Consider the following 72,089-nt stretch of genomic DNA (forward strand, 5'->3'; position numbering starts at 1 on the left):
AATAGGCAGCCTCAGTTACTATCAGTTACTGGAAGAGTGTAATTAATTCAGTACTTTGGGCCTACACTTGATGTAAGGCACGATGCATACTCAAATTACACACTTTACATGTAAATTACTGTCTGATGGTTGTGAAGCTTTACGGTTGTATTCCAACATCTAACGTAAGTAAAGGGTGTTGATGTTTCAATTGAATGTTGTATTGTTCATGGTTCATAGAATGAACTATCTTCACCTGTCGCTTGTACAAGTTTTTCAGTGGCTTTTTATATTTGCAAATAGAATTTTAGCGGAGAGGAAGGTGCCGTGTCGCCAGTAGAAATACACGATCGACATTGTATGCAGGCTAATATTGCTTTGTACTTGCATTTGAACTAGGGGCCAACAAGATGTTATGTGCAGGGGCAGTAAACTCAAAACGAGACAAATGGAAAAAAGTAAGTAAACTGTTTATTATTTCAAAAGTAATCCACGTAAATTTTAATACATTTATCCCGCTGTGAGACAAGACAGTCGACCCGTTCATGGAAAAATGTTTGCGGTTGTCTATAAAACCATGATTGTACCCAGACATGCACCCTTCAAGTGAAGCAAATCGACGGCCACGAATGTCTTTATTCAGGACTTCAAATATACCGGGTGATCAAAAAGTCAGTATAAATTTGAAAACTGAATAAATCACGGAATAATGTAGATAGAGAGGTACAAATTGACACACATGCTTGGAATGACATGGGGTTTTATTACAACCAAAAAAAATACAAAAGTTCAAAAAATGTCCGACAGATGGCCCTTCATCTGATCAGAACAGCAGTAATTAATATAACAAAGTAAGACAAAGCAAAGATGATATTCTTTACAGGAAATGCTTAATATATCCACCATCATGACTCAATAATAGCTGTAGTCGAGGAATAATGTTGTGAACAGCACTGTAAAGCATGACCGGATTTATGGTGAGACACTGGCGTTGGATTTTGTCTTTCAGCATCCCTAGAGATGTCGGTCGATCACGATACACTTGCGAATTCAGGTAACCCCAAAGTCAATAATCGCACGGACTGAGGTCTGGGGACCTGGGAGGCCAAGCATGACGAAAGTGGCGGCTGAGCACACGATCATCACCAAACGACGCGCGCAAGAGATCTTTCACGCGTCTAGCAATATGGGGTGGAGCGCCATCCTGCATAAACATCGTACGTTCCAGCAGGTGTTCATCAGCCATGCTGGGGATGATGAAAATCTGTAACATGATTGTCATACGCAGTCACTGACGTTTTGCTGTCCAGCGCCATCTGTCGGACATTTTAAGAACTTTTCTTTTGTTCTAATAAAACCCCATGTCATTCCAAGCATGTGTGTCAATTTTTACCTCTCTATCTACATTATTCCGTGGTTTATTAAGTATTCAAATTTATACTGACTTTTTGATCACCGGTGTATTGCGACGTAGTATTTAAACTGTATAATGCAGGAGAGGAACATCTGCAATGTTTACATGCTACGTAACACGACAAAATACGGTGATGAAACAAGACAGAGACAAAAAAAAGTAAGGGGAATGGTCATAGAGGAAAAAACAGAAAGAATGGATGTGGCGCTGCAGACTTATACTGTATGTTGTTTCGCAGCCAGTGTGAGCGTCACTTTAAGAAGTTCAAAACATTAGGAGACTATTGTTTAGGACTGCTGCTTGTTCATTATTTCTGTATTGCGCGGACAATAAGTGTTTTAAATACTAAAAATTATAGAACTTACATGAATAACATAGAGTCACGAAGGCAATTTCGAACTTTCTTCTGTTCTTCAATGCACAATTGTTCTAGTAATACGACACAGTCAGAGTGACGTCACGGGGAAGTGTCGCCACGGTCTTCTATTGGGATATGAATGCGGTGAATCTAATGTTTTGGGCTAGTTAAGATGGCGGACATCGGTTTCAAGCTTGTGACGTAATGCCACCTTCCCTCATTTTTTTTTTTTTTTTTTTTGTTGTTGTTGTGGTCTTCGATCCAGAGACGCGTTTGATGCAGCTCTGCATGCTACTCCATCCTGTGCAAACTTCTTCATCTCCCAGTACCTATGGCAACTTACATCCTTCTGAATCTCCTTAGTGTATTCATCTCTTGGTCTCCCTCTTCGATTTTTACCCTCCACGCTGCCCTCCAATACTAAATTGGTGATCCCTTTAAGCCTCAAAACACATCCTACAAACCGATCCCTTCTTATTGTCAAGTTGTGCCACAAACTTCTCTTCTCCCCAATCCTATTCAATACCTCCTCATAAGTTACGTGATCTACCCACCTTATCTTCAGCATTCTTCTGTAGCACCTCATTTCGAAAGTTCTATTCTCTTCTTGTCCAAACTATTTATCGTCCATGTTTCACTTCCATATATGCCTACACTCCATACAAATAGTTTGAGTAAACGACTTCCTGACACTTAAATCTATACTCGATGTTAACAAATTTCTCTTCTTCAGAAACGCTTTCCTTGCCATTGCCTGTCTACATTTTACATACTCTCTACTTCGACCATCATCAGTTATTTTGCTCCTCAAATAACAAAACTCATTTACTACTTTAAGTGTCTCATTTCCTAGTCTAATTCCCTCAGCATTACCCGACTTAATTTGACTACATCCCATTATGCTCGTTTTGCTTTTGTTGATGTTCATCTTATATCCTTCTTTCAAGACACTGTCCATTCCGTTCAACTGCTTTTCCAAGTTCTTTGCTGTCTCTGACGGAATTACAATGTTGTCGGCGAACCTCAAAGCTTTTTTTCATACTCCGAATTTTTCTTTAGTTTCCTCTACTGCTTGCTCAGTATACAGACTGAATAACATCGGGGATAGGCTTACAACCCTGTCTCACTCCCCTCCCAACCACCCTTTCATGTCCCTCGAGTCTTGTAACTGCCATCTGGTTTCTGTACAGATTGTATATAGCATTTCGCTCCCTGTATTTTACCCCTCCCATCTTCAGAATTTGAAACATAGTATCCAGTCAACATTGTCAAAAGCTTTCTCTAAGTCTACAAATGCTAGAAACGTAGATTTGCCTCTCCTTTATCTATCTTCCAAGATAAGTTGTAGGGTCAGTATTGCCTCACGTGTTCCAATATTTCTACGGAATCCAAACTGATCTTCACCGAGGTCGGCTTCTACCAGTTTCTCTATTCGTCTGTAAAGAATTCGCGTTAGTATTTTGCAGACGTGACTTATTAAACTGAAAAGTTCGGTAAATTTCACATCTTTCAGCACCTGCTTTCTTTGGGATTGGAATTATTATATTCTTCTTTAATTCTGAGGGTATTTCGCCTGTCTCATACATCATGCTCACCAGATGGTTGAGGTTTGTCAGGGCTGGCTCTCCAACGGATGTCAGTAGTTCTAATGGAATGTTGATTACTCCCGGGGCCTTGTTTCGTCTTACGTCTTGCAGTGCTCTGTCAAACTCTTCACCCAGTATAATATCTCCCATTTCATCTTCATCCTCTTTCATTTCCATAATATTATCCTCAAGTACATCACCCTTGTATACAGCCTCTATATACTCCTTCCACCTTTCTGCTTTCCCTTCTTTGCTTAGAATTGGGTTTCCATCTGAGCTCTTGATATTCATACAAGTGGTTCTCTTTTCTCCAAATGTATCTTTAATTTTCCTGTAGGCAGTATCTATCTTACCGCTAGTGATATATACCTCAAAACGTTAGCAGATTGTTGCTTACGATTGCTTGTTGTTCCTTGTTTCTGTCGTGTGTGCGCAACAGGTGTTTTAAATACTAAAAATTACGGTGCTTAGATTAATAACATGGCTTCAGGAAGACAATATCGAACTTTTTCTGTTCTTAGATGCGTATTTGTTCTAGCAATACGACGCAATATGTGGCCTCGTTGAAGTAATTTGTTTGTTGTTGACATATTTATACTAACCAAGAAGAGAAGGATGAGGTGTGAAAAGGATGCTTTCGTAATCCATTTAATAACACTTTTACTATACTTGTACCGATAGCAAATGAGACTGGAACTCGAAACTAATGCATGTTTGCTTACTGGTACTGCTTCTTCTTCGTTACATTTCCAGCTTTCAACTTGTATGCACAATATTTTTAATATTCCCGTTTGCAGAAAAACTTTCCTACGTGTGCTTTGTTAGCCCATAAATACGTGTTATGAGGAAAGAAGTAATCGAGGCATGCTATCGTATCTTTTGCGTATAAACCAGATGATTGATTATTAAATGTGAAAGGAAGAGATTTGCGTAGAGGTATATCAGTATGCACATCAAAATAGAATTCTTAATATTATTAGCGTGTCAGTGCATTAGTCTCACTGTAGTCAATACATCTTCTGACTTTGAAACCGTAGTTACGAAAGTGTTTCTCAGTGTGTGACCAATAATAGTAATTAATAGGTAAAAAAAAGATACCATTTTAAGCTTGTTCAGCGCAAAGATAATTCATGTATACAAAAAAAAAAAAAATGCCTGAACGGCTCCACTGAAGAGTGAAATATGATTCCTTTAAACTTTAATTATGAACGGACAGATTACACCTATATACTTTTGATAAAACGACTACGTCTCCACACAGTCAAAGCACTACATGCCATTTAGGATACGGCCGCGAAAGTCGGTTGACATCCCCAGCGTTGGAGACTGGGCATGCGAATTTCAGAGTGACTTCACGGGGAAGTACTACTGCTGTGAACCATGGAGACATAAATGTGGTGAATGTTTGGGGTATGTAAGATGGCGGATATCATCTTCAAGTTTATGACATAATGATAACTCCTTTCTTCTTTTACCTCCATGGTGAAGCTTGTCAAAAGAAAATACAGGAAAAAAAACAGAAATGAAAGGACTATATGTCGAAAATACAATCTTTACCAAGCACACACACACACACACACACACACACACACACACACACACACACACACACACACACAGACAGAGGGAGAGGGAGAGAGAGAGAGATCTACATTCATGTACAGAGATTCAAACTTGGTACCAAAATGAAATTGAATTATTTCTCAAAAAATATCAGATATCTAGGACAAAATACATGTTGTACTACTGTCATCAATTAATTGTTTTATAATATTTTAGAAAATACTCATAGTTCGCACATTGGCACTACTGAAAATACGTACTTATAGGTTAAGCAACACCTGTTGACATCCAAACTGCAACTGTTATACCACATTTTGCAAGCAGAATGGAACTTCAAATTAAATTTTTGACGTCTATTTCTTTTTGTTACTTATTAAAATACACACAGCTCGCTTATTAGCACTACTGAAATAAATTATACTTAGAAGACTAGAATAAATAGTTTCATCTTTGTATCTCTTATTAAAGAATTAAATTTATCAAAATACTTAAAAATTGGTTCTATAGCATAGCAAAACACACACGAGCGCTTCTTCTGATGTATCTTACATCTTGAAGTGCACTTGTTTACGAGAATTACGAAAGTCTACAATGTTATTTCCAGATATAAATTACTCTAAAACTAATATCAAAGTCAGCCAAACATCAAGCATAGTAGTGACATCTCCTTGGGTATTCAACTCGCAATACATAACATTGTTGTCATCTGCTGTCACACAGTGGAAATACAATGACACTTTGATGGAATAGCATAGCAAACAACAGTAGTAACACACGTTCATATAGGCAATAAAATAGGGGTGTTGTAATTTCAGTCACCCAGACATTATAGCGACACCACTCTAGGGTGTTAAATTTATTGTCATTTTACATATTTTGCTGATAAGACCAATCATTACTGTAGCCCTCATGCTATTGTACTTACTTTACCTTGGAGTACAAAATGTCTGCCATCTTCAGTTAATAATGCAAAGATGTGTTGTCGTACAGTGAAGACCACATTATCGATAAAATACCATGCAGAACAGTAGTAATACTCATTAATATAGGTAAGAAACAAGAGTAGATATGGTTTCAAAGTCATCCAAAACCACTGAAGCAGCTCCATGCTGGGGTATTAATTTTATCTTCCAGTACCAACTGTTCGTCGTCTAATGCAAGCAATGCTAAGAAGGTAAGGCACTAATAGTTGATACAAACAGATAAGCATTCAGAACTGAATTGGTACTCTAAAGCCAGAAGGTGTTAGTCTATGTGCCATACCTTGACTGTGGGTTTCAGTAATTGGATCTGAGAAGTTTGCAGTAACACCAATAGCTAACAGTGTGTATGTGCAGTGTGTGTCAGCTGCTGGAGTGTCAGTTACCAGAGATGAAAGCTTCTGGGTTACCAGAGATGAAAGCTTCTGGGGGATATCAGCTGTAGAGTTTGCCCTCCATGTTGCAGTAAAGCTGGAACAAGTTGCCCCCTCATGTTATAGCAAAAGTATAGGTTACCCTCCATGTTATAGTAAAACCATAACAAGTTACCCTATGGTGTTTTCCTATAAACACTATTGGGAGACCGGTGGGGGGGGGGGGGAGGAGGGGAGGGGAGCATTTTCATTAGCCTCCATGTGCATTTATGTCAACTCGACCAAATGTGACAGGTTTGCAGATTGCAATCACGAGCATTTGCAGACATTAGCAAGTCTAATCGTGATGTCAACTGAGCAAGTTCAAACCTGTTCTGCCACATTCCCCTCTGTAACATGTTGGACCATGTTACAGCAAAAATGTAACAAGTTGCACTCCACATCACCACAAAACTTTAACAAGCTGCCAAAACTATAACAAGTTGCTCTCTAAATTAGAGCAAAACTGTAACAAGCTGTACCTCATATTACAGCTGCACGTTAGATACTGTGAGGATGATGAGTGTGAGTTCACAAGGTGACTTCCGTTGTCCTGATCATGGTAATTACTATTACTCTAAATGCATGGTGTCAGTGTATGCGCCATAACCTGATACTGAGTATCAGCTACTGAATGCCGGAACTTGACAGCGTTTGTTCCATAACCTGATAGCTAGTTCCTAATAGTTCCAACTAGTTCTAAGCACTTCTGACTATCTCTAACTAATTCCAACAAGCTGTACCGTTATTACAGCAAGTGTCAATCTTTTCAATGTACGTGCAACAACTTGAAATCACCTGCCTGAATCTTACAATGGTGTTGTAACACCAGTAACTGACAGTAACAACCTGCAGTCGGTGTAAGCTTCTGGGGCATCACCTACTGGAAGTGTCAACTGCCTGTAGGGGGGTTAAATTGTAACAGCTTGGCCAAAAAATGTAACAAATTACCTTACAAACTGTAATCTTATTCCATGAAACTGTAATAATATGCCTCTAAAATTTAGTAACATACCATAAAACTATGTCAACACTTGCACCACAACTGTAACAACTTCATATAAAACTGCAACAACTTGCACTAATACCACAATAACTTCAACCAAAAGTATAACAACTTGCCCTGAAACTGCAACAACTTACCATCATTAACCTCCGCTTACTGCTGACTAGGCAAATGATGATTAAATTTGGTGGTGACCTGCTATAGTTTCAGGACAAGTTGGTACAGTTTGGGGGCATGTTGTTACATTTTAGGGGCAATTTGTTATAGTTCCAGGGTAAGTTGTTACAATTTCAGGGGTAACTTGTTAAAGTTTTGAGGCAAGGTGTTACAGTTTGGGGCAAGTTTTGTGGGATGTAGCTGACACCCCAGTGACTAACACCTCCTAGAGATGACATACACAGTAGCTCACATCCCCTGTTGCTTACATTCTCAGTAGCTGACATCCTCAGTAGCTGACACCCTCTGCACATACACACTGTCAGCTACTAGGGTTACAATACTACTTTAAGTCCAGTAGCTGACACCCACTGTAAAGTTCTGGCATACACTGTATCAAGTTCAGCACTTGCTGTAACTTGACACTGTGACTTCTTGGAATTAGTCAGAAATAGTTGGGAGCAGTCAGCACTACTCAGAGCTATTGAGAAGTACTAGCAGCTTGCTGACAAGAAAAGGCACATAAAATGTCAGCTCCTGATATTAGAATTCTCTCTGACATCCAGTAGCCGACATTCAGTGCCAGATTACGGTGCATGCAGTGTCATCATGTACTCAGAGTAACGGTAGTCATTATGAACAGGATAACGGCAGTCACTATGTGAACTAACCCTCATTATCATTTTGTTAAAGTTCTAGTGCAACACCGAGGACAACTTATTCTGGTTTCGTAGCAACATGGAGCAATTTTTTTACAATTGTGCTGTAACATGGAGGGCAACTTGTTAGAATTTTCGTTTAACATGGGACAACATGTTGCAATGGGAATGGGGGGTGGGGTGGGGGCGGGCGGTGCTGGAACAAGTCTCTACCTGCTTAGTCAACATCTTATTTAGGCTTAATACCATCTGTGATCATGCACAGAGGCATTCTTGTTATATGTCATATTTCGCTGAGTCAAGAAAAGTGCATGTGTTTGGTAATAAGAGTAATCATATCAGCTGAACATCACTACCCCACCCAGTAACATCTAAAAGATTTACAATGGAAAATGGTTAAAAGGTAAGTCACTGTAACATGGAGCAACTTGTTGCGGTTTTGCTGTAATATGAAGGGCAGCTTGGTACACTTTTACTGTAATGTGGGGGCAACTTTTTATAGATACGTTGTAACATGGGAGGCAACCTGAGTATCTGATTCTGTATTGCAAGATAAAGCTGGTAGGCTAACATGGAGTCTCTGTAAGATTTAGCTGAATGTGAAAGCAAAGAATTCCTGTATCTGAACTATATGAAAATCACTTATTATTATCCAGTACGCCGTTTCATCAAAGTGTTACGTAGTGTTCACTGTGTGCCAGTATATGTTAGACTTATGAGCAGAATACGATAAAAGTTTTGTACTGCAAGACAAACTTAATACCGTAGCATGAAGGTTACTATACTGATTGGCATTATCAGCAGAAAATGCCAAATCTTTTTGTACAGCAAATTAAAGTTATTACCCTAGCATTCAGTTGCTATAATTTTCAGTATTGTTTGGATGACTTTGAAACCAGAGAAATCCTCTTAGGCAACAGTTTTATGACAATATTGCCAGCGTATAGGAAAGTCAAAACAACCGTCGACGAAATTAAAAGCAAAGGTGGTTAAATTAAGAATGCGACGAGAATTCTACTGTTAAATATAGAGGAGAGAGCAGATAGGTGGAAAAAGTACATTGAAGGCCTCTATCATGGGGGAAGACTTGTGTGATGATGTGATAGGAGAAGAAACAGGAGTCTACACAGAAGAGATAGGGGATCCAGTGTTACAATTTAAAAGAGGTTTGAAAGACTTTAGATCGAACAAGGCAGAAGGGAGCTATAACGTTCCATCAGAATTTCTAAAATCATTCGAGGAAGTCGGAACAAAGCGACTATCGAAGTTGGTGTGTAGAATATATGAAACTGTCGATATACCATCTGACTTTCGGAAAAACATATTCCACACAATTCTAGAGATTGCAAGAGCCGCAGGTGTGAGAATTATCGCACAATCAGCTTAACAGCTCACGCAACCAAGTTGCTGAGAAGAATTATATACAGAAGAATGGAAAAGAAAATCGAAGATCTGTTGGATGACGATCAGTTTGCCTTTGAGGAAGATAAAGGCACCAGAGAGGCGATTCTGACGTTGCGGTTGACAATGGAAGCAAGACTAAAGAAAAATCAAGACTCGTTCGCAGGATTTGTCGAGCTGGAAAAAGCATTCGACAATGTAAAAGGGCGCAACTCTTTTGAAATTCTGAGAAAAATAGTGGTAAGCTATAGGGCGAGGTGGGTAATATACAATATGTACAAGAACCACATGGGGACGATAAGAATGGGCGACGTAGAACGAAGTGCTCAGGTTAAAAAGAGTCTTCAGTCTATAAGTAGAATACCAACATTGACGGAAATGAATGGAATTAAAATTCAAAGTGGAGGGATATCAATGATAACATGATAACATAACATGATATTGCTATCCTCAGTGAAAGTGAGGAAAAATTACGTGAACTTCTGAAAGGAATGAACAGTCTAATGAGCACAAAAGGTGGATTGACAGAAAATCGAAGAAAGACGAAAGTAATGAGAAGATGCAGTAATAACAACAGCGAGAAAGTTAACACTAAGACTGGTGGTCACGAAGTAGATGAAGTAAGGGAATTCTGCTACGTCGGCGCAAAATAACCCATGACGGTCAGATTAAGGAGGATTTAAAAAGCAGACTAACACTGGCAAAAAGGGCATTTCTGATCAAGAGAAGTTCAGCCTTAATTTGAGGAAGAAGTTTCTGTAAATATGAATTTGGAGCACTGCATTGTATGGTAGTGAAACGTGAACTGTGGGAAAACCAAAAACGAACAGATCTGAAGCATTTCAGACGTAGTGTTACAGAAGAAAGTTGAAAATTTGATGGCCTGATAAAGTAAGAAGTGAAGAAGTTCTCTGGAGAATCGGTGAGGAAAGGAATATATAAAAAACACTGACAAGAAGGGATGACAGGATAAGTAGGACATCTGTTAAGACACTACAGATTAGGTTCCGTGACACTAGATGGAACTGCAGAGGGTAAACACTGTAGAATAAGACAGAGATTGGAATACATCCAGGAAATAGTTGAGGACATAGGTTTCAAGTGCTACTCGGAGAAGAAAGGGTTGGCACAGGAGAAGACTTCGTGGCAGGCCGCATCAAACCAATCAGAGGACTGACGACACAAAAAAGTGGCAGGTGTGTTGTATCCTCAAAGCTAAGAAATAACGCTATGGAAGTTTAGGGCGACGTTTGAATTTCCGTTAGTGATTAGAGATCTGTAATTATACCCTGGTATTACGATAAGTAACGTCTGTGTGTGTGTTTACGTTTGTACCCGAACTCGTTATTTATTATGATAAATAATTTTATTTTGGTGGCAAAAAAAAAAGACCCCCTCACCTTTCTTTTTCTGGCATTATCTTTCGACATGTATCATATCTATCTTGTTCCACCACCATATTTCGTTGTGTTAAGTAAAACGTAAACATTGCAGAAGTTCTTCTTGTGTATTACAAAAACACACGGTTCATGTGTTACACAGCGACATAAACGTCGTCAATATACTTCTTTCCTTAATAAAACGGCCTGTTGTCAGTTCATTTGTCTTTTGACTATGCTTGTCCTTAGAGATCACGTATTTTTATTAGATTTTACTTTATTTAGTAGTCGATTATGGCTAATCCTGTCTGGGAACTTTTAGACAAATTTGGCACCATAGTTCCAGACAATTAATGTTGCAGCTTTCTTCAAAAGTTCATATTTATAGGCCTGTAAAGAATATAGGTTACGTTTCCTAATTGGAATAGCGTGCCTTATCTTCATTCCCTTAAAACGGTGTTTGCTAAGGTAAAACATCACTGAAAAACTTGTATAAACTACAGATGATACCAGTTTGGTCCATCAATAACACAACCTCAAATTGAAATGCAGCACTTTGTATGTATTTTAAATACGGAGAAACCATAGTAATACTTCACAAGCATCATAGAAAAATTTATATGTGGGAATGTTTAATTTAACGGTGCATTGTGCGTTACATCATGTGTAGGTCCAAAAATTAAAATTAATTAGATTTTTCCAATAGCTGGTAATAATTCAGACTGCTTAGTTTTTGTGTGCTTGCCAGCTTAGCATAGTACTTCAACGAATATGTCGTAGGGGGAGGGGTGATAATTTATGGTTTGCCCTAATAAGACTAATGAATGCAAATGCAACATTTGATAATAAATTAATACGCATCTGACCATTATGAATATGTAAACACAATGCAATCAATATTATATTTAAATATAAATACACACACAGGTGTTTTCTGACTGTATTGGAGACAATGCTACCATCAGCCCTATTACTCTGTATCTAATCACATATTAGCTACTTTAAAATGCCTGTCAAGTTCGGACAAAATTAGGACCTCGGTCCCATTACCCTCCTTACAGTAGAAAGAAATGACAAATACAGTCATTCTGTTCTAAACTTTGTAGTCAGTGAGACTGCAATGGACTAACTTGGTCCTAATCATAAGGCTACCAAAACTTGTAATGGGCATGCTGAGTAAAATTTCTAGACGTCATAGTATAGTATTCAGACAGAAAATGTTTTATTAAAAATGGTGAAAAATAATTTAAAAAAAGCAATCGAAACTGCAGACAAAGGCGTCACATGATGAGCAAGTGTGTAGCAGATTATATGTTAGCAGATATGAGGAAAATAGGTGTGCATTGTTTGGATGTGACAAACTTCGTTCACAACACACTTTCAACTGAATTCAGACATCTTCATCACATCTAATACATGGTTCTGCCTATTACAGAGCAAACAGGAATGAAGGAATCACTAACCGCAATTAAAGAAATCTCTTTCCAATCTTAAAATCTCATACACATATTTGCCACGAAGGCTTTGGCTTCCCACAGTTAAAAAGAAAATTCTGACATCTCAGACCTGCTTCAGATAGTTATAACTTACGGTATGAGGTAAAAAAATCCATACCTATTAAAAGATACATGAATCTTACCCTCATTGATTGCTGTCAGGTAAAAAAAAAGCACTTTCGTTCTGTAACCACCACGTGGTATGCAAACCCATGAAAATACAAATATTTTCCATTGCGGGAAGTTAAATGTGAAAAGAAGTTCCACTAGCAATAAATAAAGGAGCAGACTTGCATTGAATCTGGCTAGTGGGTGAAGGCTACGTGAGTTTTGAAGAAACAACACACGCAAGATTTAAATTATCATTTGCAGAACTTATGACGGTGGCTAAAATGAGAGGAGATATTTAAACCAAGTATAAAGTTAATTATCGCTACTGCATACATAAGCATAATATCAACCGCGCACCCCTGTCCTGGTGGTGGTGGTGAAGCGTCCCGGCAACCAGCATCTCCCTCAGCACGCAGTGCACACAACAGACAGACTGCCCCTGAGGCCAGCAAAACCCCATCCATCACAAGCGTTGGCACACAGCTCTCTACATCATCTAAATGGCTAATGCTGCTCTCTGGTACGAGCCTTAGGGTGAGTCGATCTATGTGGACACGGCCTGCTGTCTGTCCCAGTACCTGGACTGTGCACAAGTACAGAGTGAAGGGAAGTGAAAGCTTTAACCCTGCCTGGACACTTTCAATCATTTGTAGCCATGAGAATTCCTTTGCAGAGGGACAAATTCAGGCAACCACACACACACACACACACACACACGCTATGTTACAAACACCATGGGACTTTACATAAAATAATGGCCATCCTGCCAGGATAGTTCACAAAATTGGAGCTTTTATAGGTACTTACCCCTTCAGCGCATACATTGCTGGCCACTAGAGCAGCGGTAAAATCACATTTCAGTTATATGGCACTACAACTAGTTTTGCTACAGTTGAGATTTGTGATTGTAAACTCTCGCGGTAGCATTACTTATATGTGTTCTGCTGCCCGCTAATTTTATCTTTTTCTTCATAAGTTTTTTTGTGTTTGTTTTGTTGGGTTCTGAACCCAGACATTACTTTTTTCTGACGTTGTTCTTATTGTTGTTTGCGTTAGGTGTTGCGTTATTGTTTTATTACCACAGAATTTCGTGCAGCTCAAGATGACATAAAATTAGGTTGCTGTAAGGTGTCGGTACCAAATAGTTATTACCAGACACATTAAAAGTCCAGGTAGTGAGCAGTAATTCATAAGCTTCATGTTTATTTTCATTATATGTATCTATGGGGAAGGAAAGTGTTAGTTAACAGAGTAAATTAGGAAAAAACAACAAAATGGCGCAAAAAAGTGACGTACAAAAAAATATTATTTTGGATGATGTAGATAGTTTCATTCCGGCTGAACAGCCAGCTCCAGAATACGTGTTGTAATATGCAGACAATCCGGTTTGGTTCAAATGGCTCTGAGCACTGTGGGACTTAACTTCTGAGGTCATCAGTCCCCTAGAACTTAGAACTACTTAAACCTAACTAACCTAAGGACATCACACACATCCATGCCCGAGACAGGATTCGAACCTGCGACCGTAGCAGTCGCACGGTTCCGGACTGAAAATGCTTCAGGACCTCAGGTGGGAGTCTCTGGAGGAAAGGAGGCGTCCTTTTCGTGAATCGCTACTGAGGAAATTTAGAGAACCATCAATTGAGGCTGACTGCAGTACAATTTTACTGCCGCCAACTTATATTTCGCGGAAAGGCCACAAAGGTAAGATAAGAGAGATTAGGGCTCGTACAGAGGCGTATAGGCAGTCATTTCTCCCTCGTTCTGTTTGGGAGTGGAACAGGGAGAGAAGATGCTAGTTGTGGTACGAGGTACCCTCCGCCACGCACCGTATGGTGGATTGCGGAGTATGTATGTAGATGTAGATGTAGATGAAGACGCGCACATCATGGACATTAGCGTGTCACATCTCCAGGTCGATGTAGCATGACAAGAGAACAGTCATCTGTGCGAAGGAACGAAGTGCCATGATTGAACGGAACAGGCGAGACACTGAAATGGTCTTTCACAGTGGACGTTAGCTCGCAGAAAGTTCCAGCGCTACAAGGAAAATGGGAACAGTCTACATCATGTACAACGTATGACGAGTTTAAACAGGCGTTCTTGATACGCAGTTTTCTGTATTAAAAGCTCGATAAAGTTTTTCGACCACACGACGAAGAATCAGTACCTCGGCATACCGAGGAACGAGAGCCAGATCATCCGCATGTGCTTCACAAAGCGGCTCCTGCCATATCAACAAGTATTGATAGGCAGTTGTCGGGTGACATCGAGGGATTCGGAGGAATTTTGCATGAGGCAAACCTTCTGCTCGGTGAAGAACAAAAGACAACAACGTGAGGCAAAACTTTGAACACCCGCAAAATTACAATAACCAGGGCAATTTTAAGCAGTCAAACAACTGGCAAGGTAACGGGAGTAGGCCACAACATAACACTGCGCTATTCCGTAACCAGGTAGATCATGGGTGAAACTGGAATGAGAGTCAATGAAGTAATGGATCGTGTTTTCAGAATAACAAGACTTCGCAAAATGAGACATATCCGGTAGTTAATATCATGGAAGTCTATCCAAATGACCTGGGTCGCACAAAACAGGAGGGAGGAGGGGTAAGTTTGACTAGAGTGCGAAGCGAGCAATACTGCAGACAGACTAGAAACTGAAATCGGTTGCAGTCATCGAGGGGCGTAGATAATTTTTTTTCTTCAGTTTCGTTGAAGTACAACATGTGTATTCAGATCACTATCCCAAAATACCGCCAGCTGAAATGTCATAAACTGTTTCAACGTTCAGGTTTGGAACACAAGCTACATCTAACGAAGATTCTGAAATGAAAGCATTGTGCTATCGAGCGAGGTGGCGCAATGATTAGCACACTGGACTCGCATTCGGGAGGACGACAGTTCAAACCCGCAACCGGCCATCCATGTATTCATACCTATCTTCTGAACTGACTACATAAGACTGATTCCAACTTCGCTACTTTATCTCGAAAAATGATTTAACTGAACCTGGCCAAGGTCGTTTTTGAACTGTAGGGCTCATTATAGTTTCTAAAACCAGGCAATAAACATGTGAAATGTTCAGTGTCGAATTATTGAGACAATGTAGGGCTCGAATAACTAGTCCAGTCAACGAAGGAAAATTAATTGAAAAATCGCGTAGTCTCAAATTTGTATAAAGTGGTAGTGGTATTGTAATGAATAGATTACTGAAAGTTCTGACCGGTGAGAATGGGTGTTGGCGGGGCAGGGGGAGGGGCGGTGATTAAAAGTAACTTTTTTTCGGTTTCTCTTGAATATCTCTACAACTGAGACATCTAGCGAAAAGGTACAAATTTAACCTACATTAAATTTCCTTCAAAAATTTTATATTCATTTTTTTCTCCAGGACTAACATTTTGCAGGGGATGGAAAATGGAAGAATATTAGAAATAGTATTTTAATGGTATGAATTTTATGTACCTTGTTATATAACATGGGTTAAGACCAAATATTAAATTTTTTTCTAAGTCTAAGTGCAGAAGAGCCGTATTAAGGAATAAATTGTGTTTTGGTGGTATAGCAGGGTAGAAAGGTTGGGTGGAGGCCAGAAGCGGGAGAGAAGGAAGGTCGTCGGATTGTGGTCATACATTTCCCTCGTTCATAGGTCTGCTAAAGTAAGTGGGAGCAATTCGCCATTTTCTCCAACGCAGTAGGTCACAAAAAGTAACTACAGGATGTTATACTGATTCTTCCGCAGAGTGCAGACATGTTCAGGGTGCTTATTTTCCACAAAGGAAAGGCTACAACGCATTACAGCAACTTACCAGTCTAAATTTAAACATCTGTAATACTATTCCACGATACTTATTGACAACCAACTTGATAGGTATACTGTGGACTTGTGATAAGTGGTTCCACTCAGTGCAAATCACTCCGCAAGTGTCATCAATTCCTGAATGAAGGAGATTTATGTCGTCTACCGGTAACGTATCTGTTGACGATGGAAGTGCTGTAACATTCATTAATTCTCCCTTTCTCACTAACACTACATGTGTCACTGACAAAATCACACTTTTAGTTTAAGTGCCTCTTAGACCATGTTTGTGGTCACGTATTTTACATAAAAGCCCACTTAACAAGTGTAAATAAATACTCACTTAACTGGAAATAACTACATGATATAGATACGAGCTCAGTGAAGGTATTTTGTCCACTTACATAAGAGAACTGAACCGTAAATGCTGGACATATAGTCTGCCCTTAAACTGAAAAGAAAATAGTTCATGTGGTGAAAGAAATCGCCTTTCCTACAACAGTGTGCACAGAGTTACGTAAAATCTCTACATATGCTTTTCTTGCTTTTGTATTGTTAGCAACCCATATCTGTATTCAATGTAGTGTTAACACTGTTTCTGAAAGATAAACACGCACTGTCTGTGCACTGTGTCGCCAGTAATTCATAAGGCGAGCTGCGGCAGGGTCGATATAACTACGTGAAACACACTGCAGCTGCCTTTTGTAATGTATTTCGTTAGAGAGAATGGGGGATCACCTGCTCGTTCTTTATTTTGCTGACCTACGAAAGAGGGAAGTGCATAAACTCAAGCAAGAGACCTACCTCCCCTAACACTTCTAACATCTACCCCCACCTTTCCGCCAAGTTACATCCTCGGAAAAGAATTTCTCCCTGCATAAAGTTTTACTGCAATTAGATGCGCTACAGATATTTAATATTTGTTCCTAACCCACTTTGTTTAATAATAAACATTAACGCTATACCATTAAAACATAATTTTTAATAATTTCCATTTTTCCATCCCCTGCAACACAGAAACTATTAGTCCTAGACGGAAAAAATGAATAGCACCGTCTTTGTAGGAAAAGAATTTCGTGTAAATTTCTAAGGCTAAACATTTTCGCTAGAAGGTAAGTTTTCGAAATATTGAAGAGAAGCCAAAGATGAAATGACGTTTAAATACCTCCATGCTCACACCCCATCGATCACGAGTTTAGTACGTTTTTCATGACACTGCCTTCTACTACTGTATTAAAATTTGCAGCTACACGAATTTTTTCTCCGGTCGACAAGTTTTGTCTTTGTTGACTGGGCTAAGAGTAAAAGAATGAAAGTAGTCTAAGGAAGGTGATTTTTTTTAGAATGTGTGTTTTCTAGCGCGTTATCTCAAAAGTGAGAAATTGCACAGAACGAAATATTTGAAGTTCCACAGACTGATTTTGGTAGTACTACGGAAGATAGATCCATTGAAAATAAGCACATAGCCTCAATTTTTATTCCTTATGAAAAGTTACGGTTGTTATTAATTTTGAAGGTATTAGTTTGGTACTCAGTAGATTATTTTTTCATTGATCGATTATCTGCATCGGGTAAATTGAACAGCGTTAGTGGAATGTAGCGGCTCATGTCTCACATTTTAAAGTTGTTTTGGGTTGAAATTAAAATGTGTGATTGTTATATCACTGTTCACACATAGCGCGCAGTTTTTTTTATTTTTTATTTTTTTTAATTTATATCTTTCTTCTCTAAGTCAAAGCAGTGGACTGTGGACATAGTTACCATTCACTTTTCATTCACACTCATGTAGCGAGATCGAAGCAATTAACCCGCGTCATAAGAAAATGTTTGCACCACGCAACCCTGCAGTTTCTAGCTTGGTTCGCTAGGGACCACTGCATTCGCACAACGTGACCCTACTAGTCACCTTGTCCAACTTTTCTTCAGGCAATGTCCCATAGTACTTTTCAGAAATCGTCGACAGGATTCGGGAGTTTTCGTGACGCTTGCCACCGTGTTTGTCAATATATACCAACTGACACAAGTGGTATTGCACAAGCCGTTACTTGGTGAAGTGGTTGACCTTGAGCTGTGGCATTAAATTAATTTCATTTCATATTCACGGCTACAAATAAGCAGCACATGATGTAATGCGCATTGACGAAATCTTGTTAATTCCTTGTGTAATTTCCATCTTACTAAGTGATCGTAGTACGAGCTGCAATTGTTGTCAGCACTGCAGAAGATTCCCCCCCCCCCCCCCCCCTCCATCACCACCGTGCAATATTCCACTGGCTTTATATTAGTAGCCATATACAGAGCACCTTCAGGAAATTTCAACCTGTTTATGAATGGTCTTGACAATGTATTATCTCGTCTAAAATTAAAAAACAAAGATCTAGTAGTTGCTGGTGATTTTAATATAGATGTCCTGAAAAACATTGTCAGTGAACAGTTACTGAAATCAGTTACATTGTCATTCAATTTAATTTCTACTGTAAATTTCCCAACTAGGGTATACAAATGTTCTAAGACTGCCATTGATAATATATTTGTAGACAATTCTAGGCAACTAAGCCACATTACAAAACCAGTAATAAATGGGCTATCTGACCATGACATGCAACACCTAACATTAAATTTTTGAAAATTGTCAGGGTAAAACGTCTACCAGAACCGAGTACAGAAGGCCAATAAGACAGTCAAAAACTGAGAAATTTAGGAGATTGCTCAAAGAAATTAATTGATGTATGTTTACAGCATCCAAGACACAAATGGAAAATACAAAACATTATAAAGTTAGCACCTTATCTGAAAATTGTTTTCCCCTGAAAGTAACTCAAATTAAGCAGAAGTCTAATAAGAAACCATGGATCATACAAGGGATAAAGATACCATGTGAGACAAAAAGGAAACTCTATCTGATACATAGGGACACCTTTGATGCTAGCATTATAGCTCATTACAAAAGTTACTGCAAAAATTTTGAAGAAGGTTATCCAGACATCTAAACACCTGCATTATGAGAAGAAGATAAATACATCCAGCAATAAAATAAAAAACAATATGGGATATAGTTAAGTCAGACACAGGTAGGATCTGAAATGAGGAGGAACAAATAGCTCTAAAAATTAATGAAACCCTGGTAACAAACGCATGTTGTGTTGCAAACCATTTAAACAAGTATTTTGTCTCTATTACTGATAGCATCCCCCCCCCCCCCCCCCCATGAACCATGGACCTTGCCGTTGGTGGGGAGGCTTGCGTGTCTCAGCGAAACAGATAGTTGTACCGTAGGTGCAACCACAATGGAGGGGTATCTGTTGAGAGGCCAGACAAACTTGTGGTTCCTGAAGAGGGGCAGCAGCCTTTTCAGTAGTTGCAAGGGCAAAAGCCTGGATGATTGACTGATCTGGCCTTGTAACACTAACCAAAACGGCCTTGCTGTGCTGGTACTGTGAACGGCTGAAAGCAAGGGGAAACTACGGCCGTAATTTTTCCCGAGAGCATGCAGCTTTACTGTATGGATAAATGATGATGGCGTCCTCTTGGATAAAATATTCCGGAAGTAAAATAGTCCCCCATTCGGATCTCTGGGCGGGGACTACTCAAGAGGATGTCATTATCAGGAGAAAGAAAACTGGCGTTCTACGGATCGGAGCGTGGAATATCGGGAAGGTAGGTTAGAAAATTTAAAAAGGGAAATGGATAGGTTGAAGTTAGATATAGTAGGAATTAGTGAAGTTCGGTGGAAGGAGGAACAAAATTTCTGGTCAGGTGACTACAGGGTTATAAACACATGATCAAATAGGGGTAATGCAGGAGTAGGTTTAATAATGAATAGGAAAATAGGAATGTGAGTAAGGTACTACAAACAGCATAGTAAACGCATTATTGTGGCCAAGATAGATATGAAGCCCACGCCCGCTACAGTAGTACAAGTTTATATGCCAACTAGCTCTGAAGATGACGAAGAAATTGAAGAAATGTATGATGAAATAAAAGAAATTATTCTGATTGTGAAGGGAGACGAAAATTTAATAGTCATGGCTGACTGGAGTTCGGCAGTAGGGAAAGGGAGACATGGAAACGTAGTAGGTGAATATGGATTGGGGGTAAGAAATGAAAGAGGAAGCCACCTGATAGAATTTTGCACAGAGCACAACTTAATCATAGCTAACACTTCGTTCAAGAATCATGAAAGAAGGTTGTATACATGGAAGAAGCCTGGAGATACAGACAGGTTTCAGATAGATTATATAACGGTAAGACAGAGATTTAGGAACCAGGTTTTAAATTGTAATACTTTTCCAGGGGCAGATGTGGATTCTGACCACAATCTATTGGTTATGACCTGTAGATTAAAACTGAAGAAACTGCAAAAAGGTCAGAATTTAAGGAGATGGGATCTTGATAAACTGGCTAAACCAGAGGTTGTACAGAGTTTCAGGGAGAGCATAAGGGAACAATTGACAGGAATGGGGGAAAGAAATACACTAGGAGAAGAATGGGTAGCTTTGAGGGATGAAGAAGTGATGGAAGCAGAGGATCAAGTAGGTAAAAAGACGAGGGCTAGTAGAAATACTTGGGCGAAAGAAGAAATACTGAATTTAATTGATGAAAGGAGAAAATATAAAAATGCAGTAAATGAAACAGGCGAAAAGGAATACAAACGTCTCAAAAATGAGATCGACAGGAAGTGCAAACTGGCTAAGCAGCATGGCTAGAGGACAAATGTAAGGACGTAGAGACTTATCTCACTAGGGGTAAGATAGATACAGCCTACAGGAAAATTACAGAGACCTTCAGAGAAAAGAGAACCACTTGTATGAATATCAAAAGCTCAGATGGAAACCCAGTTCTAAGCAAAGAAGGTAAAGCAGAAAGGTGGAAGGAGTATACATAGAGGGTCTATACAAGGGCGATGTATTTGAGGACAATATTATGGAAATGGAAGAGGATGTAAATGAAGATGAAATGGGAGATATAATACTGCGTGAAGAGTTTGACAGAGCACTGAAAGACCTGAGTCGAAACAAGGCACCGGGAGTAGACAACATTCCATTAGAACTACTGGCAGCCTTGAGAGAGCCAGCCCTGACGAAACTCTACCATCTGGTGAGCAAGATGTATGAGACAGGCGAAATACCCTCAGACTTCAAGAAGAATATAATAATTCCAATCCCAAAGAATGCAGGTGCTGACAAATGTGAAAATTACCGAACCATCAGTTCAATAAGTCACGGCTGCAAAATACTAACTCGGATTCTTTACAGGCGAATAGAAAAACTAATAGAAGCCGTCCTCGGGGAAGATCAGTTTGGATCCCGTAGAAATGTTGGAACACGTGAGGCAATACTGACCCTACGACTTATCTTAGAAGCTAGATTAAGGAAAGGCAAATCTACGTTTCTAGGATTTGTAGACATAGAGAAAGGTTTTGACAATGTTGACTGGAATACGCTCTTTCAAATTCTGAAGGTGGCAGGGGTAAAATAGAGGGAGCGATAGGCTATTTACAATTTGTACAGAAACCAGATAACAGTTATAAGAGTCGAGGGACATGAAAGGGAAGCAGTGATTGGGAAGGGAGTGAGACAGGGTTGTAGTCTCTCCCCAATGTTATTTAATCTGTATGTTGAGCAAGGAGTGAAGGAAACAAAAGAAAAATTCGGAGTAGGTATTAAAATCCATGGAGAAGAAATAAAAACTTTGAGGTTCGCCGATGACATTGTAATTCTGTCAGAGACAGCAAAGGACTTGGAAGAGCAGTTGAACGGAATGGACAGTGTCTTGAAAGGAGGGTATAAGATGAACATCAACAAAATCAAAACGAGGATAATTTAATGTAGTCGAATTAAGTCAGGTGATGTTGAGGGAATTAGATTAGGAAATGAGACACTTAAAGTAGTAAAGGAGTTTTGCTATTTGGGGAGCAAAATAACTGATGATGGTCATTGTAGAGAGGATATAAAATGTAATGGCAAGGAAAGCGTTTCTGAAGAAGAGAAATTTGTTAACATCGAGTATTGATTTAAGTGTCAGGAAGTCGTTTCTGAAAGTTTTTGTATGGAGTGTAGCCATGTATGGAAGTGAAACATGGACGATAAATAGTTTGGACAAGAAGAGAATAGAAGCTTTCGAAATGTGGTGCTACAGAAGACTGCTGAAGATTAGATCGGTAGATCACATAACTAATGAGGAGGTATTGAATAGAATTGGGGAGAATAGGAGTTTGTGGCACAACTTGACAAGAGGAAGCGATCGTTTGGTAGGACATGTTCTGAGGCATCAGCGGATCACAAATTTAGCATTGGTGAGCAGCGTGGAGGGTAAAAATCGTAGAGGGAGACCAAGAGATGAATACACTAAGCGGATTCAAAAGGATGTAGGTTGCAGTAGGTACTGGGAGATGAAGAAGTTTCCACAGGATAGAGTAGCATGGAAAATTGCCTCAAACCAGTCTCAGGATTGAAGACCACAAGAACAACAACAACAACAACAACAACAACTGATAGCATGCTGTTGTCAGGTTCAGTAAATAATGCAATAGAATATCTGAGACCAGTGCACATAAGCAATCACAGTAAAATGGAATTAACACTTATTCACCCAAAGAAACAGAATCCATCATAAAGTCCTTGAAATCAAAGCATTCTAGTGATTATGATAACATATCAAAAAAGTTAATAAAAGAGTGTTCATGAGAGCTTAGCCATATCTTACATTATTTGTGTAATCAATCACTTGTCACAGGAACTTTACTGGACTGGCTTAAATATACTAAAGTTATACCTCTCCACAAGAAAGTGGACAAAGAAATACCGTCAAATTACCGACCGATCTCACTTTTGCCAGCTTTTTCAAAAATCTTAGAAAAGGTTATGTTCAAGCATCTATTTAAGCACCTTAGTGAAAATAACATACCGTCGAAGTCACAGTTTGGCTTTCTTAAGGGTTCTAATACTGGGAAAGCTATTTACGCTTACACCAAAAGTGCCCTTAATTCATTGGACAAAAAGTTAGAGGCAACTGGCATGTTTTGTGAGCTGTCAAAGGCGTTTGACTGTGTGAATCACAGCATTCTTTTAGTAAATTAAAATATTATGGTGTCACTGGTAGTGCTGCAAAGTGGTTTCATTCATATCTTACTAAAAGGAACACAAAGAGTGTCATTACGTAATACTTCAGCAGTAGGCAATTAGACGTCATATGACTGGGAAGAAATTACATGCGATGTTCCCCAAGGTTCCATACTAGGTCCACTACTGTTTCTTGTGTATATTAATGACCTGTCATTTGTTACATTACCAGATGCCAAGTTTGTCTTATTTGCAGATGATACCAACATCGCAATAAATAGTAAATCAAATACAAATTTAGAAAGGGCAGCTAATCAAATTTTTACTGACATTAATAAACGGTTCATAGCCTATTCACTGTCATTTCAGAACTTCCAAGAGATTTCTATCTGGTGTGTGTATAAAATATAATGACATGGAAATAGGAGAAGTTGAGAGCGTAAAATTCTTGGGATTACAACTTGATAATAAATTCAGTTGGGAGCAACATACTAACGAACTGCTAAAGCGCCTAAACAAGTCTGTGTTTGCAATGCGAATGATGTCAGACATCGGAGATATAAATATAAAAAAAATGGAATATTTTGCTTATTTTCACTTCATTATGTCATATGGTATCATATTTTGGGGTAACTCCACAAACAGAGAATAAATTTTTCAGAGTACAGAAGCGTATAATAAGACTAATGAGTAGTGTAAATCCAAGAACATCATGTCGAAACCTATTCAAAGAATTGGGCATATTAACCACAGCTTCTCAGTATATTTATTCCTTAATGTAGTTTGTTGTAAATAATACAGCTCCTTTTCCAAACAACTCCTTAGTACACAGTATCAATACTAGGAATAAGAACAATATAAATAAAGATTTAAAATCACTTACTCTTGCCCAGAAAGGAGTCCAGTATTCAGCAACACATATTTTCAATAAGTTACCAGCAACCATTAAGAGTTTAGTTTCAGACAAGGGAAAATTTAAAGATAATTTAAAAGAATGTTTGGTGGCCAACTCCTTCTATTACATCCATGAGTTTCTCAACAACTGCAGTATACCATTTTAATTAAATATTATTATACTTTAACTTTTGACAATACTTGGTTGTAACAGCCAAGTAATTACCTACTGTGTGAATGATGGATGACTGGAAAGCAGACGTAAGTCTTAAGTCTGTAAATAGTGGAAGTTTAATTTTAAATCTTGTACATAATCTGACTGTCCTTAACTAAGGATCACTGAAATGAATAATTTACTTCAATTTTTGACAATACTTGCTTGTAATAGCCAAGAAACTAGCAAATTTCTGAATGATGGATTTACTGAAAGCAGATGTAAGCATTAAACCTGTAAATATTAGAAGTTTGCATTTAATTCATGTACTTAATTTTACTGTTTATCGACTGAGGATCATTAAAATTAATGGTATTCACGTTTTTCTAATTACATTTTTGTAATTTGTTTATCTGGCATGTTCCACACCCAGGAGGATTCCCTCTCTTATGGGTCCATGGGATAATTAATCTAATCTAATCTAATGGCAGAAGAAAGAGGTCCGCAGGGTTTACGTGATGTCACCTTATTCAACAGTTCCCTTCTCCACTTTTTGTGTTTTTCAGGCGTACATAATTTGAAAATGCTCTCAAAACTGTGGGTTTTGAGGAATAATTAGTAGATGTGCCATATTAGGGGCCTTAACAAAAAGCAAAATCATGTACATAGGTATATCAAACAATAGGCTGGCTTCGTGGCTCGCCTTCCCTCACTGAGCATGTAATTAAGCGAGTAATGAAATATTTTCCGTTCATTTACGATACATTCATTTCAGTACATACACAGTCACATTTCCACTCTTACAGTCTTTTTTGTCTTCTGGAACATTACTCACATTTCTAATGCATTTAAAAGGCCACTAGAAACAGAAAGACTATAATTTATATTAGGAAAAATTTAACTTGAAACAAACAACACAATCTGAGTCGCGCCAAGTACTGCAACTCCGCTGTTATAACAGTGACGAAACGTCTTAAAACTTCCACATAATCCGCTCGTCGTTCAATCCTCATGTAAACTTCGTAATTGGTCAGTTCTCCTACGCCACACAAACTAGGTAGTGTTACGTCATTGGAAATATATCCAATTTATGTATTAGGCGTACTCATCAGGGTGCACAGAAATTTTTCGAGGGGTGGAAGGTGGGAGGGGTAATAGTCTGAAACTCCAATTTTTTGTCTGAATGAGTTGGTTAGTTTCGACACATGTCATGCCATAAGAACTAAAGTGAATAGGTGGAACAAAACACTTATTATGCCCCAGGGAATTGACGGTTGTCTTCTCAATATATGAATAACAGTCCTGTACTCCAGATTCCAAGGAGATCAAGTGACGCTCTTTGCTACCCTTGTGGACACATACAGCTTTACTGTTGTGATACCATTATGAATGAAGTTCTGGGGCATTCTAAAGTCTAAAGCATTTAAAGCGTTCACGTGTATCGTTGTTACTATGTTGTTTAAGCCATGTTTCGTTTATTTCAAATTTTAGTGATCTCAGACCCCATAGTTCCGCTCCATTGGTATCGAGACTAGTCGATATAAGTTGTCAGTGTGAAGTTGACCTGAATGGAGTGTGCATGCAGAAAGCAGGAAGGAGAATTTTTGTCCCCATGTTGAGGAGAGACGTAACATGGAGAATGTTGTCTCTCTCCAATAAAATGACGCTGCTTTGCGAAAATTCAGGTTGATAATCAGCAGCTGTGACATAAATTTCGTCCAGAACTGTTCACACCCACACACATAAACACACACACACACACACACACACACACACACACACAGACACACACACACACACGCGCGCGCGCGCACGTACACAAAGTTTTTTGTGGCGCCAAGGGCCAAGGAGGTATGTGTGTTGGGAAGGGGGGGGGGGGGGGGGGGGGGGAGGAGATGGTGTCGGAACACAACGGCATCGCCCCGTACCCCTCGAATCTATGCCGCTGCAATCATCTGAAAATATTGGACTGCCATGATATTTCAGAAATATTAGTAGAGGAAACTGCAAGAAAGAGCAACCATGACTTGTACCCGATCACACAAATTTCGGTGCGTGAGATCAAAGTGGCGGCAATTTTAAATAGCGGCTTTCAGCTGTCGGCTCTCTCCGAAGAATTATGTAACACATGCTAAAAAAAATATGAACATGTCCACATTAAAGATTCCCAAAAATAAAATACGAGGTGCAGTTTTAGGAAAATGTACTGAAATTAGTAGGCAAACCAGATTGGAATTTAGGTCCCAAGGCACAGGCTAGAAGCAGAATTCTCCGCAGTACATAAATTAGCCATAGGGATACTTATATGAATGGACTTCACGAGTGAAAAGAGAGTAATAATGGACATGGGATGCAGACAGATCACACTAGGTTATAAGGATGACATCAGTATTCAGTTTGGGGAGCAAGCTACAGAGTGACAACTGCGAGCTGTGTTAAATTGTAGATCGTCCAACACCCGAAGGTAAGGACAAAAAGACACAAGAGACGGGTACAAGGTGGCACTTTTAGAAATTCATCAGGAATAGACACAAAATGACCCTGGCATATTGGGATCACAGAGACTGAGAAGGTGGAACCGGAGGGAGTACAGCAGTGCGATGCCTGAGTATTCTTGTATAAACCTTCCTGTGTTAGAGACTTCCATTACTGGTTTAATGTAAAACTTCACAAGCCTTTCTGTGCCCTGCCATACACAATTCCACTGTTTTACATGAAGAAGGTTTTTCTGGAACTCCATAAGATGATACATGGTGATGTAATTGAGAAAGCCACGTCTACATGCAGTAGTCCACAATGAGTAGTACACAAAAGTGATGGCAGTATCAGGTTAGTCTTTGACTCCAGACAAATTAACACAAAAATTGTTGCGGAAACGCAGGACAAGGAACGCTAGAGCATCTTTAATAAATGTTTCAGGGAGTATCAGTCTTTTCTTCGAACGACCTCAGGTCAAGTTTCTGACAAATAGAATTGGAGTTAAATGTCGTAAGTACATTACCTTCATTGTTTTCGGCAGGTTTGTAGTTGTTTCCAGTTTCAAAGACTATCATTCGGTCTTAATATCTCATTAGCAGCAATTATTCGAAGCTGAAGCACAATATTGAATGTCAGACTGAAAGAAACAATCATGTTACATGGGTGACATTCTATTCAGGGAGATTTCATGGGTACAAGACAATGAGGTACTAGAAGCGCTTGTAGACAAACTGAGACAGCTCGGAGACACAGCAAATATCAGTAAACCTTGTGTCAGGGCTAAGGAGGTCCACTTCCTTAGCCATGTTATTTCTGCAGAGGGAATAACGCTCAACCAAGAACTAGATGCCATAGTGGAATTTTCTACTCCGCACACGCGTAAGTAACTTCAAGGGTTTTTAGCAGTTGTAAACTTATACAACATGCTCTAAAATTCACCTTATGGACTTCTAGGGCTTGTCATGGGAACTGAGTAGACAACATATTGAACCAGAACCCGTGTCTGGAAATGTATCCTTTTTTCATGTTATAGGCGTTAGGTAGATACACAATAAGGTAGCCATGATGATGGGGGTGGGGTTGGATCGGCTGATGTCATTTGCCTCTATTTAATTTCTATGACCTGGTTCGAGACACGCTCATAGACACAACAACATGGTGAAGCACATGTTTGCAGAACACACTGACATGATCCTTCTGTATGGTGAAACTCAAGGCAATGGAAGAGATGCTCGACGCCTTTAACAAGATCGTTGACCACAAATACGTCTCCATTGCATACTCTCTCCACCAAAATTATGCGACGGCTTCCAGGAAGGGGCATCTGCAACATTAGCAGGCATGACTGTGGTGCTCCAAAGAGAGGAAGCACACCCGAATTATAAGAGGCTGCACTGTAAACAACAGTGTCTGTAAAACCTGATTGAGGTTCCTACCTGTTTCTTTGTTATTAATGAGTGGAATTGTAAACCAAGTGAAGTAGTAAACTACTTTTTAAAGTGATCGAGTTACCAACATGTTTTCAAATGGTTGTAGCACGAGGAAGATACATTTCCACACATGATTTCAATTGAAAATATTACCTACTCAGTCCCCTCTGCAAGTCTTACAAGTTTGTAAGGGAAATTTTAGAGCACCCTGTATAAGCAATTCGTTTACATAGAAAACCTGGCCAACCCAACACTCTGCACACTGACAGCGAAGAGTAACCAATTTGCTTGGGATGACGTAGGAGATCAGGAGTTTCGCGGTTTATAGGCTGCATTACTCGCAGTATCAATCCTGTCGCAAACCAAGTCTATTGGAAGACCTCTGTATGGCAACGTATAGCGCTAAAACAGGTCTTCACGTCTTGTTATTTCAGGAATATGAACAAAATGGACAAATGATTTGTAGAACAATTCTAGTCAGATGCCATGCGCTAACAAAGTATGAGTAGAGCTATTTGGTGTGGGAACTGGAACCAATGAAAGTCATTTGGGGTACCCAGAAGTTTCGTTACTTCCTCTATGGACGCAAAACGAGAGTATACATGGATCACAAAGTACTGGAGTTTCTCCTGGCAGCTAAACTCATGCACAGGCGACTGGGCTGATGGGTTCCATTGCCTCAGGAATACAGTCTCAGAATGGTCTACATACAATCGCCAATGCATTGTCTCATTGACCTTTAGGGAAAAAGCAGTGTCCTCACCCAGTGGCTGTCTCATCATCGCACAGCTCGAACCACTAACGATAGAAACTTGACATTAGGAGAGGGTGTAGATCTTATACTTTAGGCGTCGTGTGAGAAGAACTGTTTTGAAATTCCACTATCAAGGGGGTGAAATAGGGGATGAAGGTTCAAATGACTCTGAGCACTATGGGACTTAACTTCTGAGGTCATCAGTCCCCTAGAACTTAGAACTACTTAAACCTAACTAACTTAAGGACATCACACACATCCATGCCCGAGGCAGGATTCGAACCTACAACCGTAGCGGTAGCGCGGTTCCAGACTGTAGAGCCTAGAACCGCTCGGCCACTCCGGCCGGCTAAATAGGAGATGTAGGGTTTTTTTAAAAAATGTCGCTACTAGGGCAATTAGACCTTCGAAAATTGGTATTTGGTTTCTCAGCCAGAAACAAAAGAATACGAGTTTCATTATTTTTGGGAAGTTAACCCTATCGGGTGGAAAAGTGGGTGAAAGTTTTTTTGAAAATATATCATTACTAAAGAACTATTGAAGTATTTTAAAGTTACATTTATGAACATTGGAATTTAACTTCTCGGCTACAAATTTAAATATATACATGCTTCAGTCATTTTGTAATCTGAACTCCTAAGGGCGGGAAATAGGGGATGAGACTTTTTATGACCATATTTTATTATGAAAGCATTTTTTAAAGCTAAATCTATGAAAATTTTAATTCAGCTTCCCAGGTATAAATAAAAAACACGTGTTTCACTGTTTTTGGAAATTCAGCCCTAAGGGATGAAATAGGTGACATGTTTTATGAAAATATTTCATTGCGAAAGCATTGTTAAAGCTAAATCTTTGAAAATTGGTGTTTGGCTTCTCAGTTAGAGAAGAAAAATCCATGTTTCAGTGTTTTTGAAAAATTCTACCCCTAAGGGAGTGAAATAGGGTAAGACTGGTACACTGACACATCACTGCCGAGCCCTAACCACTAGCTAGTATACTACTGAAGGATATTTAGGGCTTCATCTACGACAACCGGTATAAAAAAATTCGTGTTAGTGTGTTTCTGGAAATTCTATCCGTAAGAGACCGCAATATAGGGTGAAAATTTTTAAGAAAATATTTCGTTACATTAAAAAATTATTGAAGCTAAATTTATGCAAATTGGTATTAAACTACTCGTTTACATGTAAAGAAATATTTATTAGGGGATGAAACTTGCTTTCGAAATATCTCCGTAAGAACACAAAAGGGATGATTAATATTAAATTTGGAATCCAGCTACTCGAATCGCTTTGGGGTCAGATGTACATTCGGAAAAGACCATGCTCATATGACGTTAACAAGCGTGAAGAGCTTAGAAGGTTTTGCAATTTCTGAACAACATAAAAATCCGATTAAATAAAAACAAAGAAATCTCTACACGAGTGAAGCAGCGGCCGCTAAGCTAGTATAATATATGAAGGAGGTCGCTTTTGAGAACTTCATTATGAAAGTCGTAAGGGTGCAGCAAGATAAAGATCCACATCTTCTCGCGATCAAAAGGAAGTAGAAAGACAAGCTCAAGCACGGATATGAGAGCATTCCCTTTTATGGAAGGGCGTCTTGTTTGCCAGAAGTAATGTGGGCAGCTTTCTATGGTTGGTTCGTGTGCCAGCAGAACTAATAAAGAAGGTGATACGGCACATAAATCTTCGCTACACATGTTTCTGTTCGAAGAAGTGTTTCTTAAATTTAAAGAGTCAGTTTCATTTCGGAAATATGGAGGGATACATCCAAAAGGTACTGGTTATCTGAAAGGAACGTCAGAAGGCAAAACCGACCACAGTTGGAACACAGGCACCCATGTAACTTATCATTCCAACAAAACTGAGGCAAATAGCCCACTGTGAAGAGCGTCATAAGTCTTTATGTAATGGTAGTGGTGGAGTAAACCTCTAAGTACATTGCCTTCGCTCCACTATTAAGGCAACAGGGTTGTCCATCAGTAAAGCAGTATACAGACTCTCCTTCACACGTGGCTAGAGCTGAGTGAATGAGTGAATATTCTCAGATATAGGACCTCAATATAGATCACAGAAGTGGCAGGATACATTGAGAAGCCACAAGATAAAACCTGTGCACATCTCCAGGTACAACACATGTTCGAATATTACATGAAAGATTTGGGTAACTTATGTCAACTCTATTGCACTACGAAACAATAATCTTGGGAGGTGTATTTGAGAGACTTTCAAGATGAAAGAAATGACCTTCCTCACAAAACTACACAACTACAACCAATAACGGTGTTGAAATCGTAAACCCACCGGAGTTCATCAGGGATGTAGTGGATTTCCTATCTGGAACTTGGCTGCAACGTAAAGAAATTGTGAAGAAAGCGCTGCACAACTTCCGTGTTGTGGGCCAGAGACGTTATCAAAGGCTGACAACGGGCCGGTGTGGCCTCGCGGTTCTAGGCGCTACAGTCTGGAACCGCGCGACCGCTACGGTCGCAGTTTCGAATCCTGCCTCGGGCATGGATGTTTGTGATGTTCTTAGGTTAGTTAGGTTTAAGTAGTTCTAAGTTATAGGGGACTGATGACCTCAGCAGTTAAGTCCCATAGTGCTGAGAGCCATTTGAACCATTTGAAAGGCTGACAAAATAGCAACAGTAAGTAAATTCCACGTGGGAAGACAGGTTCTCCTGAAAGCCCAATCTGCAGAAAATGATCTGCCATAAGTTCTTTTCTGAATACCAGAGTTCTGTGCTAGTGCATCGCATTGCACACGCAAACAGGGTCGAGCTTGAGAGATAAAATCTGGTAAATCACTTGCGGTCCATCACGTGAGCCACCCCAACGCATTTGTGGAGTAATCCAAGGTGTCAAAAGGACTTGTACACGTAGAAATTGTAACTACAACATGAAAGGTTTGTATCCATGAAGAAACTGTAATGTGAGTGTCATAAGAATTGACACACGATAATGGAGACGTTGGAGACATACTGTACCTTTAAGACAGTGTACCGTTACTCAGCGAACATTTAAGGCAGTAGAGATAAAGCTACTTTTTTATAATGAGCACTCATCCCCTGCTGCAAATACGAGCTCGGTGAACTGTGACGTGTCAACTGTTGGACTAGTGTGCGTTACGTAGAGAGATGTAGTTATGCACCACAAGTCGAAGATGAGCTAACTTAACAGTATCTTCAGCACAGCAAAACCTTTATCAGAAGTCAAGTGGTGCAGGTAAATGGCGTAATGGAAAGACTACACGTAGTTAAGATTTTCCAGGTAGGGCTACCTAGTATTGGCCAAATCAACGTGACTTCGGTTATTATGGCATTTCACACTGTGAGACCGAAGTGGAAAGCCATTTTCTGAAGTTTCGTTACCTAGTCACAGAAGCATGAACAGTGGTGTTTACTGAAGTTTTCAGAGGGTTTAATGGAATGTGTGCGAGTGGAGTTTATGTGGAAACACATGGCGAGAGGCAGGAGGATAGAGTTCGTTTGATGTAAGTAGAGGGGAAAATGATGATGATAATAATATCAGGAGGAAAGCATGTGTTTAGAGGCCACTGCATATAACAGGGAAACGACCTTGATAAGTTTACAACTAACTTTAATAGTGGTATTACGTCTGTGCTTGGTAGCAAATACATTAACCTGATGAAGTTGTAATATGTATTAACCAGCACAACATGTATCCACCCCTCAAGCCTATCTACCATAATCACCAATCTTTCAATAACGTCTTTCACTAAATATGTTGCCGCACAGATGTGGGGTATGTAATACATATTGATCTAATTTAAGTGTAATAATACAAAACTTTCGATATTCTTTAATCAGACTCGTTTGCATTAAAAGCATTACCAAATCCAAAAACAAATTGTGTATTAGCTATACAAGCAAGTAGAGTTAAGCGTCCGTGTGTGTGGGGAATGTGGAGTTGCGTAAGCAGTGTTACAGCGACCACAACATAGCAGACAACACACTTCACAAAAGTAGAGGTAGCCAAGCAAGAGGGAGGAGGCGAGGAGGGGGGGGGGGGCGAAGGGGGAGGTGGCCGGAGCGACATGACTAGGGCAGAGGGAACAGATGAGAGTTGCTTTGTAACAGGCCGCATGAAATGGTGGCCTGAGGAGATCTCTGGGGAGCGCCATAAGGGCAGCAATGCAGTGAGCATGCCGCATAACGCTGCCTTGGCGAACAGTTATGCCAGCAGTGGTGGCAGGCGACGTCAGCACCCGATGCAGGGGGCTCGCTGCTAAAGCCACATTGACCCAGGTACCCTGTAGAAGGAGACTTGCCTAATACTGATTGAAATGGGAGGAGAGAGATTCTGTTAAACTATCACAAGTATGTCAGTGTACAGTTCTCAACAGTAATAACAGACTACTTAGACAGGTGCAAGGCACTGTTACGGTGTGACATTGTCACCCGAACATAAAGCAGATCTCATCTCACTTAAATCTGGCAGCCAAACACAAAGGCACAAGAAGAAAAAAGATCTTTACTTGGGGGAGTAACCCTACACTTATGACTGTCTCATTTATATTTTTTACCACTATCAGAGGTAGAACCACCCTAAAATCAAATTTGGCCCCAAAAGAAGAAAAGAAGACTGGGAAGAGTATAAGTAAAAAGATGCGCAGGCACAAAACCAGGGCCGGCCGGAGTGGCCGCGCGCTTCTGGCGCTGCAGTCTGGAACCGCGAGACCGCTACGGTCGCAGGTTCGAATCCTGCCTCGGGCATGGATGTGTGTGATGTCCTTAGGTTAGTTAGGTTTAACTAGTTCTAAGTTCTAGGGGACTAATGACCTCAGCAGTTGAGTCCCATAGTGCTCAGAGCCATTTGAACCACAAAACCAGGGGCTCAAATAAAAGAAGACACCAAGATAAAGAAAGGGATCCTATTTCTTACAACCACTGATATACAAGTAGAATTCTGTCACACTCCCTTAAACACCACAGATTATGAACATAATAGCAGAGGTCTGCAGAATGTATCCGCAATCACAAGATGCTTCTCCAAATATGAGGTGGTTTAGAAGCGCAATCCACATATCTCCATCTACCACAGTACCATCGCATCTGATCAACATGTCATCCCTGACTAAACACCGATGGCCACCAAGACCGAAAATGTACAGTATGCTTGTGACACAGCGCGATACCTCTGCCTGCAGTTGACTAACTGCCATACCAGGATCTTCGAGAGTTAGCATGTATTTAAAATTGGTGAATTAGCTCCTCCTGGCGTTGAGAAAATGCATGTACCACAGAGCTGTGATAGTGTGAGTTGTTGTCAAACTCCACACCCGTGTCGTTTTAGTGTCATGCCCTGCCAAACACAAACAAATGCTACTGTCTCAGATCGCTCCTTAGCAAGTGACTGACAATATCATATGAAAAGAAAATAGTGTGTCCATTACTCACAACGTCAGTAACTAACAAGCCTCTTCTGCACATACTAATCACGTTTTGTATTTTGTTCCATTGTTTGATCTGTTTTTACTGTGACAAAATATTCTGTCTCTTGATGGTCACATGTATTTTGTTCTACTGTGTCGATATGTTCTGCTTTAGCTGTTAATTATACTTCGTGATCTTTAAGATCAGATATTTGGCTGTTTATAATCCAGCTGAACCATTTTTATATGCAATTTAAAAATTTAAAAATAAATACAGATCATCAGTAACTCCTATCACAGTAAATGTTATCTGAAGTCAGTCACGGTTTATGTTTGTTTACATTGACATTCTCAGACAGTGGCCATACTTTTACTTAATGTCTTGTCGGACGGCCATAATTGAATGTTCATGGTACTTAGTATTTGAGTGTGATATCATATGAGGTTCGAATCCTGCCTCGGGCATGGATGTGTGTGATGTCCTTAGGTTAGTTACGTTTAAGTAGTTCTAAGTTCTAGGGGACTGATGACCGCATATGTTAAGTCCCATAGTGCTCAGAGCCACTTGAACCATTTGAACTAACTGATATAGTATAATACACATTTTAACCTGTGGAGACGAGACGTGGAATTTATGCAAATTCTGAGCCTCTGCTAGGTGGTAGGGTAAGCGGCAGAAGACCTGCTAGCTTTCTCAGTCAATATACAGGGTGTTCATGGTCAAAATTCCAGTATAGAAACGATGTACAAAGAGAATCATTGCTGATAATGACGCAAAATTGTACAGGGAATTATTGATGCAAGGAGAAACTAAAACAGACGCTGCTGTAAGTAAGCGTCTTAACGTAAATGTGGTCCGCTACAATGAACATAGACTCTCCTCTCAATATGACAGCTATGGTTTCACTTGTACGTTACACCATCCCCTTCTGTTCAATGTGCATGACTGCACTAGTTCGGTAGAAACTTGTGGCACTGTTAGGTAAGATCATCCACCACGTCAAGGTCCTAACGCATCGAATTTAACTGCCCAGAAGCCAAAACCGCAAATAAGCAAAATGAAGTCAGTTTTTAATTGTCCTGGGGCCAAAGCCCGCATGAAAAGCAAAATGACATTGGTTTCTACTGTCCTGAGACTGACGCAAGACATGTTCAACACGCTGTCCTCCGTTTTCTGCCACAATTTGAACTCGTCCGAAAGAATAGGCGCAATTCGGAATAACCTGCTGTGACGCATATTATATAAACTGAAGATGGAGTAGGGAGAAAGGAAAGGGAAGGAACACAGATGCGGATTCCGCGTCGTGTCTGTTCTCTCGGACACCACGCATTCACATAATTGACTCGTCTCGATAGGTAATGATTCCAACACCTTCGATGCGGATACACAATTACGTTCGAGCTCCTGTGGGAATCTCACAGTAGCGAACATGGGCATAGACAGGGATTGCAGATAGGTGACGCTAGGTGGGAGGCGTGCCGAGATAGTCCGCGCAATTACCATAGAAGTGTGCCGGGGTGCCGTAGTGGTTAACGCAGTTGCCTAGTAAGCAGGTGATCCTGGGTTCTAATCCCGGTCGGCCAAGCAATTTCACTCGCCGATGATGATTCCGCATAAAGCCCCTCCACATTAAGTTTACGTAATTCTGGTATCTCCGAAACGCCTCTGCATCTCCATTTTGCATAAAAATGATCCTACCTACAACTCGACTCAATTGAAGAGTTGTAATGACGTTGGTACGCAAAAGACTCTCACAGCGTTTAACAGTAGGGCTGAAGGTGATAGGACACGCAGGACTCGTCTCCTCAAAAAAATACGCCCCTACGGTAAACGATGCCGTGAACCGGAACCACACACTCACTTTTGCAGAATGAAGTGGTACCGATTGACGTTCGTGCGGATTTTCCGTTACCCATATTCTACAGTACTGCGTGTTGACATGTCCTTGAAAATGGGATTCACCTGTCTAGGGAATATACCGTGACCATTCACTGTCCACTTCTGTGCGAACAAGAAATTCCAGAGCGTGCGTTGGTGTTGCTGGCAGGTCAGCAGGAATCAGCTTCTGAGCATGGGTGATTTTGTATGGATAGCAGTAATGGATGTATCGTAGGATTTCATGCACGACGCTCGCCTAACGTTCGGGCGATTCCCCGCACGGCATGTTTGCACACTGCCGCTCGACCCTCCTGCATTGCTGTGGCCACGTCTTCGACAGACTCTGCCACATTGCACTTCAAAAGAACCTGCCTTTTCGAGTTTTGTAATCATTTTCTCCAGACCCTTAGCAGACATTGGGTCAACGCCTTTTTTTAATACCACTCAGTGTCCGGAACTTCTGCAAAGCTTGTCGCATAGTCACCATTCTTGTAAAAGAGCTTTATCAGCAGCGCGCGACCCTTCATTGGATCAGCCATGTCTAGCGTCTCGCACGCAAACCGAGTAACGGCCGTGTGCCGTGCGTCTGTTGGTGCCCATACTCTAAACGCTTACAGCGCCACCTATTGCTGAAATTTTCGTTAAATTTTATTTTTGTTCCGTCACGTGCGTCAGTAATAAGCTGCTCAAATTTGTCATTCTGAACAGTGTTTTTCTACAGTGTTTTGAAGTGGAAAGCTATGGAATATACTCTACTGGCCATTAAAATTGCTACACCAAGAAGAAATGCAAATGATAAGCGGGTATTCATTGGACAAATATATTATCCTAGAACTGACATGTGATTACATTTTCACGCAATTTGGGTGCATAGATCGTGAGAAATCAGTACCCACAACAACCACCTCTGGCCGTAATAACGGCCTTGATACGCCTGGGCATTGAGTGAAACAGTGCTTGGATGGCGTGTACAGGCCCAGCCACCCATGCAGCTTCAACACGATACCACAGTTCATCGAGAGTAGTGACTGGCGTATTGGGACGAGCCAGTTGCTCGACCACCATTGACCAGACGTTTTGAATTGGTGAGAGATCTGGAGAATGTGCTGGCCAGGGCAGCAGTCGAACATATTCTGTATCCAGAAAGGTCCGTACAAGACCTGCAACATGCGGTCGTGCATTATCCTGCTGAAATGTTGGGTTTCACAGGGATCGAATGAAGGGTAGAGCCACGAGTCGTAACACATCTGAATTGTAACGTTCACTATTTAAAGTGCCGTCAATGCGAACAAGAGGTGACCGAGACGTGTAACCAATGGCACCCCATACCATCACGCCGTGTGATACGCCAGTATGGCGATGACGAATACACGCTTCCAATGTGCGTTCACCGCGATGTCGCCAAACACGGATGCGACCATCATGATGCTGTAAAAAGAGCCTGGATTCATGCGAAAAAATGACGTTTTGCCATTCGTGCACCCAGGTTCGTCGTTGAGTACACCATCAAGGCGCTGCTGTCTATGATCCAGTGTCAAGGGTAACCGCAGCCATGGTCTCCGAGCTGATAGTCCATGCTGCTGCAAACATCGTCGAACTGTTCGTGCAGATGGTTGTTGTCTTTCAGACGTCCCCATCTGTTGACTCAGGAATCGAGACGTGGCTGCACGATCCGTTACAGCCATGCGGATAAAATGCCTGTCATCTCGACTGCTAGTGATACGAGGCCGTTGGGATCCAGCACGGCGTTCCGTATTACTCTCCTGAGCCCACCGATTCCATATTGTGCTAACAGTCATTGGATCTCGAACAACGCGAGCAGCAATGTCGCGATACGACAAATCGCATTCGCGATAGGCTACAATCCTACCTTTATCAAATTCGGAATCGTGATGGTATGCATTTCTCCTCCTGACACGAGGCATCACAACAACGTTCCTCTATGCAACACCGGACAACTGTTGTTTGTGTATGAGAAATCGGTTGCAAACTTTCCTCATGTCAGCACGTTGTAGGTGTCGCCACCGGCACCAACCTTGTGAGCTATGAAAAGCTAATCATTTGCATATCACAGCATCATCTTCCTGTCGGTTAAATTTCGCGTCTGTAGCACGTCATTTTCGTGTGTAGCAATTTTAATGGACAGTAGTGTACATTTTTACATATCTTTCTATTTCTATTATGCTAGCATCATTTCGCAATAGTTGTGTGCTTTGGCGTTCTGCATTCTGATTTATGTTGTTGAAAATTACAATATGTGAAAAACGGGACTAAAAGAAGTTCTCACTGTAGACAGACAACACAGGGGGCGGCACGGGCCACGCGGACTCAGTCGCTGACGGGCTCGTATAGCGGACGCCGAGCGTCTTCTCCACCGGCGCGGCGGCCGCTCCTGGCTCTTGACGGGAATGTGAAATCAGTTTGCGTCGCGGCGCGTCGCTAACGGTGAGGTAACCAACTCGCCGACTCCGACCCCGGCCGGAACTTAATTATAACGCAGTTCCAAAGGAAGCACGCCAGAGACCAAGTTGGAGGAACTCCGTCCGGAATTTCAGCGGCGGTTTTCAGCCCGGACGAGGCGGCTGCTGCAATATTGATGGCGCCCCACTCGGAGAGTTCACTTGCAAAGTGTTCGCCAGTCGGCGTCCCCAGGTAAGCCCGGCCCGCAGCGGCTCAGCACGACGGGGATTTTTCTGCCCCGAAAACTGCCGGCGTGAATACGACGGATCCCACCGCCGACAAACTCTTGCCTTCTGCGCATCGTCCTCGTCTCACGGTCGGTGCCAGAGCACACTGTGGCCGACGAATGTACGAAATGCATTGTTTCATAATTACAGACATCTTGGCCCTGGGACACGTGGAGAATGCAGCAGTAATACAGGTAGAGACTGTCTGGATCAGTTACTGTGTTCTTTGTGAATAACCGGTTTGCAGTCATCTTCAGATCTAACTCACTACTCCTGTGAAAACTGGTACCTTAGGAGCAATATTTATGTAGATCTGGAGATGACCTGTATTACAAGAGGACATCTGTTATAGAGGGTGATTCCATGATGATGTTACAAACTTCCAAGGATGATGAGGGACAATAAATGTATCAATATGTGGTAAGATACCCTTTCCGGGAATGACAGAATCGAAAATTTTAAGAGAAAATCCTTCTAATATGTCTCACAAGGGAATTCATACACTGGTAATACAACTACATGGAATGAAAATCGCACTTAAGTTCCTGGCAGAGCATTCATCGAAACACCTTTTCAATAACCCTCTGTTATTCCATTCTCGAACAGCACGCAAAAAAAAACGAACATCTATAACTTTCCGTGCGAGCTCTGTTTTCCCGTATTTTATTATGATGACCGTTTCTCCCTATGTAGATTGGCGTCAACCAAATATTTTCTCATTCTGAGGAGAAAGTTGGTGACTGAAATTTCGTGAGAAAATTTCGCCTCAACGAGAAACGCCTTTGTTTTAATGATATCCACACTAAATGCTGCAGCATGTCAGTGACATTCTCTCCCCTATTTCTCGGTAATACCAATTGTGGTATCCTCCTAAAATTGTGGTGCGACACCAAATTCGGCAATGCTGATCAACACCACAGATATTAAAGATGTCTTACTGCAATCCGCAATGACGAACGGTGTAGTCTAAAGAAGACGCGCCCTGTCGCTCAGTACAGCAGCACCCTCACACGGAGGTCAACATCGTGCGGAGGATGGAAACGCTCTGCCCCAGTTCGTGACCTCAGCTGACTAGCGTCATCGAATAGGACAAAAAAGTTATTCAAGTCTCAGGTGGAAACGTTCATCAAGAGAACAGTTGCTAATTAGGGCTTTCATAGCAAATGACAGCTGTAAATCATCAAACGTTCTTGTGGCAAAGGATTGTATCAAGTTAAGCAGACGTTTTGTGGTGTCCTACCCGCTTCTCTCTTATAGGGTGCCTAAACGGTGTTGCCTTCTCGGATAGCTATACAACAATTCTAGCAAATCACATTAATGATCATAATAAACTAGATTGACAGTACTTAACTTTGCGTCGCAAGCAGCTGGCGACATGCAAATAATCAGTGTCCCTCGCTATATATACACTCCTGGAAATTGAAATAAGAACACCGTGAATTCATTCTCCCAGGAAGGGGAAACTTTATTGACACATTCCTGGGGTCAGATACATCACATGATCACACTGACAGAACCACAGGCACATAGACACAGGCAACAGAGCATGCACAATGTCGGCACTAGTACAGTGTATATCCACCTTTCGCAGCAATGCAGGCTGCTATTCTCCCATGAAGACGATCGTAGAGATGCTGGATGTAGTCCTGTGGAACGGCTTGCCATGCCATTTCCACCTGGCGCCTCAGTTGGACCAGCGTTCGTGCTGGACGTGCAGACCGCGTGAGACGACGCTTCATCCAGTCCCAAACATGCTCAATGGGGGACAGATCCGGAGATCTTGCTGGTCAGGGTAGTTGACTTACACCTTCTAGAGCACGTTGGGTGGCACGGGATACATGCGGACGTGCATTGTCCTGTTGGAACAGCAAGTTCCCTTGCCGGTCTAGGAATGGTAGAACGATGGGTTCGATGACGGTTTGGATGTACCGTGCACTATTCAGTGTCCCCTCGACGATCACCAGTGGTGTACGGCCAGTGTAGGAGATCGCTCCCCACACCATAATGCCGGGTGTTGGCCCTGTGTGCCTCGGTCGTATGCAGTCCTGATTGTGGCGCTCACCTGCACGGCGCCAAACACGCATACGACCATCATTGGCACCAAGGCAGAAGCGACTCTCATCGCTGAAGACGACACGTCTCCATTCGTCCCTCCATTCACGCCTGTCGCGACACCACTGGAGGCGGGCTGCACGATGTTGGGGCGTGAGCGGAAGACGGCCTAACGGTGTGCGGGACCGTAGCCCAGCTTCATGGAGACGGTTGCGAATGGTCCTCGCCGATACCCCAGGAGCAACAGTGTCCCTAATTTGCTGGGAAGTGGCGGTGCGGTCCCCTACGGCACTGCGTAGGATCCTACGGTCTTGGCGTGTATCCGTACGTCGCTGCGGTCCGGTCCCAGGTCGACGGGCACGTGCACCTTCCGCCGACCACTGGCGACAACATCGATGTACTGTGAAGACCTCATGCCCCATGTGTTGAGCAATTCGGCGGTACGTCCACCCGGCCTCCCGCATGCCCACTATACGCCCTCGCTCAAAGTCCGTCAACTGCACATACGGTTCACGTCCACGCTGTCGCGGCATGCTACGAGTGTTAACGACTGCGATGGAGCTCCGTATGCCACGGCAAACCGGCTGACACTGACGGCGGCGGTGCACAAATGCTGCGCAGCTAGCGCCATTCGACGGCCAACACCGCGGTTCCTGGTGTGTCCGTTGTGCCGTGCGTGTGATCATTGCTTGTACAGCCCTCTCGCAGTGTCCGGAGCAAGTATGGTGGGTCTGACACACTGGTGTCAATGTGTTCTTTTTTCCATTTCCAGGAGTGTAGTATCCGTACAAGTACCGGGTGATCAAAAAGTCAGTTTAAATTTGAAAACTTAATAAACCACGGAATAATGTAGATAGTGAGGTAAAAATTGGCACACATGCTTAGAATGACATGGGGTTTTATTAGAACCAAAATAAAAACGAAGTTCACAAAATGTTAGACAGATGGCACTGGACAGCAAAACGTCAGTGACTGCGCATGACAATCGTGTATAAAAGGAGGTGTAATGAGAGAGAGAATCAGATGCGCCAGCAGTCGCATCATGTTGACGTTACCAGAAAAGGCGCTTTTAATGAAGTTGTATTATGAGAATGCGGAATGTGCTAGTTCAGCGTTACGATCCTATCGCCATAGGAAGGGGATTCGAAGGGGTAAAGGTCCGTTGATAAATGCAGCTGTGGCGAGAATGATACCGAAGTTCGAAGCCACGGATTATTTAGACGATAGACCCCGTAGTGCCCGACCGAGCACAGGGTGTAATGCTGCTGAGACAGTTCAGGAAGAAATGGAGACTATAGCGGGTTCGTCTATGCACGGGTAAGTCAGCGCTCGTGCAGTCGCACGTCGCACCGGCATTCCATACACTATTGTTTGGTTGGCACTGAGGTGTACCCTCCGATGCTATCTGAACAAAATCCATCGGCGTCATTAACTGTTACCTGGCGATTTAGCTAAGCGGAGGGAATTTGCGGTGTGGGCGTTTCAAAAGATGGCGGAAGATGACGATTGGTTGAGTAACGTGTTGTGGACCGACGAAGCTCATTTCACGGTCCGAGGGTCCGTCAACGCCCACAACTGCAGAATTTGAGCTACCGAAAATCCTAAAACTGTCGTGGGAACTCCATTGCACGACGACAAAGTCACGGTAATGGTTGCATTTACCACATCTACCGTTATTGGGCCTTTTTCCTTGGAGAAAATGCGAGATTCTAGTTTTGTAACCGCTACCGTGACGGGTGAGAGGCACGCCGATATGTTACAGAATCGCATCATCCCCAGCCTAGCTGATAAACACCTACTGGAACGTACTATGTTTATGCAGGATAGCGCTCCACCCCATATTGCTAGACCCGTGAAAGATCTCTTGCGCGCGTCGTTTGGTCATGATCGTGTACTCAGCCGCCACTTTCGTCATGTTTGGTCTCCCAGGTCCCCAGACCTAAAAAAAAAAATTGTTCAAATGGCTCTGAGCACTATGGGACCTAACATCTTAGGTCATCAGTCCCCTAGAACTTAGAACTACTTAAACCTAACTAACCTAAGCACATCACACACATCCATGCCCGCATCAGGATTCGAACATGCAACCATAACAGTCATGCGGTTCCGGACTGAAGCGCCTAAAACCTCCCGGCCACCGTGGCGGGTCCCAGACTTCAGTCTGAGCGATTATTGTCTTTGGGGTCACCTGATGTCGTTAGTGTATCGTGATCGACCGACATCTCTAGCGATGCTGAAAGACAACATTCGACGCCAATGCCTGACCATAACTCCGGACATGCTTTACAGTGCTGTTCACAACATTATTCCTCGACTACAGCTATTGTTCAGGAATGATGGTGGACATATTTACCATTTCCTGTAAAGAACGTCATCTTTGCTTTGTCTTACTTTGTTATGCTAATTATTGCTATTCTGATCACATGAAGCGCCATCTGTCGGACATTTTCTGAACTTTTGTATTTTTTTGGTTCTAATAAAACCCCATGTCATTCCAAGCATGTGTGTCAATTTGTACCTCTCTATCTACATTATTCGGTGATTTATCCAGTTTTCAAATTTATACTGACTTTTTGATCACCCGGTAATTAACACAAGTTCATACGGATCACTAATCACGACCCTTCTACTGCCTCTCTTCTAGAGCGTGGTTTCTAGTCCGGGTCTACTAGTGTCCGACGTCTACCGTCCAGCCGAGGCTGGAAGGAGCGGCGCTTATATTCTCTTCTTGTACAGGCCGCTCCTGTCCTGGTGCGGTCCTATTCAGCGAGATATTGGCTGATGTCGTCTCACAGCGTTCTTCATCTTCGTGCCGGCGCTTGTCGTTAGGACGGAATACTTTTTATCATTCATGCAATTCAATAAACTAAAATTTTATATTTTGTATTCAGATGAATCCTCAGTTATGGCAAACGATTGTACTTTCGTCTGGTCATAACAGCTATGACTGCAGGGTAGTCAACTCCAGAGGTTGTAGTATGGACCGAAACAAGTCCAGTAAACATGGACTCTAAAATTTTATTAAAACAGCGAAATTATAAGGTATAGCACATTTTTTAGAATCCTTGTACTAACTAGCTGTCACTCACCAATGTATTAAATAAAAAGAGTGAGGTGTAGCGTATTTTTTAGGATCTTAATGCTGACTGCCTGTCAGGCACCATTGTGTTAAATAGAATTCATTGTCAATCTGAGATCGTGAAATAAAACTAGTAATTGTATTTGATGGCAGCTAAATATTTTGAAGGTGGTTCGATGAACCCTTTGGCAATCACTTAAGAGTGAACCGAAGAGTACGCATGCAGATGTAGATCTACTGCTTGTCGGTTTTATGTTCAGTAGGTGTGTTCTATGCAGCCCTCATACGTTCTTTAAAAAGTACATAGCTTGCATTAAAAACTTCAGGCACCTGAGATTGCCAATACAGGGACAATGAGGCAGAACAGCGCGTACGGCGGCGTGGGTGGACACCGTAGCTCAGACGTCGACCTCGGTTGGGAGCAGACTGCACGGTCTTTCGGGTTTCGTGACGTAAAATGTTGCGCCCTAACAGGTTCCAGCAGTAGGACTGAACGTTCTGATATCGGCGTGCCGTCACCAAAGGTTTTCTGTTAGTTATTGAATTGCGAACTTTAATTCCTGACTGGTCAAGAAGAGGGATAAATAAATTTGTTACCTTGCTTCCTGATAAAAATCATCTAAAGTGATCATAACATTCACGAGAGGATGTCAGAGAGTACAGTAGTGAAATTAAAGGGGGTACTATTTGGAATAAACGACTGAAGAAAAAGTAACCATCACTTGTTGGATAGGCGTCGTACTACATCAGTCACATTGTCAGATGGTTCTCCTACGATAAGCTGAGAGACCATATCAAAGGTGATTAAAAATTTATTCAGACATGTATGTAGAGTGGGGAACAACAGCCTAATATTGAGGCCGAGCAGCTTGGTAGGCGGCGAATCGAGCAGAAGTTTACAAATAGCAACAGGTTGAAGATAACACCGCTGTCAGATTGCGGCCGAAAAATGGCAGGCAACCAGCGACGAATCAGGCAAGCGAACGTTTTTGGGTGAGTCAGCCAGTGCGGTCTTGCATTTCTTAGGCGGTGCCAACTTTTATCTATATTGGAGGTAGGTATTTCCAGTATTTTCTGTAAAGAGGTCATCTCAGATAAAATATTGCGTTTGAAAGTTAGTTTCTATTTTCTTTTGCAGCATTAGTAAGTTCACACTTACTAGTCTGCTGCAGATGTCAGAATAATTAAAGCATGTGGCTTCCGAATTTCCTTATTAACAACATTGCACTTTACAATACCACAAATCGGCATCAAAACAGCGCTGATTCTGTAGCGCAGCTTGTTATTTTAGCATATTTATGGTATTGCGGCATTATAGCGTAGGTGATTGAGTCAAACTCCCCTCAGTAAACATCTCAGAAAAATTGTATCTGATGTTATTAAAGGATTTATAATACGTACGGATGAGACATTTCAACTCGATACGGAAGAAGCATTTTAATAGTCGTATATTTAAATATTACATGACAAGACAAACATACAGTTTAGTAGTGAGACACAAAAAGCCTGTGTACGCGCACATGTTAAAACGGCTTAGACCTGCCGAAAATCTAATTTACAAATTGACGTTGCGAAAAAAAATGAGGTGACAGAAGTTGTGGGGTAGTAAAATGCACATACAGAGATGGATGCAGTATCGCGCACACAAGGTATAAAAGGGCAGTGCACTAGATGAGCTGGAATTTGTACTTATGTCATTCATGTGAAAAGATTTCCGACGTGTTTATGGCCGCAAGATGGGAATTAACAGAGTTTAAACGCTGTGTTGAAGTTGGAGCTAGGCGCATGGGACATTCCATTTCGGAAATCGTTGGTGAATTCAATATTACGAGATCCACAGTGTCAAGACCGCTCCCAGAATACTAGATTTCAAGCATTACCTCTCACCACGGACAACGCAGTGGCCGCGGCCTTCACTTAACGACAGAGGGAAGCGGCGTTTGTGCGGATTTCTCAGTACCAACACACATTCAACACAAGTAAGCGCAGAAATCAGCGTGGGAAGTGCGACGAACGCACCCGTTAGGGCAGTGCGGCGGAGGCTAGCGTTAATTGACTGTAGCAGCAGACGATCGACGCGAGTACCTTTGCTAACAGCACGACATCTCCTGCACCGCCTCTCCTGGGCTCGTGGTCATATCGGTTGGACCTTAGACGACTGGAAAACTCTAGCCTGATCAGATGAGTCACAATCTGAATTGACAAGAGCTGATGGTAGGATTCGAGCGTGCCGCGGACCATAGACCCAAGATGTCAACAACGCACTGTGCAAGCTGGTGATGACTCGATAATGGTGTGGGCTGTGTTTACATGGAATGGACTGGGTCCTCTGGGCCAACTGAATCGATCATTGACTGGAAATGCTTATGTTCCGCTAATTGTATATCACTTACAGTCATTCATCGATTCCATGTTCCCCAACAACAATAGAATTTTTAAGGATGACAATGTGCCGTGTCGCAGTGCCACAGTTGTTCCCGCCTGCTTGACGAACATTCTTGTCAACTGGAGCGAATTATTTGGGCTCCAAGATAGCCCGATATGAAGCCCATCGAACCTTTATTGGAAATAATCGAGAGGTCAGTTTGTGCTCAAAATCCGGCACCAGCAATACTTTCGCAATTATGGACGGCTCTAGAGGCAGTATGGCTCACTATATCTGCAGGGGACTTCCAACGACTTGCTGAGCCCATGCCACGTCGAGTTACTGACCTATAGCGGGGAAAACGAGGTCCGACACTATATTACGATGTTTCTCTTGACTTCTTTCAACAACAAAATGGCTTTAAGCACTATGGGACTTAACATCTGAGGTTATCAGTCTCCTTGAGCTAGAATTACTTAAACCTAACAAACCTAAGGACATCACACAAATCCATGCCCGAGGCAGGATTCGAACCAGCGACCGTAGAAACAGAGAAGTTCCGGACTGAAGCACCTAGAACCGCTCGGTCACAAATGGCGGGCTGACTTCTATCACCTCAGTGTATTATGCCATCTTTACCCTAACTCTTGGCAACAGCTACAACTGCAGTGCCAGTAATGTTAAACTAAGCCATTACACGTTTAGTATAATTATCAATTAGCCATTTACTACGTGTCCTAGCACACGTCACTGTACCTGAGTTGTAGGGGCACTGCAACCCAGTCCATTAAGAATGATGTTAACAGGCAGCATTTGTGGTAGGTGCAGTAAGGTATTTTTAAAAACAGTATGTGAGACGTATTTTAAAACTGTCATTATAGCCAATTTCATATCGTACATGAAGAGCTCAGATTGCATGTTTCATTAAGCAGATAGCACTGTGATACCTACATTTCATTTCTGTGATATTTCAATCTGGTTTTACTTATTAATGCACATTTGTAACTATTCATCAAGACTATTAGCGAAACAATTTATAATTTTATTTTGATATGTTCTGTTTGGATTTGATATAAACCGCAATTTGTAACGAAATGCCGACCAGTATAAGCGACACCAAACGATAGTAGGACGTGCGCTGCGGTTGGTTGTGTAGGACTATAAACAGCAGATTCACTGTAAATTGACATACGGGCAGGTTAATGTCGTTTTAACGACATTTCGACATACAAGATTTCTTAAGATTGAGAAGACATAAGGTTGAATTATAATAATTGCTGATTCTAGAGTCAGTGACAGTATTAGTAAAGAAATCAGATTTATTGTTATTGAAGGACCTGACCTAAACGTCTCGCTACAAACTGTATGTTTGTCTAGTCACGTAATATTTCAGCTGTACAACTGCTGAAGTGCTCTTGTTGCACCCAGTTCGAATTTCTGATTCCGATGTTTCTTATTCTCATTCTTATGATGACTATACTGTAACTAAAATCTAGTTACATCTGCCATAAAATACAGGCTTATATGCAGCTGATTGCTGTGATCATTTGTGATTATAGCATTTTCACGGTCGCTGAGCAACTGATGTAACTAGAGGACCGGAGACTTCTAGTAAGAACTGTCATGAATTCTTGACTTAGTAAGTTTTGACGCAGTCGTCGGCCAAACAGTATTGAAGGTATTTAGAGAGCGTAAACAGATGTTGTTGTTGTGGTCTTCAGTCCAGAGATTGGCTTGATGCACCTCACCATGCTACTCTATCTTGTGCAAGCTTCTTCATCTCCCAGTACCTGCTGCAGCCTACATCCTCTGAATCTACTTAGTTTATTCATCTCTTGGTCTCCCTCTACGATTTTTACACTCCACGCTGCCCTCCAGTAGTAAACTGGTGAACCCTTGATGCCTCAGAACATGTCCTACCAACCGATCCCACTTTCTCGTCAAGTTGTGCCACAAATTTCTCTTCTCCCCAATTCTATTCAATATTTTCTCATTAGTTACGTGATCTACCCATCTAACCTTCAGCATTCTTCTGTAGCACCACATTTTTAGAAAGCTTCTATTCTCTTCTTCTCTAAACTATTTATCGTCCACGTTTCGCTTCCATACCTGGCTATACTCCATACAAATACTTCGAGAAACGACTTCCTAACACTTAAATCTATACACGATGTTAACAAACTGCTCTTCTTCAGAAACGCTTTCCTTGCCATTGCCAGTTTACATTTTATATCCTCTCTACTTCGACCATTATCAGTTATTTTGCTCCCTAAATAGCAAAACTCATTTACTAACTTAAGTGCCTCATTTCTTAATCTAGTTGCCTCTGCATCATCCGATTTAATTCGACTACATTCCATTATCCTCGTTTTGCTTTTGTTGATTTTCATCTTATATCCTCCTTTAAAGACACTGTCCATTCCGTTCAACTGCTCTTCCAGCTCCTTTGTTGTCTCTAACAGAATCACAATATCATTGGTGAACCTCAAAGCTTTATTTCTTCTAAACATGGATTTTAATTCCTACTCCAAATTTTTCTTCTGTTTCCTTCATTGCTTGCTCAATATACAGATTGAATAACATTGGGGATAGGCTACAACCTTGTCTCACTCCTTTCCCAACCACTGCTTCCCTTTCATGCCCCTCGACTCTTATAACTGCCATCTGGTTTCTGTATAAATTGTAAATGGCTTTTCGCTCCCTGTATTTTACGCCTGCCACCTTCAGAATTTGAAAGAGAGTATTCCAGTCAAAACTGTCAAAAATTTCTTTAATTCTACGAATGCTAGAAACGTAGATTTGCCTTCCCGTAATCTATTTTCTAAGATAAGTCGTAGAGTCAGTATTGCCTCACGTGTTCCAACATTTCTACGTAATCGAAACTGATCTTCCCCGAGGTCAGTTTCTACCAGTTTTTCCATTCGTCTGTAAAGAATTCGTGTCAATATTTTGCAGCCGTGACTTATTTATCTGATATATCGGTAATTTTCACATCTGTCAACACCTGCTTTCTTTGGGATTCGAATTATTATATTCTTCTTGAAGTCTGGGGGTATTTTACCTGTCTCATACATATTGCTAACCAGATGGAAGAGTATTGTCAGGGCTGGCTCTCCCAAGGCTATCAGTAGTTCTAATGGAATGTTGTCTATTCCCGGCGCCTTGTTTCGACTTAGGTCTTTCAGTGCTCTGTCAAACTCTTCACGCAGTATCATATTTCGCATTTCATCTTCATCTACATCCTCTTCCATTTCCATAATATTGTCCTCAAGTACATCACCCTTGTATAGGCCCTTGTATAGACTTCCACCTTTCTGATTTCCCTTCTTTGCTTAGAACTGGGTTTCCATCTGAGCTGTTAATATTCATACAAGTGGTTCCCGCCGGCCGGAGTGGCCAAGTGGTTCTAGGCTCTACAGCTTGGAACAGCGAGACCGCTACGGTCGCAGGTTCGAATCCTGCCTCGGGAATGGAAGTCTGTGATGTCCTTAGGTTAATTAGGTTTAAGTAGTTCTAAGTTCTAGGGGACTGATGACCTCAGAAGTTAAGTCCGATTGTGCTCAGAGCCATTCGAACCATTTTTTGGTTCCCTTTTCTCCAAAGGTTTCTTTGATTTTCCTGTAGGCAGTATCTGTCTATCTGAGACGTTTGTAATCCTTTCTGCCTGCTTCATTTACTGCATTTTTATGTTTTCTCCTTTCATCAATTAAATTCAAAATATCTTCTCTTACTCAAAGATTTCTACCAGCCCTTGTCTTTTTACCTACTTGATCCTCTGCTGCCTTTATTATTTCATCTCTCAAAGCTACCCATTCATCTTCCACTGTATTTCTTTCCCCCATTCCTGTCAATCGTTCCCTAATGCTCTCCCTGAAACTCTCTAAAACCTCTGGTTCTTTCAGTTTATCCAGGTCCCATCTCCTCAAATTCCCACCATTTTGCAGTTTCTTCAGTTTTAATCTACAGTTCTTAACCAATAGATTGTGGTCGGAGTCAACGTCTGCCCCTGGAAATGTCTTAAAATTTAAAACCTGGTTCCTAATTCTCTGTCTTACCATTATATAATCTATCTGAAACCTTCCAGTATCTCCAGACCTCTTCCATGTATACAATCTTCATTCATGGTTCTTGAGCCAATTGTTAGCTATAATTAAGTTATCCACTGTGCAAAATTCTACCAGACGCCTTCCTTTTTCTTTCCTTACCCCCATTCCGTATTCATCTACTACGTTACTTTCTCTTCGTTTTCCTACTATCAAATTCCAGTCACACATGACTATTAAATTTTCGTCTCCCTTCACTATCTCAATAATTTCTGTTATCTCATCATGAATTTCATCAATCTCTTCATCTGCGGAGCTAGTTGGCATATAAAATTATACTACTGGTAGGCGTGGGCTTTGTATATATCTTGGCCACAATAATGCGTTCACTATGCTGTTTGTAGTAGCTTACCCGCGTTCCTATTTTCCTGTTAATTATTAAATCTATTCCTGCATTACCCCTATTTGATTTTGTGTTTATAACCCTGTATTCACCAGACCTTGTCCTTGTCTTGGTCCTCCTGCCACCGAACTTCACTAATTCCCACTATATCTAACTTTAAACTATCCATTTCCTTTTTAAATTTTCTACTTGCGCGATTAAGGGATCTGACATTCCACGTTCCGATCCGTAGAACGCCGTTTTCTTTCTCCTGATAACGACGTCCTCTTGAGTTGTCCCCGCCCAGAGATCCAAATGGGGGACTATTTTACCCAAGACGACGCCATCATCATTCAACCCCACAGTAAATCCGCATGCCCTCGGGAAAAATTATAGCTGTAGTTTCCCCTTCCTTTTAGCCGTTTGCAGTACCAGCACAGCAAGACTGTTTTGGTTAGTGTTACAAGGTCAGATAAGTCAATCATCCAGACTGTTGCCTCGCAACTACTGAAAAAGCTGCTGCCCCTCTTCAGGTACCACACGTTTGTCTGGCCTCTCAAGAGATACCATACGGTGCGGCTATCTGTATCGCTGAGGCACGCAAGCCTCCCCACCAACGGCAAGATGCATGGTTCATTTGGGGGGGGGGGGGGGAGGGGGGGTGGTAAGCAAACAGATACAGCCACAAAATGTCTGGTGAGCCCTGACTGAAGTAATCCATACTGTGATTTGCTATTGATGTTTCCGCGAGTGGCGCGGCGGCAGCCAATTGCAGCAGTGTCTCTGTTTTGTAGGTATGCAGGGTGAATCACCTAAATCTTACGCCGCAAATATCGCGAAATGAAAAGTGCTATTAATGCGCAGGTTTCACAGAATGGTAGTTAGGGGCTCGCATTGTTCGCCAACAAACAGATTGTAGTAATGCTTAGAAAGCGTATTTTTTGTGCAAATTGAAACGGTACAGTAGTTTCCGCTTTATAAGCAGCAGGTTTCGCTGCTCTCTCGCACCAGGAAATAGAAACAGAGGCGGCTCCACAGCCAATTTTGTTACACGACGCGGCCGGCAGCGGGTGCAACAGAACCCATGTCGACGGTTGGAAACAAATGTGTCAGGCTTCATAATACGTATTTATGTGTCGTGTATTATGCGTTTCTTGTACGTGGATGTGAATCTGCACAAGAACTTTCCTAATCCTCCTCACACCTTTCTGTAAGGCGTGGCAAAATCCTTGTTGGGAAGTAATTCTGTAGTATAGTAGTGCCAACCTTACTCATGGCTAGGGGATCAGAGAGACAGCACAGGCAGGTAAAAGTCAAAGACTTTCCAGAGACACAAGATTTGGGGTGGAGAGGTTGGTCACGGCCAAGTGGTTCGACCACCCCCTCCACCGGGGCCCAGGAAGACCTCCGGGTACCCGCCATATTCTAGGAGTGTTACAGAAGACTGGTAAGTGAGCAGACGTGCCCTCAGTGCGTCTGTATCAATGTTCACGCATGGAAGAGAGGTATTTGAATATTTATACTAATTCTCTTACTTCCAGCTTTGGTAATGAATGTGCTCGTTTAATTCCGGAAATTTGACCCCCTGTGTTAAAGTATCTGGTCCCCAGTTTGCCCGTTATCCTCCTCACATTGTGAATGTCCTATGTAAAATATTGGGAGACTTTGGTGGTATACATTTGGCCAACGCAATTCCGTCTGACCCGTAGAAATGTGCGTGCAGATTAGTATATAACATACCCGAGCTGTAAGTTGTAAAATTGTAATATCTGTAAACTGAAAAAATTGCTGCTATCGCTGTAAAGTCGAGTGATAATGTTTAAAATGAATAGGAAATCAACTGTCATCAATCTTTAACATACCTTAAAAATCACAAAGAAGTCAAGTTAAAGGAATTCATTTAAAATAAAAGATGGAGAATACAAGGACCCACACATCAGCGTGTGAGCCCTCCAGCCCCTTGCCTAGTATCGTACAGAAAGGACACGCTCTCTAGGTAGCGCTCTCAAGCTCCTCTCCCCAGTTATCCGTTGCGCAATTTTGATTCAGGGCTTGACGACATCAACTTTCATCTGGCGTCCCTAGGCAAGGAGGTAAGACGGTAAACTTTCAAAACATGCACTTAATCGAATGGAACAATGCCTATTTTCATTATCAGAGTAAATTATGGTAAATTAGAATGTCAGTGGCCTTTGTTGCTGGGTTCTAGTGCAAGTCGTTGACGAGAGATCATATTTTTAAGAGATTCCACACCGACACTTGTTTGTGCCATTCAGACTTTGTAGTTGCTACGTACAATGATTTTAGTGTTTGCTTACTGCGTGCTTGTGTGTTCCTTGAGTGCAATGTGACTTGCTGGTCAGTTAGTGTGGCAGTCCAAGCAGAAGCCGCGAGTGGGGTCTACCAATGCAGAAAAGCCGACGTGCTCATGGTGTATGGAAAGTGTAGAAAGAATGCTGTTCGTTCTTGTACGGCGTCTGCTGCAAGGTATCCCACTAGATGTCAAACATCTCGGCCATTATTTATGAATCTCCTGAACCAGTTACCTAAGAGTGGTAACGTAACACCTGGACAACGTAACAAAAGGAGGCAAGTGACTACAGAAGAGGGAGAAATTAATGTTCTTGCTTCTGTTGAAATTGATCCACACGTTAACTCCCTATAAATCACACGAGGGAATGAGGAAGTGGAATGAGTCAGGTGAGTGTCTTACCATTCTCTATCGACATAGGTTCCATCCCTATCACAGTCCCTTTCCATCAAGAGTTGCCTGGAAACGATTATGAGAATTGTGTTAACTTCTGTTCATGGGCATTAAGACAGCACACTCCAGATGTTGGTTTGTGTGATGTGATAGAAGCAGAAACAGGAGTCGATGTAGAGGAGATAGGTTATGCAGAATCAGAATTTAAGAGAGCCTTGGAGGATTTAGAATCACATAAGGCAGAAGGGACAGATAACATTCCATCAGAACTTCTAAAATCACTGGGGGAAGTGGCAACAAAAGGTCAATTAACGTTGGTGTGTAGAACGTGCGAGTCTAGCGACATACCACCGGACTTTCGAAAAAATATCATCCACACAATTACGAGGACTGAAAGAGCTGATAAGTGCGAGAATAATCGTACAATCAGCTTAACTGACGATGCAGCCAACTTGCTAACAAGAATAATATACAGAAAAATGAAAAAGAAAGTTGAGGATGTGTTAGATGACGATCAGTTTGGTTTTAAGTACCGTAAAGGCTCCAGAGAGGCAGCTCTGACGTTGTGGTCGATAATGGAAGAAAGACTAAAGGAGAATCAAAACACTTTCATAGGATTTGTCAACCTGGAAAAAGCGTTCGACAATCTAAAAAGGTGCAAGATGTTAGAGATTCTGAGAAAAATAGGGGTTAACTATAGGGAGAGACGCGTAATATACAATATGTATAAGAGCCAACATTGAATAATAAGAGTGGACGACCAAGAACGAAGTTCTCGGATTAAAAATGGTGTAAGACAGTGATGTAGTCTTTATCCCCTACTGTTCAATCTGTACATCGAAGAAGCGATGAGGGAAACAAAAGAAAGGTTCAGGAGTGGTATTAAAATTCAAGGTGAAAGGATATCAGTGTTAAGATTCGCTGATGACATTGCTAACCTGAGTGAAAGTTAAGAATAATTACATGATCTGGTGAATGGAATGAACAGTCTAATGAGTACACAATTTGGATTCAGAGTAAATCGAAGAAAGACGAAAGTAATGAGAAATAGCAGAAATGAGATCAGCAAGAAACGGTCACGAAATAGATGAAGTTAAGGAATTCTACTACGTAGGCAGCAAAACAACCAATGACGGGCAGGTCAAGGAGGACATCGAAAGCAGACTAGCACTGACAAAAACGGCATTCCTGGAGAAGAGTAGTCTACTAGGATTAAATAGGCTTTGAGGAAGAAATTACCGAGAATATATGTTTGGAGCACAGCGTTGCAGGGTAGTGAAACAAGGACTGTGGGAAAACCAGAACCGAAGCATTTAAGATGTGGTGCTACAGACGAATGCTGAAAATTAGGTGCACTGATAAGGTAAGCAACGAGGGCGTTCTGTGCAGAATTGGAGAGGAAAGGAATATTTGGAAAACACTGACAAGGAGAAGGGATAGAATGATAGGACTTCTGTTAAGACTGCCATGGTACTACAGGGAGCTTTAGGGCGAAAACTGCAGAGAAAGAAGGGGATTGGAATACATCCAGCAAATAACTGGGGGCGTTGGTTGCAAGTGCTACTCTGAGATGAAGACTGAAATCCCCCCCCCCCCCCACACACACACAAAGAAATAGGAGCATCATGGTTCAGTATTTCAGCAGGAGACTTATAACGACTAATTGAGTCCGTGCCATCTATAGCTGTTGCAGTACGCGGGGCAGAATGGAAGAGGGACACGATATTAAGAGATATCCCATGACTTTTGCCGTCTCATTGTATATAGGGTGCTCTAAAATTTTCCTTACAAACTTCTAGAACTTCCAGAGGGGACTGACTAGATAATAGTTTTAGTTCGAATCCATGTCTTAGAACATACTGTTTCTGTGTTGCAACCATTTGAAAACATGTTGTAACCACTTTTACAAATAACTTTTTAGATTTGATGCAGTTTCACTCATTAGTAATCAGAGAAACAAAAAGGAAAATCAGTGTTCACAAACAGGCAGAGGATCTGTAAATTGGATGTCGGGATCCCCGGAGTTTACACCTGTAGACTCTTTTTTGTGGGGAAATCAGAAAGACGCTGTCTACAGAGACATAACAACTACACCCGACAATACGTAAAGTGTTATCACTACAGTCTGCTCTGACATCTTCTCTGAAATGCTAGCACACGTGCAGAAGTCGTTCCATACACGACTGGAAGAGTGTACTGCCGCTGCCGGTCCTCATTTTGAATACGACCTGTGATGGTCAGTTGTCTCGTTACTGGTCAGAATCCACGTAACTGGTGTATGCACTTGTGTCGTTCTCTATTGTCTGCTACCTTAGGCACTGCACAACTATCGGTGTGGGAACTTTTCAAAATACTAGGATCCTACCACCAACACCATGACATTCTAATTTACCCTACTTTTGATTTGTCAGTGTCAATGGGCATTGTTCCACTCGAAAAGTGTATTTTGCACACAAAATACAGTTTCTAAGTATTATTATGATGTGTTTGTTGGCTATTGCCGCGCGGGATTAGACGAGTGGTCTAGGGCGCTGCAGTCACGGACTGTGCGGCGGAGGTTCGAGTCCTCCCTCGGGCATGGGTGTGTGCGTTCGTCCTTAGGATAATTTAGGTTAAGTAGTGTGTAAGCTTAGGGACTGATGACCTTGGCAGTTAAGTCCCATAAAATTTCACACACATTTGAACGTTTTTTGTTGTCTATCAGTACGAGCTCCTGACCACTAATCCGTTCACATCAATAGCACTTTACATTCCGCAGTATACGCCGTGCAAGTTTTACGTGATTCACGCTGTATATCAAGCGCTGTCAAACATGGGCGGCTGCACGCAGATGAAACTGCTGTCTCTTAACCTTTAACACATTTCATTGCAACAACACGTTGTTTTAAAATAAATCGTCCACTGTCAATAAATCGTTTCCTCTAAAGACGGATAGAAACTTGAGTAAATTTTAAGTTATCCACCGAAACTAAAAGTAGTCGGTAGGCGCCTCTCGTCTGCAGCTGGCGCACTCGCTCGGTCGCTTGTTTGTTACCCAAAGTGAGTCCAGTCGACACGGCGACAGCACAGCAACAGAACGCGTTTTAAGCTCTCTGATGCAAGAGGTGCAATTAAATTGCAGCTTCGCGATGTGAATTTTTCCTGAGTCCGACACTGCATCTCTGTTCATAAGGACTGTACGAATCTCACTTTGTACCATGGGCCTCCACGTTCGCTTGACGTAAAGATATTTGGTGTATGTGTGTGTGTGTGTGTGTGTGTGTGTGTGTGTGTGTGTGTGTGTGTGTGTTTATGAAAGACACATCTGTGTGCTTCACCTTCTGATATGTTGCGGCGTTCCACCTGCACCGCCGGCGACCCGTCTGACAGAGGAACGTCGTGGGTCGCATAAATGCCACGCAGCGGCTCTGCACCACAAAACAGTTCTGCATCAGTTCCACTAGGCGGCACTAGCAGCGCCAGCAGGGGCGTGGTCCTTGGGAGTTGGGGTGGGGGTGGGGGGAGTAACTGTTTGCATCCGCGATCTACGTGACTTCAAATATTTCTTAAAATATACTAGCGCGCGACAGTATTTAGGCCCGCTCCACTACGACGCCGCTGCCTGCTGCCGACGAGTTGCCTCCTCGACGGTCACCGCCTGGCCTCTGCAGCTCCATTGATTTTCCAGTCTTCGTGGTTGGATGTCATGCCCTGGATCACAAGCTTTGGTAGATCGTTGACTGCATTCTGTTTTTCCAAGGATCTACATCACCCATCACCGTGCACGTGCTAAAAGTATACTCTTGTAGAATTTGGTTTCCATGAGCAGCAGTAGAACTTTGTAGATATTAGTTTGTGGAAAAATCGACAAAGTATGAGATTCAGAGGCCTTCAGCCTGTAAATGATTTTCGAGAGGTAATTGTGTTTGGTCCGTCGCAGTATAGGAGCAAACTATTCTTTTCTTTTTCTTTTTTTCAATAAACTGTTTTTGCGCAAAATTAGTGACTTAATTCAGCCTACAGGAAATTCATTACCTTCCAGAACGTATAGTTGAATTGCGACACTGCATAGCAACAGCAACTCCTAGCATGTTTTGATGCAGCCTTCGATTCTTGACTAACGACTAGAGAGGGAAAATCGGCGTAGCAACATAACAAGATTGTGAGCTTTGACTGAAATAAACTTTATATTAAAAGGAACGCACTCTCTGCTTCTCTGCGCCAGTTACATGATAAATGTGAGCGATGCAATCACAAAGTTATCTCATTTGAAGTACAACCGGTTGGTGAGGCAGTTCTTTCGAACCAAGCCAGCGTCTCTTTCTCCAGATTATATACAGCATTCGATGCCGCAGACCCTGTAGAACCCTGGAGATGAAAATTAGTCAACTGCAATAACGTTGATGTGTAAGCGATCAGTTTGTACTAGCATCAGTGCTTTTGCGATTACCTCTGTTTGTAACTGAGTAAATGAGCCAATAAGACCACTGACCTTGTACATTCATTGCACACGTCACTGTATAACACTACTGAAAATGAAAGTAATAATATGATGGAAAACCGTATGCAGTTTGTGCCGTGTGCTGACGAATGTTTACAGTGCATAACACAGAACAAAAACTTCCGCAGCAGAAAAGCAGACATATATAGAGAGCAATATCAACACATTCTGTTATTAATGAAAAAACAATAAGAAAAATGTTTCCAGTACTAAAACTGTTTATAACGAATGGTTCAAATGGCTCGGAGCACTATGGGACTCAACATCTGTGGTCATCAGTCCCCTAGAACTTAGAACTACTTAAACCTAACTAACCTAAAGGCATCACACACATCCCTGCCCGAGGCAGGATTCGAACCTGAGACCGTAGCGGTCACGCGGTTCCAGACTGACGCGCCTAGAACCTCACGGCCACACCGGCCGGCTTGTTTATAACCTATAGTGATAAATGTACATTAAAAGTTTCGATAATATGTGAGAATGTACTAACATTCATGACGTTACAGCTCTGTAGATAATGATAAGCGATGGTTGTGTGAAATGCTGTGTACGTGTTTCCGGAATAAAGAATAAATAGCTGGTTGAAAGAAAAACAGTCTTACTGCGTAATTAAAAATACGAGTATATTGAAACGATGTTTCCTTAAGATTGAATGGGACGAAAACGTAAAATGAAGAAAACAATGTATATGCGAGCTGAGTGTTAACTGACACACAGATACCTGTTATGAAGAAAACGGTTCTTACCACCGTCAATTTGTAATCAGAAAATGTTTAAAGAAAAGCTGCATGAAGTAAATTAATATTGTGTAAAACCTAAGAACCCGTTTTACTTCCGAAAACTTCAAAACAAAACTATATATGAGAAGTTTTTCAATCCTGTTAAAATTCTGATAATAAACTCCTTTGATAATAGAAAATAATAAAACACTCTCAAGCTAATTTAATAAATAATGACACAGTATATTGTAATTTTGCTTACCAGCAACAGTTAAACCCAGATAAATTTTTATCTAAATATGAATGAATGGAAATATGCCGTTACGTGGCGTGTAAACAAAGATTGCGTACTTTGAAAGCTGTCAGATTCAAAGTTCCCTCTAATACTCCAACTTGAACCAATGGCGAATAAGCTACTTCTTTGTAATAGTCGGTGTAAATAGCTTCAATGGCGGATGCCTCAACTTACACGTCTGGCCGCATTTCACAGTTCAACATATAAATTCTTCTGCCAAAACTACTGTATATTCACAAGGAGGCACACCCTTTTAAAAGACACATACAACGCATGCAACGACGAGTACAAAAACTCTGAAAAGCAAAAATAAATAAATGATGGCAATAACTGCTGTTAGTGGTGGGGTCAACAATCACTGAAGGTGAACAGTCTGTTACAATACAATACTATACTTTTATCCTGTAAGTTAATCCAGTCTTGTCCTTGGCATTAATATATCCCGTTTGGGCTGGGAGTGATAATAAGTTGCGTAGCATCCATTTGCCAAAGGCCGGAGCAACGTAACTGTTTATGCACCACTTGAAGGTCGTATTAGTTTAAATGACACGTTCACACACATTAGTTTGAGTCCATACATTGTGTATAAATTAACATACCATTTACAACAATTTGCCAAATGCGAAGTTAGACAGTCGATCTGCTGTTAACATTCGTTGTTCACAATAACACTGTTCTCGCGAAAATAGTCACTTATGTAGCAACACAGGTCAAAGTTCCCACATTGGCGGTTAGTGTTATAGAAAACGTCATATTTCCGTGTCAAGAAAAATGAGCAATATTAAATTCACAGTTTCTGTAATGCAGTTCAATTCTAAACCGACGACAATACTGTCTGTTCACTAGTGCATTGTCATTACCACCAGCCTAATTCTGCAGAAACAAACAGCGTTCGCTTAACACAACGTCCGTTTAGAATGTCCATCACAAACTCAAATTTCAAACCATGTCTAACACGCGGAAGTCCGGTATTACACTACTGGCCATTAAAATTGCTACAAGAAGAAGAAATTCAGATGATAAACGGGTATTCATTGGACAAATATATTATACTAGAACTGACATGTGATTACATTTTCACGCAATTTGGGTGCATAGATCGTGAGAAATCAGCACCCACAACAACCACCTCTGGCCGTAATGACGGCCTTGATACGCCTGGGCATTGAGTCAAACACAGCTTGGATAGCATGTACAGGTACAGCTGCCCATGCAGCTTCAACGCGATACCACAGTTCATCAAGAGTATTGACTGGCATATTGTGACGACCCAGCTGCTCAGCCACCATTGACCAGATGTTTTCAGTTGGTGAGAGATCTGGAGAATGTGCTGTCCAGGGCAGCAGTCTAACATTTTCTGTATCCGAAAGGCCCGTAGAGGACCTCCAACATGCGGTCGTGTATTATCCTGGTGAAATATAGGGTTTCGCAGGGATCGAATGAAGGGTAGAGCCACGGGTCGTAGCACATCTGAAAAGTAACGTCCACTGTTCAAAGTGCCGTCAATGCGAACAAGAGGTGACCGAGACGTGTAACCAATGGCACCCCGTACCATCACGCCGTATGATATGCCAGTATGGCGATGGCGAATATACACTTCCAATGTGCGTTCACCGCGATGTCGCCAAACACGGATGCGACCATCATGATGCTGTAAACAGAACCTGGATTTATTCCAAAAAATGACGTTTTGCCATTCGTGCACCCAGGTTCGTCGTTGAGTACACCATCGCAGGCGCTCCTGTCTGTGATGCAGCGTCAAGAGTAACGGCAGCCATGTTCTCTGAGCTGATTGTTCATGCTGCTGCAAACGTCGTCGAACTGTTCGTGCAGATGGTTGTTGTCTTGCACACGTCCCCATCTGTTGACTCAGGGATCGAGACGTGGCTGCACGATCCTTTACAGCCATGCGGATAAGATGCCTATTATCTCGACTGCTAGTGATACGCGGCCGTTGAGATCCAGCACTGCGTTCTGTATTACCCTCCTAAACCTACAGATTCCATGTTCTGCTAACAGTCATGGGATGTCGACTAACGCGAGCAGCAATGCAGCGATACGAGAAACCGCCATCGCGATAGGCTACAATCCGACCTTTATCAAAGTCGAAAACATGATGGTACGCATTTCTCCTCCTTACACGAGGCATCGCAACAACGTTTCACCAGGCAACGCCGGTCAACTGCTGTTTGTGTATGAGAAATCGGTTGGAAACTTTCCTCATGTTAGCACGCTGTAGGTGTCGCTACTGGCGCCAACCTTGTGTGAAAGCTCTGAAAAGCTAATCATTTGCATATCATAGCATCTTCTTCCTGTCGCTTAAATTTCACGTCTGTAGCACGTCATCTTCGTGGTCTAGCAATTTTAATGGCCAGTAGTGTAATATCCCGTTGCGCGCATACCATTACTACACACTCCTACTGTAAACACCTGACACACAGTTTATTGAACCATTGAAATTCTTGCGCCAGTTACCTCCTTTCGTACCGCCACGCTCATGCGCCATCCGGGACTCGAGGACTGTCTGCCACACTGTTCGACCCGACAACTATCGATACCTCTCTCGCTCCACAGTTGTTACAGCACTTCGTTCTCACAACACCTCTGCCCATTGCACTCCATTTTCCACAATATATTGAACAAAACTATTTGAAAGAATCAGAAAAAAATCTAAGTCTTTACATAAGGAACTCGTATAGAAATCAGCAAAGTAAACATAGTCATACATCATGCAGTACACTATATAACCAAATGAAAAATATTCTACGTCATTAGAAATATATCTGTGAAGTACAAGGTAGTAAAAGAAAGGAAAAAAAATTAGATGTCCTTATTATTCGTGGCATCACGCTGTGGATGAGGACTTCCTACGAGCGCGGTGGTAGAGGAATCGATGTAAGCTATGAATGTAGTAAGGGAGTCAGCAGGATCATCGGAAAAAAAACAGATGAAGCGTGAACGTGTAAAGATCGAGGAATGAGGACACATCCAGAGGGCGTAGTAGACAGTGTGTCAAGTGTTTATAATAGGATTGTGATCTGTGGAAGCCGTGGCGTGAAATACATGAAAGGATGCCACTTTCTGATCCTTGCCTATTTCCATAAAATCTTTCTGGTTTGCAGATGCAGGCAACGTTAAGCTGGAGTTGCAGAATTGCGCCCTACTTCCAGTGCTAACAGATAGAACAGCATAACAAAAAAATCCAGTAAGACAAAGAGCCAGAGAGGAGGGTGTTGGACGTTCATGCACTGCTCACCTACATACATAAACGGTATCACCGAAACAGTGGGAAAAATTCTTCTCCGAGCGGGCGTTAATGCAATCTGTCTTAGCGACAACAGGAGACCAGCTGTGGTCAAGCGACTATGCGGTCGATACGCTGCATACAGCGGCAGTTAATGAGGTCAGCTGCGAAGAGCGTGGAGCAGTTTATACGTCTCAAAGAGCACGAGTCTCACGTGAAGAAAGGACCGTATCATAAATACGCGCCGCCATAACATTGAAAAGTTTCTAGGAAGGGAGGCGATACGGATAGTGTCGAGCCCATCGTGCTTTAGGCAGCCTCGTGTTCCATTCTTTTTCACCTAGAAAGCTTAATTCCTTGATATGCTAGGGCAATTCCTAACTTAACTAACGTAATATCTAATGTATATTCAATACAGAGCAGTGTTATTCATGGGGGCGCTGATGAATGTTGTGGGTTTCATTTTTTTTTTCTTTTAATTCTGAAATGCATGTTAAGTCCACTTGTTTGGTAGTTAGCAGGAAGTGAAGTGTTGACCCATCAGTTTCTGCTACTCACAACAGGCGAGGCGAGCCGGCTGACACAGACTGCTGGAAAGGGGGGGGGGGGGGGGGGGGGGGAGGGGGGAAGGACATGTCCGTTCTAGCCCCCTGGGAGGAGTCCCTCTGCCAATACTCTGTGCCCGAAGGCAGCGCGAACCTTTGACGGCGCCTGTGGCCGTGATTTCAGTGAACAGCCTCAAATCTCATCGCAGTGGCGGATATGAATACGGAATATCTCCGTAAGTTCTTGACCACCCGCGCAGTGCTGTGTACCTGGGAAACTTAACGACTCGCTGTAGCGTGGGAGGCACAGACGTCTCTGTAGGAAAACCATTATATCGCGACGCTGGATCGCTGGCGCCGTCGTCGTAAACATTGCTAAAGGATATTCGCAGAAAGTTTTGGCAGGAGAGATTGGCCCGCACTCGCAATTTTTGAACATGGTAGTTTACCATAGGTCGGCAGTCGCAATTTGCCAGAAAGTGGCACTGAGTTTTCTGGAATAACATCGTTAGAAGAGTTGATTGGGATAGTTTGAAGTACTATCTGAAACTGGCTTAAACTGAACTTTTTGCCGGACTCACACCACGAGGGAGTGCAGACCATAAGTTCTCTGAATTCGAGCTTCGGATGTCGGAGTTTTAGAATTCGTTCCAGAGACGGTTCAGCTTTCGAGATTCGACATTCAGGATTCAGCTTTAGCATTCTGGAGAGCAGATGGCCGGGCCATGCCAGAGTCCATCATCGCTTGCGACCTCACCTCATCTTGTCTCATTCAGATAATGTAACTTCCCAGCAAAGTGGGGCATGAAAGACATACAGGATGATAGGCGCGTATTTTCATTTTGATTGATCTTCACCTTTTAAGGTGACCTGTTGGCCATGACTTTGCTAATTGGGGTTCTCACTCTTTTATTCATTAATCTGCCGATGCATCAATTTAAATTCGTGATTACAATTCAGTTAGCGTTGGTGGTCAACAGCTCCTAACGTGCTGTTTGATAAGTGTTTCTCAACAATAAATTTATGTGATTTACACCCCTTGTTTCACTACAGTAGATTGTAATCCCCGTCACTAAGTATTTTATCAGGTTAACGTTTCACAAGTGAGGGCCAGCTTTAAGTCCGTTTCCTTTCGCACAAGTCATTGCTCTAAATCTGAACCGTAGTGGGACCTACAACTTGATTGTAGCCTAACCTCAGTGGCGTCTTGGAAGTTAAGCTGCCCACGAAAATGAACTGCGGTGATGTACATAGGTTTTCATCACCTTGTCTGCCGGCAGTGCCGATATACCGACGGAATGCTCTAGAAAGGCATCTCCGCCACGAGTGGCGTTAGGAACTCCCGCTAAAGTGAAGCGAGCGCTCACAACGTTCTACCGTGTCTTAGCCGACACAGGACGCAGCGACAGCAGACGCACCTCCACAAGAAGCTCCAGTCTGACTCGCCAGTGTGCGCCAACAGAATTCCATCTCAAACTCGAATCAACAAAAAACATCACTCTCTTCTCCATTTCCCCCCTTCAGTCACATGACGAATGTTACGCACTTTCTAAGCAATATACCGGGTGATCAAAAAGTCAGTATAAATTTGAAAACTGAATAAATCACGGAATGATGTAGATGTTGCTGTTGTTGTGGTCTTCAGTCCTGAGACTGGTTTGATGCAGCCCTCCATGCTACTCTATCCTGTGCAAGCTTCTTCATCTCCAAGTACTTACTGCAACATACATCCTTCTGAATCTGCTTAGTGTATTCATCTCTTGGTCTCCCTCTACGATTTCTACCCTCCACGCTGCCCTCCAATGCTAAATTTGTGATCCCCTGATGCCTCAGAACATGTCCTACAAACGATCCCTTCCGATTGTCAAGTTGTGCCACAAACTCCTATTCTCCCCAATTCTATTCAATACCTCCTCATTAGTTATGTGATCTACCCATCTAATCTTCAGCATTCTTCTGTAGCACCACATTTCGAAAGCTTCTATTCTCTTCTTGTCCAAACTATTTATCGTCCATGTTTCACTTCCATACATGGCTACACTCCATACAGAAACGACTTCCTGACACTTAAATCTTACATTTTATATCCTCTCTACAATGACCATCATCAGTTATTTTGCTCCCCAAATTGCAAAACTCCTTTACTACTTTAAGTGTCTCATTTTCTAATCTAATTCCCTCAGCATCACCCAACTTAATTCGACTACATTCCATTATCCTGGTTTTGCTGTTGTTGACGTTCATCTTATATCCTCCTTTCAAGACACTGTCCATTCCGTTCAACTGCTCTTCCAAATCCTTTGATGTCTCTGACAGAATTACAATGTCATCGGCGAACCTCAAAGTTTTTATTTCTTCTCCATTTATTTTAATACCTACTCCGCATTTTTCTTTTGTTTCCTTCACTGCTTGCTCAATATACAGATTGAATAACATCGGGGTGAGGCTGCAACACTGTCTCACTCCCTTCCCAACCACTGCTTCCCTTTCATGTCCCTCGACTCTTATAACTGTTATCTGGTTTCTGTACAAATTGTAAATAGCCTTTAGTTCCCTGTATTTTACCCCTGCCTCCTTTAGAATTTGAAAGAGAGTATTCCAGTCAACACTGTCAAAAGCTTTCTCTAAGTCTACAAATGCTAGTAGCGTAGGTTTGCCTTTCCTTAATATTTCTTCTAAGATAAATCGTAGGGTCAATATTGCCTCACGTGTTCCAACAGTTCTACGGAATCCAAACTGACCTTCCCCGAGGTCGGCTTTTACCAGCTTTTCCATTCGTCTATAAAGAATTCGCGTTAGTATTTTGCAGCTTGACTTATTAAACTGAGAGTTCGGTAATTTTCACATCTGTCAACACCTGCTTTCTTTGGGATTGCAATTATTATTTTCTTGAAGTCTGAGGGTATTTCACCAGTCTCATACATCTTGCTCACCAGATGGTAGAGTTTTGTCAGGACTGGCTCTCCCAAGGCCGTCAGTAGTTTTAATGGAATGTTGTCTACTCCCGGGGCCTTGTTTCGACTCAGGTCTTTCAGTGCTCTTATCAAACTCTTCACGCAGTATCGTATCTCCCATTTCATCTTCATCTACATTCTCTTCCATTTCCATAATATTGTCCTCAAGTACATCATCTTTGTATAGACCCTCTATATACTACTTCCACCTTTCGGCTTTCCCTTCATTGCTTACAACTGGGTTTCCATCTGAGCTCTTGATATTCATAGAAGTGGCTCTCTTTTCTCCAAAGGTCTCTTTAATTTTCCTGTAGTCAGTATCTCTTTTGCCCCTAGTGAGATAAGCCTCTACATCCTTACATTTGCCCTCTAGCCATCCCTGCATAGCCATTTTGCACTTCCTGTCGATCTCATTTTTGAGACGTTTGTATTCATTTTTGCTTGATTCACTTACTGCATTTTTATATTTTCTCCTTTCGTCAGTTAAATTCAATATATCTTCTGTTACCCAAAGATTTCTACTAGCCCCCGCTTTTTTTTACCTACTTGGTCCTCTGCTACCTTCACTACTTCATCCCTCAGAGCTACCCATTCTTCTTCTACTGTATTCCTTTCCCCCATTCCTGTCAATTGTTCCCTTATGCTCTCCCTGAAACTCTGTACAACCTCTGGTTTAGTCATTTTATCCAGGTCCCACCTTTTTGCAGTTTATTCAGTTTTAATCTACAGTTCATAACTAATAGATTGTGGTCAGAGTCCACATCTGCCCCTGGAAATGTCTTACAATTTAAAACCTGGTTCCTAAATCTCTGTCTTACCATTATATAATCTATCTGATACGTTCTAGTATCTCCAGGATTCATCCATGTATAGAACCTTCTTTCATGATTCTTGAACCAAGTGTTAGCTATGATTAATTTATGCACTGTGCAAAATTCTACCAGACGGCTTCCTCTTTCATTTCTTACCCCCAATCCATATTCACCTACTATGTTTCCTTCTCTCCCTTTTCCTACTCTAGAATTCCAGTCACCCATGACTATTAAATTTTCGTCTCCCTTCACTACCTGAATAATTTCTTTTATCTCATCATACATTTCATCAATTTCTTCATCATCTGCAGAGCTAGTTGACTTATAAACTTGTACTACTGTAGTAGGCATGGGCTTCGTGTCTATCTTGGCCACAATAATGCGTTCACTATACTGTTTGTAGTAGCTTACCCGCACTCTTATTTTTTTTATTCATTATTAAACCTACTCCTGCATTACCCCTATTTGATTTTGTATTTATAACCCTGTATTCACCTGACCGAAAGTCTTGTTTCTCCTGCCACCGAACTTCACTAATTCCCACTATATCTAACTTTAAGCTATCAATTTTCCTTTTTAAATTTTCTAACCTATCTGCCCGATAATGTAGATAGAGAGGTACAAATTGACACATATGCTTGGAGTGACATGGGGTTTTATTAGAACAAAAATAAATACAAAAGTTCAAAAAATGTCCGACAGATGCCGCTTCATCTGATCAGAATAGCAATAATTAGCATAACGAAGTAAGACAAAGCAAAGATGATGTTCTTCACAGGAAATGCTCAATATGTCCACCATCATTCCTCAACAATAGCTGTAATCGAGGAATAATGTTGTGAACAGCACTGTAAAGTATGTGCGGAGTTATGGTGAGGCATTGACGTCGAATGTTGTCTTTCAGCATCCCTAGATATGTCGGTCGATCACGATACATTTGCGACTACAGGTAACCCCAAAGCCAATAATCGCGCGGACTGAGGTCTGGGGACCTGGCAGGCCAAGCATGACGAAAGTGGCGGCTGAGGACACGATCATCACCAAACGACGCGCACAAGACATCTTTCACGCGTCTATCAATATGGGGTTAAGCGCCATTCTGCATAAACATCGCACGATCCAGCAGGTGTTTATCACCCAGGCTTTGGATGATGCAATTCTGTAACATATCGGCTTACCTCTCACACGTCACGGGAGCAGTTACAAAAGCAGAATCGCGCCTTTCCTTGAAGAAAAAAGACCCGATAACGGTAGACGTGGTAAATCCAAACCATACCGTGACTTTCTCGTTGTGCAATGGAGTTTCCACGACAGTTCTAGGATTTTCAGTAGCCTAAATTCTGCAGTTTGTGCGTTGACAGACCCTTGGAGCGTGAAATGAGCTTCGTCGGTCCACAACACGTTACTCAAACCATCGTCATCTTCCGCTATCTTTTGAAACGCCCATACCGCAAATGCCCTCCGCTTCACTAAATCGCCAGGTAACAGTCCATGATGCCGATGGATTTTGTATGGATAGCATCGGAGGGTACGCCTAAGTGCCAACCAAAAAGTAGTGTATGGAATGCCGGTGCGACGTGCGACTGTACGAGAGCTGACTTCCCCGTGCATAGACTAACCCGCTACAGTCTCCATTTCATCCTGAACTGTCTCAGCAGCATTACGCCTTGTGCTCGGTCGGCCACTACGGGGTCTGTCGTCTAAACAACCCGTGGCTTCGAACTTCGAAATCATTCTCGCCACAGCTGCATTTGTCAACGGACCTTTACCCCTTCGAATCCCCTTCCCATGGCGATAGGATCATAACGTTGAATTAGCCCATTCCCCATTCTGATAATACAGCTTTACTAAAAGCGCCTTTTCAGGTAACGTCAACGTGCTGCGACTGCTGGCGCATCTCATTCTCTCTCTCATTACAGCTCCTTTTACACACGATTGTCTTGCGCAGTCACTGACGTTTTGCTGTCCAGCGCCATCTTTCGGACATTTTGTGAACTTTGTTTTTTTTTTGTTCTAATAAAACTCCAAGTCATTCCAAGCAAGTGTGTCAATTTTTACCTCTCGATCTACATTATTCCGTGGTTTATTAAATTTTCAAATTTATACTGACTTTTTGATCACCGGGTTTATGCGCCAAAGAAGACACTACATAAGAGTAACGCTGTTGCATACCGTATGTATTCGATACTGAGTAATGTGTATTCCACACAAAGCGAAAAATAGTTTTATTATATCACGAACGTTTTGTTACTTTATTTTCTGCTTCCGCACATGCAGTTCCTCACATACTTGGACCGAGGCGCTACTTTTCGTACTGCTCCAATTCCTTGCCCTTAGCAGACTCGGAGTAACGGAAATGTTTCGTTACTCGTCTGTCTTCTTTGTGGCACGTTCGTGCCGGTTCGGTAATTTTCGTAATCATTCAGCTGCTTAGTGTAAACGGACGAAGTCGTTAGTGACACGGACTAACGGATGAATTTTGTCACGAGCCATGTTTTCTTTTACGCGTGCAATTCGAGTCCGAGTCGGGCGTAATCAGCGGCATTCGTAACCCTCAAATACCTTCTTTAAATTCGTAGTCGAGGTGTTTTGAAATGACAACTGCCACTTGACTGGTGTTTACTACTACTACTACCGTGCTTCACCAAATGATTGTCCGGCTGAGAAAACTTCACAAACACACACACACACACACACACACACACACACACACACAGCTGGGAAAATACACGACTCTATTTCCAATGTTGTTATTGTTGTGATCTTCAGTCTGCAGACTGGATAGATGCAGCTCTCCTTGCTACTCTATCCTATCCGAGCCTCTTCACCACCGAATATAACCGCAATTTACATTCTTATGAATCTGCTTACTTCACCTCACTCTACGATTTTTATCCCCCCCCCCCCCCCCATATTAAATTGGTGAGTCCTTGACGTCTCAGAATATGTCCTACCACCGATTTCTTGTACCAACCGATCTCTTGTTCTTCTTTGTTTGTACCACAAATTTCTTTTCTCCCCACCTCTGTTCAGTATCTCCTCATTAATTACGTGATCTACCCATCTAATATTCATAATTCTTCTGTAGCACCACGTATCTAAAGCTTCTATTCTGTTCTTGTCTAAACTATTAATCGTCCATGTTTCACTTGCATATGTGGATGCATTCCATACTAACACTTTGAGAAAATACTTCCTAACCCTTAAATCTTTTTTGATTCTTGCAAATTTATATTCTTCAGAAACGCTTTTCTTGCCATTACCAGCCTACTATATTCTCTCTATTTCGGCCATCGTCAGTTACTTTTTCCGCCCGAACAAAAAAAACTCATTTACTACTTTCAGTGTCACGTTTCCAAGTCTGACTCCCTTAGCATCACCTGATTTAATTCCACTACAGCCGGCCGAAGTGGCCGTGCGGTTAAAGGCGCTGCAGTCTGGAACCGCAAGACCGCTACGGTCGCTGGTTCGAATCCTGCCTCGGGCATGGATGTTTGTGATGTCCTTAGGTTAGTTAGGTTTAACTAGTTCTAAGTTCTAGGGGACTAATGACCTCAGCAGTTGAGTCCCATAGTGCTCAGAGCCAATTCCACTACATTTCATTATCCTTGTTTTTCTATCACTGATTTTCATCTTACATCCTGCTTTCAAAACACTATCCACTCTGGTCAACTGCTCTTCCAAGTCTTTTGCCGTCTCTGACAGAATTGCAATGTCATCAGAAATCCTTGAAGTTTTTTATTTCTTCTCTCTGAACTTTTTCCTTTGGTTTCCTTTACTGATCGATCGTCACACAGATTGAATAACGTCGACGATAGGATATAACGCTCTCTCACTCCCTTTTTAACCTCTGCTTCCCTTTCATGCCCTTCAGTTCTTGTAAGTGCCTTCTTGTTTCTATGCAAGTGGCAAATACCCTTTCGCTCCCTGTATTTTACGACACCTCCCTTCAGTAACAACCACATCAGTAATAATAAGGTCAGTAATAAACACTGTGTTCCGACATTTCTCTGGAATCCAAACTGACCTTCACCGAGGGCGACTCCTACCAGGTTTTTCTTTCTTCTGTAAAGAATTAGTATTTTGCAGCCATAACTTATTAATCTGATAATTTTCACCATTTTCAGCACCTGATCTCTTTGAAAATGGGATTATTACATTCTTCTCGAGGTCTCAAGACATTTACCCCGCGTCATACATATTACAGACCAGGCGGGAGAGTTTTGTTGTGTCTGGCTTTCCCAAGGCTGTCAGTAGTACTGACGGAATGACGTCTACTCCCGTCGCCTTGGCTCGCCATAGGCCTTTCAATGCTCTTAGCTCGATATTGTCGTAACTTCGAGTCGTGCACCATATGCTTTTATGCCCAGCAGTTGAACTAGCTTCAGAATTGTTTTAACTCGCTATCTTTCGGTCTACATTATCTACGCATCGGTGAGTTCTGTGAATTCAACTAAATACAAGTTTTATTAATAAAATTTCAAAATGGTTGTATTCTTCAGAATAACTGATTGTAAACAACACCAAAGGATTTAGATTAAACGAAATGATAATTTATTCAATCACTAAAATGAAACAAATAAATAAGCAGAATAGTGATTCTACAGACATGTGTTTCAGTATAAGTTAAAGTAACAATAATACTCAGTTGCAGAAGATGGCGCGTTAGCGTCTTTAGGCATTACCAGATTTCCCAAATAGTAATTACTCGTAAATACCACTGGTTATGAAGAAAAGGATTCCCATTCTGCTAAACTTTTCACAAAGTGAACGCTAGTTAAAAAAAAAATAAAGTTCAGCACAGAAATCAAAACACGCATAATGATGAGTAGTTTGTAACATTCTAAACAGTAATAATTCTAAAACGCATCTGAAATAAAACAGTTGAAACCTGCGCGTTGCCTAACTCTAGCAACGGTTATTTCCCACTGGCTCGCTGATTCTAAGTTCTATTCAGGGCGAAAGTGTTCTAAGTGCCAACGAATATAAAAGTATTCGCGCAGCTATTTATCGCCCAAATTCTGTCATGCTCACAGCTCACCAAGACACACTTTACCTTAATGACTGTCCGGCACATTCTGCCAGGAGCGGCCGTTTGCACGCGTTTACAAACCCTCAATTAGCCCGCCAAATATTACAACAAACATAACTGACTTAAAATGGACCATCGTTTATAATATATATAATTCACAATTACTGTAAAAAAAAAAAGGTCGTGTGGCCAGGGCTTCCCATCGGGTAGACCGTTCCCACGTGCAGGTCTTTCGAGTTGGCTCCACTTCGACGATCTGCGCGTCGATGGGGATGAAATGACGATGATTACGACAACACCCTGTCCCTGAGAGGAGAAACTCTCCGACTCAGCCGGGAATCGAACCTGGG

Source organism: Schistocerca serialis, chromosome 6, assembly GCF_023864345.2.
Source record: "Schistocerca serialis cubense isolate TAMUIC-IGC-003099 chromosome 6, iqSchSeri2.2, whole genome shotgun sequence".
NCBI classification, from domain to species: Eukaryota; Metazoa; Arthropoda; class Insecta; order Orthoptera; family Acrididae; genus Schistocerca; species Schistocerca serialis.